The 71,787-nt window shown below is 41.4% G+C and overlaps 4 protein-coding genes across 4 annotated transcripts; all 4 read left to right on the top strand.

Moving 5' to 3' along the window:
- The first annotated feature begins 2,085 nt into the window (after positions 1-2,085).
- Positions 2,086-5,359, top strand: il22 (interleukin 22). The gene is made up of 6 exons (XM_078242480.1): positions 2,086-2,139; positions 2,268-2,492; positions 2,732-2,797; positions 2,885-3,034; positions 4,021-4,080; positions 4,878-5,359. The coding sequence occupies exons 2-6, from the start codon at positions 2,316-2,318 to the stop codon at positions 4,995-4,997; spliced, it is 573 nt and encodes a 190-aa protein (XP_078098606.1). The 5' UTR covers positions 2,086-2,139; positions 2,268-2,315; the 3' UTR covers positions 4,998-5,359.
- Positions 5,360-21,390: 16,031 nt separating this feature from the next.
- On the top strand, positions 21,391-30,390 carry LOC144512341 (uncharacterized). Its single transcript, XM_078243029.1, has 5 exons — positions 21,391-21,636; positions 23,698-23,760; positions 27,463-27,603; positions 27,732-27,797; positions 29,490-30,390. Exons 1-5 carry the CDS (start codon positions 21,406-21,408, stop codon positions 29,580-29,582), a joined length of 594 nt encoding a protein of 197 aa, XP_078099155.1. The 5' UTR covers positions 21,391-21,405; the 3' UTR covers positions 29,583-30,390.
- Positions 30,391-39,348: 8,958 nt separating this feature from the next.
- Positions 39,349-46,485, top strand: LOC144512342 (uncharacterized). Its single transcript, XM_078243031.1, has 4 exons — positions 39,349-39,576; positions 41,411-41,485; positions 43,119-43,367; positions 46,233-46,485. The coding sequence occupies exons 1-4, from the start codon at positions 39,451-39,453 to the stop codon at positions 46,344-46,346; spliced, it is 564 nt and encodes a 187-aa protein (XP_078099157.1). The 5' UTR covers positions 39,349-39,450; the 3' UTR covers positions 46,347-46,485.
- A 13,675-nt stretch (positions 46,486-60,160) lies between these two features.
- On the top strand, positions 60,161-67,451 carry LOC144512335 (interferon gamma-like). Its single transcript, XM_078243018.1, has 4 exons — positions 60,161-60,498; positions 61,397-61,468; positions 64,671-64,931; positions 66,585-67,451. Exons 1-4 carry the CDS (start codon positions 60,379-60,381, stop codon positions 66,735-66,737), a joined length of 606 nt encoding a protein of 201 aa, XP_078099144.1. The 5' UTR covers positions 60,161-60,378; the 3' UTR covers positions 66,738-67,451.
- The last annotated feature ends 4,336 nt before the right edge of the window (positions 67,452-71,787 follow it).

Here is a 71,787-nt window from a genome sequence, read left to right as displayed (position 1 = left end):
GCTGTAAATCCAGAGATAGCCTGCTGTTACATAACATCATGTATATCCTTGTTACCTTGGACAAAAGGGTCATGTGTTTCAGCCCGTCAATAGGATTACGAAAATTTTCATGCAACTTCTAGGAAGGGTGTAGCATGGGCCAAAGAAGAACCCATTATTCACTTATTACTTAATTTTGCATGTATCAAGGAAATGGTGTTGCTTGGCTGTGTTTTGTTGCTTGCTTGGTTGAATGTACTGATTGTGGATACTCTTGATGTATTACTGTACCAATGGCTTGCTGCTTCCTGCATGGCTTCTTGAGAATGCTTATTTTGTTGCTGTTGTTGTCTTTATAGTACCTTTGTGTCTTCTGTCTGTAAAGTTTAAAATATCTTGCTGTTGCTCTGGTCTCGAAACATCTCGGCAAAAGTCTACAGTTAAACATTTGCCGGCTGGCTAACACTGGCACATTTACAGAAATGTTGATTAATGTACGTTGTTGAAATAAATGAAACGTTGGAGCGGTAGTTTAGGTTTGAAATTAACATTACACTTGCTAACCATCAAATATTACTGAGAACTGAAGAAGTTGTGATTAGCTTTGGATTTCTGGAGAGATGTTAGGGACAGTCAGAGACATTATTGGTATAGAAAAGCTAATCTTGCATCATTAAAACATACAGTATTAGGACTGGGTATCCCCAATGATTTCCTGAATCGATTCCAATTCAAAAGGTCCCGAGTAGATTACATTTCCGATTCTATATCAATTAGTTTAGGAAAATGTAAGTTACAATGCGCCAATTTATCATGGATATAAAAGAGATTCTCAGAGAACTTCTGCTGTAAATTGTACAAACAAGAAACAACTCTCATATTTTTACGCACCAAGTTACAGTAACGTTTACATCAAGAACTGACCCCCAAAAACACTGATTCAAAGGACTTTTTACTTATACGTCCATGGTGAAAATGCATATATTAAAAGATCGCTTTCAGGATTTTATGAATCAATATCAGATCACTTAAAGGTCCAATGCGTGGGAATATCTCCCATCTAACGTTGAGATCATATATATCAATCAACTCTCTCGCACCACGCAGTTCAAAGTACGTATCACAGCTACGGTAGCCTTCACGCCTCAAAAAGCCGGTCTCTTGCTCTTTTCAATATCCTTTTTATTTTTCTGGGCAAAGAAGACAAGTGAAGCCTGGTTTTTGAATACGTGTGGTCCTCCGTGTTTCCTTCTTCAAACTTGCCGGGGGCCGGGAAGCTACGATACCTGTTAGCAGCATTAGCAGCGCCTTTGAGTTTATCATGTGACAAAGAAAACGCGAAATGCGGAGCAGTATGTCCTGTATGTCCCTTACACACACACACACAGGTGGAGCAGTATGTCCTGTATGTCCCTTACACACACACACACAGGTGGAGCAGTATGTCCTGTATGTCCCTTACACACACACACACAGGTGGAGCAGTATGTCCTGTATGTCCCTTACCGGCTAACGTATCTCGAGATGGAGCATGAATATGGAGCAAATGCAAATGTAACATTTTGAGCCAAAAGGAATCCTTTAATTGATGGTGGAGGTAAATATTCATGAAAAAGGACAAGTTTGTGAACGGACAACACAGACTTTGATAATGAACAACTAAACACTCTGGACCTTTAAGTAAAGATTGATTTTAATTAGAGAATTGATTGTTTTAACCCAGCCCTATACAGTATTGCTTCGTCTTTACTACAAAACTCCACCCAGTACAGGGTGAACACAACTTACAGGGGGAAGTTTATTAACCTCCAGCTTCTAAATCACCAGGGAGTACACACACACACACACACTGAAAAAAGAGGATATTATGTCACTGGAGAAGTAGGTAAGAAGTCATTAGAACAAACGACAAACAATATCAGAGTTTGTCGTCACACTTTGATTTTGACAGTTAATTTCCTCTTTGTGGAAGTGATCGTAAACACAGATTGTACCAGCTCAGCACTGACTCGTGTGTGTGTGTGTGTGTGTGTGTGTGTGTGTGTTTTGGGGTTTTTTGGATGGTTACCTGTCCTATATTTCTTCATGGGTGGGCGGAGGATTGGTCTGTATAAAGAGAAGTTGGGCACAGAGAGACTTCACAACAGCATCCTCTGACAGGTGAGGACACATACAGATGCAGCAGATTCATTACATAGTTTTTTGCTTTATTAAAGAATAATAATAATAATAATTATTATTATTATAAACAACTTTGCAATAATGTATAATCTGTTTCTGTCTTGCAGTTGAAAACACTCTCCTGAAAGGATTAAGATAATTTATCCAGCCGAAATATGAAGCTCACCACAGTCAGCTCCGTCCTCCGTCCAGCTGCCGCCGTGCTCTTCCTGCTGCCGCTGCTTCTGATTGGCTGGGCCGAGCAGGCAGCAGCGCTTCCTGTCGACCGGCCGCTCAGCCAACCGCTACAAAACCAGGAGACGTACCAGGCTGTCCGCGACATATCACAACACGTGAGTGGTCAATTAAAAAAAATATATGTTTATTCTTACTAGAAATTATTTATTAAGTCTGGGTATTTAATTAGTAATGTAACAGGTTTATTTTTAGCATCTTTAATCAGTGATTGAAGAAGTATTTGTTGAGTAAAAGTAGCAAAATACTTTAAAAGCTATTCTTATGTTAAAGTACAAAAAAATATAAAAAATAATAATGATGCCTCTGATGCTAACCTGGTTTCCTGCCTCTCTAGGCTCAGGCTGTGCAGACGGAGGACGACTCCAGGACCAGACTGATGCCCCGAGTCAACACCGACCAGGTGAGAACCATTTCAATGAACGCCGCCGTAATTGTTGCACAACATTCAACTGACGTTCCACCCTCTGACCTCTCGATCTTCCTCCAGGACCACCTGAAGATCTGCTGCCTCCACGCCAACATCCTCAACTACTACCTGAACAACGTCCTGCCTCACCGTGACAACGCACATCCCAGCATGCACCGGCTGAAGACCGACCTCACCCGCGTCAGCGAGGACCTGCAGACTCAAGGCTGTGTGAGTATCTGGTGATATTCCATGTGTTTTTGCTGTACGAGAGCGGGGTTTGTGTCCCCGGGGTACACGCAAGATTTTCACCTCAGGAAACGTGTGTTCGTGTCCCGGGAGAGGGTTTAATCAGAACCCACTCTTTCTTTCTAACCTAACTAGTCGTTTTGGTGCCTAAACTTAGGCTATGTTCACACTTGGCGTCTCTTTTCGAAGCTGCCAGCGTCTGTTTTACATTATAGTCCTGTGGAGTAAACCGTGTTCTCAAAAAACGCCCTACGTCTAACACTTTTTTGACAGCCGACCAATGACAAGTGGAGTAGCCAGACCTGTCGTTTCCATAACGTTAGCAGCGCTCGGTCTCTCTCTCTCTCTCTCTCTGGTCTTTCTCTAGCTCGCTCCATCACTTTCGTTATCTAACGTTAGAACCTCTCTCTCTCTCTCTCTCTCTCTCTCTCTCTCTCTCTCTCTCTCTCTCTCTGTTCTTTCTCTAGCTCAGTTCTAGCATACAGTCTATAAATCAACCCTTGGTGTGAAGCTGGAAGCTTAGCTTAGCATAAAGACTGGAAACAAATAGCATGGTTCTGCCCAAAGTTAAAAAATATGTTTCTTTGCTTTCTTGCTGAGAGTTAGATGAATAGACTGATAACGCGTCAGTGTCTATCTTCTCATCTGACTCGGCAAGAAAGCAAAGTGGCGTATTTTTTAACTTTGAAGAGTCAAACCATTCCTTTAAGATTCAGTAAGTTAGAAAATGAACTCGGTGAGCAAAGCAAAAGTCACAGAGTAACGTTTTTTACAGATAAAAACCGACATAATCAGATGATTTTTACAGTGTGGGCGTGTGTGGTGGCAGTGTGGTTGATCTTAAATCTTGATCGACTTTCTGTGGTTTTCAGAGAAAGGGAACACACACACACACACACACACACACACACACAGGGAACAGATTGAAGTGATAACAGCTTCTAACCTGTCTCTCTCTCTCTCTCCAGAATGTGACTCACTATCACGACCATCACCACGCTGTGGAGTTTCGCAAGAAGCTCACCAAGGTGAGATTTTAAACCCGAGTGACACCTGATTTGAAAACACTTTGACTTTTGACAGGAAGCTGCACCGTTGTCTTTACTGCGTATTGTTCTGAAGTCAACAGAAATGTCATTGTTTTGAGTGGAGTTTGGTGCAGCAGCACAGAGCCGCTGTGGTTGCTCGTCATTGTTTTTAGTTCTTTAAGGCTCACTATGTAAATAATTAATGATAAAGTACAGAAGCTTGTTATCCCTAATGACACATTTTGTTGGGGACTGTTTTCAGCGGCGGTTAAATCCTCATTTGTTGCTCTGGTTTAGTTTAGTGTATTAGTTTAAACATATACAAATACTACAGATTAACATACACATAATCAATAAAAGATGTGATGGAGAGAATATGGGCATACTCCAGTTAAAATAGAAATGCATAGTTGTGGGGCCAAAATGCTGGACCCCACAAGGTTAAAGGTCTGTTTGAGGGTTAAGACTTGGTTTTAGGATTAGGGTTAGAATGAGGTTCTGGTTAGGGTAAGGGTAAGGGTTAAGGTTAGGCATTTAGTGGTGATGGTTAAGGTTAGGGTAAGGGGCTAGGGAATGCATTATGTCAATGACAGGTCCCCACAAAGATAGTGCCAGAAACCTGTGTGTGTGTGTGTGTGTGTGTGTGTGTGTGTGTGTGTGTGTGTGTGTGTGTGTGTGTGTGTGTGTGTGCTTGAGTCAAGATAAACTACAAAGGAAAATGTAAATCCGGCTTTTCACATCCTCTGAATGGTACTGGTGTGTTTCTGTTGTTTCTAATGTGAGTCTGTTTGTTCCAGATGGGGGGCGAGCGAGGGATAAACAAAGCGTTGGGAGAGATTGACATCCTGTTCACGTACCTGCAGGACTTCTGCATCCAGCCAAGAAACGCCACCGCCACCGCGGCCGGCGCTAACTGACACCTCGACTGTTTCAAATGTTTCCACTGAACGCTCAGCAAACAGTTGATCATATTTATCACCTTTTATACCAGCAACTTTTCCATTTTATACTTCTATTTATTATGAATCTATTTAATTTGAGGACCTATTTAACATTTGTTTTTATAGGATATTTATATTGACTTGAGTACGATTAGTTATTGATCTATTTGTTGATCAGAAAGTTTAAAATGCCGGAGCTGAGAGGCGTCTGGTGTTGCTCGTGTTGCCATGTTATGGCTGATTGTTATGAAGTCACCGTTACAGTATTTCATGTTTCACTCTGTGCTGAAGGAACTGTGTGTTACATGAAAGAAATAAAGTTTGATTTTGAATATGAACGTCAGCTCGTCTCTGTGCTGCTAGTTAAAAGAACAGTTGGCTGTTTTTCAATGCACTTATTTTAATATTTCCCCCATAAATTAATAATAAAAAACTAATAATATCAATACAATAACAAAAATAGATAAATAATAGTAATATTATATAATATAATATAATAGGGATATTCTGGTATTAATCAGGTTTTAGAGCCATTCTTTGGACATGTTTACAGCGCATTCAGAATCTGCGTCTCAATCGGGGTTTTTACTGCAGTTTGTGACAGTTTACGACCTCTTGCCTGTTTACGGCTTACGGTCAGCTCTATGCGTTGCTATGGTTGCTGTACACAAACCAACCAGCCAACAGTTTGCAAGGCTGCAGACCCGATAAGAAGGAGAAACACAGCTACTTTTAAACATGATCAAAGACTTGGATATCAACAGGGTTTTTGGATATGAGCACACATCGCTACGGTGACCTTTTCAAGAAGCTGGTTGAAGGAATGAAAGAGGGACGCTGTGTTCGCACGGTGCAACAAGTCCGCCACCGCTGGGAAACTTTGAATAAATCACATTTTGCCCAGCTACATGTAAACGGGAATATTAGTGGAATATTCACTTTCATTAGCCGTGTAAACAACTTAGTCAGAATATTGTTTTTTTTCCGGAATAAGGGCAAAAACCAGACTATTATATGCATGTAAACATAGTCAGTGTTGTGCCTGTTCAAAGTCACTTACAGGCAGGGTTGGTAACTATTTCCAAAATATACTTTTTATATATATATTGTTTGAAATGGTCTTTACACCCCGACAGCAATAAATAACTTCTGGGCTCTTAAAAAAAAAAGGAGTGAAAAAGACCCGTCATCTGAGGCTGCTGTAATCCTGTAAAAACGCCCACCAATCACTGCCTCGCGGTCCGCTTGGAAAGAGCCAATGAAATGCCTCCTTGCCCTGCAGCAAGTACTCTTCCCCCTCCCGTGCACGCGCCTGAGGTCAAAGCGTTGAAAAAACTCTAATGTGGCAATGGCGTTGGCTCACTGAACATCTGACGTGGTGTGCACGTTTAAACACAGGATGCAGTGATTCCGTTCCAACATTTTACTGCTGCAATAGGGACAGAGCGCATTTAAGTCCCACCCCCACTGCTGTGTGGTGATAGTCACTGCCAACAATGTAAAAAACCCATGACTTTTTATAAGCTGCCGACCCCAAAAACTGAGCTTTTATGAAGAGAGACGTGAACATAGATGCGAGGAATCAGCAGGAAGAATGGGGAGACTGTGGGATCCTACACTATGCAATCTGGCTTCCGTGCTGGTCACAGCCAGCCTCAAGGTCATAAACAACATCACGGTCGCCATTGACCAAAAGCATTACTGTGCAGCCGTTTACATTGATCTGTCCAAGGCATTTGACTCTGTTAACCATCATATTGTCATTGACAGACTCAACAATCTTGGGTTTTCCCATGACTGCCTCGCATGGTTCAGTAACTACTTTTCTGATAGGGTCCAGTGCGTTAAATCTGAGGGCCTGTTGTCTGGACCTAAGGCTGTCTCCATGGGGGTGCCACAAGGTTCGATTCTCGGGCCGATGCTTTTCTCCCTTTACATCAATGACGTAGCTCTTGCTGCCTGGCCCTCACAAATCCACCTCTATGCAGACGACACTATCCTGTACACATCCGGCCCCTCATTAGATAATGTGTTATCAAACCTTCAGGAGAGCTTCTACGCTATTCAGCACTCCTTCCAAAACCTCCAATTACTTCTAAACTCCGGCAAAACCAAGTTCATGCTTTTCTATCGATCACTGCCTACCCCGGCCCATCCAATCAGCATCACCACGCTCGATGGACTGTAATTAGAAAACGTGAGTGCAATGAGTACAAATACCTAGGTGTCTGGTTAGACAGCGCCCTCTCCTTCCAGCAACACATAAAACAACTTCAATCTAAAGTTAAGTCCAGGATCGGTTTTCACTCACGCTGCCAAACTCACTTTGGTGAAAATGACAATCTTACCAATTCTCGATTTCAGTGATGTTATTTACAGAACTGCCTCAAACTCTCTCCTGAAAACACTGGATGTTCTCTATCACAGTGCCATACGTTTTGTGACCAGAGCCCCTTATAACACCCACCACTGCAAACTCTATGCTTTAATTGGCTGGCCCTCGTTACACACTTGACGCCTAACCCACTGATACCAACTCATTTACAAGTCCATGCTAGGTAAAGCCCCGCTGTACCTGAGCTCACTAGTCACTATAGCTTTACCCATCCGCAACCTCTGCTCAAGCAGTTACATCTCCTTGGTCACCCCAAAAGCGCACACCTGCTTTGGCCACCACTCCTTCCAGTTCTCAGCTGTAAATAACTGGAATGAACTACAAAAACCCCTAAAACTCAAAACCCTTATCCCACTAACTACCTTTAAAGAACTTCTGTCCGTGCTCCTGTCCGATCACTGTACGTGCTAACTGCTCCCCGTCTCTCACCCACTGTTTTTGCACACTCTTGCTCCATTATCTCTGTCGTGCCCCATTGCATAGTTGCATATCATATTTGTTTATGCTAATTTGCACTATTCACCTGCCCTAGTATGCTCAACCGTTATTTCTTGCCACCTTTGTTGCCACACAATTTTTGCACATCTACTGATCTACTTCGCTATCTAGTCCACAATCTGCGCTGATTGTATGTTGACTCTTTACTACATTTCAGCATTTATATGGTCTGTCTATGTTTGTATACTGTGTTATTACTGATCTTCATAACTACTTGGACCACACTTTGCACTAACTGTACTCTGACTCTTTACTACATCTCAGCATTTACAGACTGTCTATTCTTGCATATTGTATTATCACTGATCTACATCATTTAATAGACTGCAACTTGCACTAACTGTAGATTGACTCTTCACTACACTTCAGCATTTATCTAGACTGTCTATTCATATACATTGTGTTATAACTGATCTACTTCACTAACTAGACCACTAGACTAACTGTTTATTGACTCATTAAACCATCGACTCCTTACACCATCTCAGCAGTGATATAGACTCTCTGTTCATGTATATTGCACATCCATCGACTTACTTACACCTCACTACGTGCTGGCATTTGTAATGCCCACTTGTTCTGCACTTTATGTAGCATATTGTATTCTGTATTCTTGTACTGTATTGAATGTGAAACTATTTGTTGTCTTGCACGCCTACGCTTTTCTTCGCCAGGTCGCCGTTGCAAGTGAGAACCTGTTCTCAACGTCCTACCTGGTTAAATAAAGGTTAAATACAAAAAATAAAAAACGATATGTCTATAGCTTAACTTACAGACCTAGGCCAAAACTAGTGCAAGCATTTTGTTAGCTGCAGACCTAAAAAAACTGAGCTTTTATGAAGACAGACGTGAATATAGATGCGAGGAATCAGCAGGAAGAATGCGGAGACTGTGGTTATCACTGAAGCTCCACAGCAAGTTTAAATCTCTAAGTGTTTGTGGGTTACATCCTCTCAAACGCTGCAAAGGAACCACACATTGGACAACTAGCGCATAGCGTTGGCGAGGATATAGGACAGCGGTGAATCAAGATCCTGCCAGTGTGCAGCCGAACAAACAAACAAGACGTGTGGGTGTTTTTAAAGTGAGTCATATGTCGCCAGTGTGTAGCTGTGTGTGCTGCCCTTTAAGATCACTGATGGTTTCTCAACAGGAGTGTGTGAAAGAAGTACTGATGATCTTTTACTGAAGGAAAAGTCAGAGTTCAACGTTAGTGAAAGAAAAATCGACTTGCCCAAAATCAATTTTTACTGGCCCCTATACATATGTAGTTATCAAATAACCTGCAAAGACTCAAGTAAGTTGTTCTATTTGATCTTTATTTACAATGTATAAATACATCATGGACAGTCTACGTGACACACAGGTATACCCACTAAGAAAGCTCCAGGATTTCCATATATCCACTTAAAAATACTCAATGACACATGTGGTATAATAAGTTGCAGCACTGCGTTGCCGATGAGTGGAGAAGGAACTTCGTTGACACTGTCCTTGATTATAAAAAGGTTTATTACATCAAAGATTTCAGCATCAATTTACAGACTCCATGGACATCTGGAGAGACGACTGACCCAATCTTGAAATTTGTCGCTCTGAGGTTATTCTGGTCAATCCTGAATACATAAACGCTGAGCTATGTGTGATGATGGGGGTAGATGAATCCGGGTCCTGGGGGCAATCAATCAGTAACCCCATTTGCCCCCCAAGAGCCATTTCCTCTGGAATGTGCCCTCTAACCATATACCTCAGCCAAATGGAACCATGTTTATTATACCACAGACTTTAAGTCAATCAGATACTACACACACAAAAACATACTTTCTATTATATTTTTGATATATTTTGAATTGTCATCTGTGGGTATTTTTTTCCGCATAGGCTAAATAAAGGGATTTCCACTGTAAATTGGTGCATTACAGCGTATCCAAATGCAACAAAAATGAAGTTGCTGTCAAATCTTCCCTGAGGGGAGGACACCTAGAACCCCCTTCCCCAAAGGCAGATTCTGGCCCATATATATAGGACAATATATATATATATATATATATATATATATATATATACAGTACAGTATACCCACTACAATACAGTAGACTACACCACTGATGGACAGTGTCGGAGATGAGTTTAAGGTAATTCTGAAAGTGGAGGCTAATATTTAACAAAGGCTATCAAATATAATCACAATAATGAACTTACCAGAGTTTCTATCTGCAATGTGTTTGACCACATACATTTTTAGGTACCCTCATTCATGTGTCATAGAGTTTGAGTTTGTATTTTTCAGTTTCTAAACCTACAATATGTGCAAATGAGACATGTTTTATGAAAACACTATCTGCCTTGGACTCAAACTTGCAAAACGTTGTAGTTGTTTCATCGACATCCTCTACTGCCGCCCAAGAAAAGCTCCTTCTTCTTCCAGGACGCTTGAAACTCTCTTTAGCTTTAGCTCGTACGCAGCCACCGTACTGAAGCTAGAATTGAAGCTGTTCCTTGAATTGACTTTTGAATGCACACAATTACATTACATTACATTACATTACATGGAGCACAGCATAAATTCCTTCAGGAAGACTTCTAAACTTAAACACTTTTCTCTCTCTTCTAAACCGAACAGCTGTTAGAGGCACTTTTATTTTAACCAATCAGAAGCAGCCATGAATTTCACAAGCCAATCACAGCATGACATCCCTGTTTTAAACCTGTCTCTCTCTGCTGCTCAGTTGTCATTTCAGGCTAAGAGCACAACCCTCCTCCTCCCCTTGCACCTCCGGTCTTCATCACCCACGGTTCCTGGGTCCTCCTCCGGCAGGCCGCTACCTTCGGCTCCTTGGTTTGGTCTTCAGGCTCCTCACACCACTGTCAGTGTCTAGACTCCATCGGGGGATTATCTTTCGGTTTTCTACCCCTTTATAAAATATCATTTCATAATGATGGAGTCTAATCTCCAAAGACTGTACATTTCATATTATATATAAGTACAATACATCTTTGCATATCTGCAACGAAGTCTCTCCTGATTGAAATTACATTACAAGACTTTACATCACATGTCAGTTAGCTGACGCTTTTATCCAAAGCGACTTCCAATTAAGTGCTTTCAACCTTGAAGGTACAAACTCCAGACAACAAGTAGTAAGTGCATGTACATTAGCTTCAAATAAGCAAAACTACAAAGAGCCAATGAAAGTGCAGCTGTAAAAATATATATACAGACATTTCTTTTTTTTATTATTATTATCCGAGATGCAGCTGGAAGAGATGTGTTTTTAGCCTGCGGCGGAAGATGCGTAGGCTTTCGGCCGTCCTGATGTCAACGGGGAGCTCATTCCACCATTTAGAAGCCAGGACCGCAAACAGTCGGGACTTCATTGAGTGACTAGTTGTCCCTCGCTGTGAGGGGGCAGCAAGCAGGTTGGCTGATGCAGAGCGGAGTGGGCGGGCTGGGGTGTAGGGTTTGACCATGTCCTGGATGTAAGCTGGGGCTGATCCGTTCGGGGCCCGGTATGCAAGTACTAGTGCGGGCAGCAACTGGTAACCAGTGAAGGAAGGAAGGAAGGAAGGAAGGAAGGAAGGAAGGAAGGAAGGAAGGTAGGAAGGAAGGAAGGAAGGAAGGAAGGAAGGAAGGAAGGAAGGAAGGAAGGAAGGAAGGAAGGAAGGAAGGAAGGAAGGAAGGAAGGAAGGAAGGAAGGTAGGAAGGTAGGTAGGTAGGTAGGTAGGTAGGTAGGTAGATAGATAGGTAGGTAGATAGATAGATAGATAGATAGATAGACAGAAAGATAGATAGATAGATAGATAGATAGATAGATAGATAGATAGATAGATAGATAGATAGATAGATAGATAGATAGATAGATAGATAGATAGATAGATAGATAGATAGATAGATAGATAGATAGATAGATAGATAGATAGATAGATAGATAGATAGATAGATAGATAGATAGGTAGATAGATACTTTATTGATCCCCAAGGGTAAATTAAAGGTCCCAGTAGCTTAAAGACATCACACACAACATACACATACATCATAAACAGGATGATAAAGTAACAAATCCACATGAATAATATGGACAATAAAAGAAAAGAAACTAAATAATAAATCCACATGAATGTACTATAAGGGATGTGTAAGCATGAGAGGCTTGCAGTGACAGGGCAGGGACTGACCCTGGGATTCAGTCTGCATGGTGAGGTGCTCTATGAGAGGGTGTGTGTCATGGTGGTAGTGAAAATAGGTCCAGTAGTGCAAGGATAAAGTCTAGAGACCAGCATTAAATATGGACAATATAAGAGAACAATGTAGACATATTAATATAAAAACTATAGCAGTGCAAGGATAAATATGGGCATTATAAGGGAATAAAGTAGACAGTAGGATAGACACAAATCAAAGGTCAATATTAGAGGTTTGAAGTAATAGTGTTACAGCCATTGTTCAAGTATTAAGTTAGACCTCAGTCCAGGCCGGGGGAAGGAGGGAGGGGTTGTGCATATGGGCCCTCCCTCCCTCCTCCCTCCCTCCTCCCCCCAGCCTGGACTGAGCCGTGTAGTGTGAGAGAACCTGGGGAGGTTGAAGACCAGTGGAGCTGCTGCGTTTCTGAATGAGCTGCAGGGGTCGGATGGCACATGAGGGCAGGCCAATCAGGAGGGAGTTGCAGTAGTCTAGATGTGAGATAATAATTATAGCAGAGTTCCTGTTTAAGACTAAAATTAAAATGCGAGCCCACACTGAATCCCTCAATAGGCCATTTATTGATGAGAAAACCATAAACAAGGAGTCTGTCTGTGGAAATACTTTAAGCCTAGATTGCAGCAGCGAGCACTTTGAGTGACTCGTGGACGGGGAAAATAACACACAACATAGGGAGTAATTCACAATAGAAAGAGGAGAAGACAAAAGAGAAATAGTTTTTTTTCTTCTAACTAGACGCCAGTCACGTGTCACTAGAACCAAGTCAATTCTTGATTGGCCAACGTCACATTCAAATCCAATCATTCAACAACAACCCTTATTGTTGAACCCTGAAAATTACCAAAGTATTAGCTTCAAAATAAACTTAAAGTACCAAAAGTTAAAGTACTCATTCTGCAGAGTAACATATATATTATATAGTTATTGATGCAATACTGTGTTCATCACTATAAATAGAATAAAATACCCAATCAAATAAAAACAATATCAGTAATATCTCTTGAAATCGGATGTCTATCTTTACGATCAATTTTATCAGATTACATTAAATCTTATCTGATGACACACACACACACACACACACACACACACACACACACACACACACACACACACACAATGACCTATATATTTAACTGGTGCAGAAATCAGTAGATTTAGTAGATGAGACCTACTTACCTACTTTCAATGGTGTAGGTTTGGTTTCAGTTCACTGTGTGTGTGTGTGTGTGTGTGTGTGTGTGTGTGTGTGTGTGTGTGTGTTTACAAACTGCATGAAAATGCCCTGATTCACTGTTTGCAGTCCGGGCACCTGAACTCAACACACCTCCTCCGACTGCACCTTGGCTAAAAAGATGATGGTTGTTAATAAAACAATGAAAAATAAAAAGAAATGCACTTACATGTGGCACTATGTAGTTTGGCTTATGTGAAGCTAATGTGCTTCTATGTGATACTTGCTATTCTGAGTTAGTACCCTAATGGTTAAATGCACTTATTGGAAGTCGCTTTGGATTGAAATGCTGATTGGCAATGCCAGTTTATAACACATTCGATGTTTTAGATTAGATTCATGTACAAGTACAAAGACAACGAAATGCAGTTTGCGTACAACCAGAAGTGCAAAAAGAGCAGAAAAGTGTAATATGAACAATGTATGAACAACATGTACAGATATGTAGATAGATGTACATTATGCTGTCTTTTGTAGTAGACACAAACCGTAAACTGTCACAAACTGCAGTAAAAACCCCGATTGAGATGCATATTCTGAATGTGCTGTATAAATGTCCAAAGAATGCTTCTAAAACCTGAATAATACCGGAATATCTCACGTCTTAATCGGAAAATGCTATATTCGGAAAAAGGCCTTATTCGGAATATCCAACCAGAATATGCCGTTTACATGACCTGTATCAAATTGGGAATTTTGTCATATTCGGAATAATAGTGGAATATTGGTGTGCATGTAAACGTACTCAATGACAGAGGGAGCACAATAAAAAGGCATATATGTCTGTAAACTCCATCCATCCATCTTCGTCCGCTTATCCGGGGTCGGGTCGCGGGGGCAGCAGCTCCAGCAGGGGACCCCAAACTTCCCTTTCCCGAACCACATTAACCAGCTCCGACTGGGGGATCCCGAGGCGTTCCCAGGCCAGGTTAGAGATATAATCCCTCCACCTAGTCCTGGGTCTTCCCCGAGGCCTCCTCCCAGCTGGACGTGCCTGGAACACCTCCCTAGGGAGGCGTCCAGGGGGCATCCTTACCAGATGCCCGAACCACCTCAACTGGCTCCTTTCGACGCGAAGGAGCAGCGGCTCTACTCCGAGCTCCTCACGGATAACTGAGCTTCTCACCCTATCTCTAAGGGAGACGCCAGCTACCCTCCTGAGGAAACCCATTTCGGCCGCTTGTACCCTGGATCTTGTTCTTTCGGTCATGACCCAGCCTTCATGACCATAGGTGAGGGTAGGAACAAAAACTGACCGGTAGATTGAGAGCTTTGCCTTCTGACTCAGCTCTCTTTTCGTCACAACGGTGCGATAAATTGAATGTAATACCGCACCTGCTGTGCCGATTCTCCAACCAATCTCCCGCTCCATTGTCCCCTCACTCGCGAACAAGACCCCAAGGTACTTGAACTCCTTCACTTGGGGTAAGGACTCAGTCCCTAAGTCTGTAAACTCGTGGTAATAAAAAGGCAGAGCACTCTCTCCTTGGGGTCGAAAATCAAGCTGTTCCACTCAGCGCTCCCCCTGGAGAACTTCCGTTGTGTAATCTGGATGCAGCATTTTTTTTTGTTGCATTTGTTTGATTGTTTGCTTTTCTTTTTGCATCGTTTCTGTATTTGCAGCCCATTTCTATATTTGGTTGTGTTGTGTGTATTTGCAGCGCGTTCGCTAAATGCTGCGCATGCGTTGTCAAATTAATGAAGCTGTTTTCTTAATTTGCTTGTCTTTTGTCTATTTGTTATTAAGTTGCAGTGCGTTTGCCCCTGTCGGCCACCGTAAGAAACCGAAACAAAGCGTTGCACACTGGTTTGAGATTGAACGTGCCCTCAGCTCTGCAGTTACCTGACCTCCCCCTCATCTCATTCCCTCGTCAGCCTCTCATCTCAAACACCGGCCCAGTTTCATTCATTTCCTGCCAGACCATCAAAGTTGCCAGCAGACTCGGACCCTGCCTGTCCCCCTGCTACATTATGCTGTCCTGTGGACTTAAAGGGATACTTCACCCAGAAACAGCACAAATCATATATAATAATCTCACTTCTGTAGACTCTCTATGGTCCCAAAATAAATTAATAAACGGAGCGCCCGTCACATCAGTGCAAACAGACTTCAACGGAGGCCGAAAGAAAGACAGCAAACAAGGTTATAAAACGTTCTCCAAGTTGTCTACATATTTATACACAGTTGATTTGGTCTTCTATGTATGTTGTTGTTTTTATTTGACATACCTACGTATCTCTCTTTATCTGTGCTTATTTCTGTCTTTGTGCTCTCATCTCTTATCTTTTGGTACCTTAATAAAAGTGTAGTAAATAACTAATGAAACTATGACATCCTAAAAACACAGGATCCTCGTTGACATAATGCAACGTGTTCCTGAGCTGCTAACCCTCAAACTAAATGTCTAACTTTAATCTAATCTGAAACCCAAAACTAACAGCAATCCTAAAACCAAATCTAAATCTAAAGCCTCAAACAGTCATTTGCCCGGAGTAAAGTACAGATGAGCAAAGATTCTACTTAAGTACAGTGAAGTATTTGTACTTTGTTACATTACAACACTGGTAAACACACACCTGGTCCTCACTAACTTTTGTGTTCCACCTGTCTACATTTTCTTTTGTTAAAGCTTTTAACTCTTGAGTGCACCATTAGTATTTGTGTCACTTAGACCTTCCTAAGGACCCTTCTACGCCTTGATTGTCAGACACTCGAGGATTTCAGTTTGACGTTCACTTTTAAGCGATAAATTGTTCCTAATATGTGACTTTGTGGGCTGCTACCATGTCTTATGCCTTTGTTTGTGTGTCTGAATGCTTTTTTTTTTTTTTGTAGATCAAGTTTCCCCCTTGAGGCAGAAGACAGCTCTATGAACTGAACCGAGTCATACCTGAGTGATGTCACCGCAGGGGATTTCCCACACAGGTGACACCAGGAAGTACAGTAACAGCAAACTTCCGTGTGTGTGTGTGTGTGTGTGTGTGTGTGTGTGTGTGTGGGGGATCTATATTTAGCCCAGCTCTTTGTGTCTGACGTGACGACATCACTCAGAGGGGGGTTCAAAGACCCTGAAATAAGGGGCAACCGCCTGTAGCGATGCATCGTTTTACCTTCACGTTTCCTGCTGCTGTGTAGACACATTAAAATAGTTTTGTTTTTGGGTACACACAAATTATATTGATGGAAAATACAAGTACTACATGTATATTAAAAAGTGTGTGTGTGTGTATATATATATATATATATATATATATATATAACACTTTTTTTTTAAGAAGGAAAAATAACAATAATAGAATATTTTGAAAAAAAGTCTAATAATATCTGTACATGAACCATGTTGATGGGACATTCGGAGCCCTAATGAAAAATATATTTAAATTTTTTTATTCAAGAACGAAAATAATAAAATAAATATAACTTTTAATGAATTAATTATAAATAATTATATCAATTATTATTTTCTAATTAACAAGAAAACCTTAAGAGAAAAAAAATTAACAAATTTAAATGAATTTTAAAAAATATTCCACCTTGTAACCCAAAAAATGTCAGTTAGCCAGACACCATTATTGCTTCATTCTGTTTAATTAATAAAAACATTTTTATGGTTAGCAACAAGTCTCGGACAAAATTGCTGATTGAAGCTTCAGATTGGAAATAAATACTGGAACCAGCGGTCTAAAACACAACACATCTTCTTTGTAGCGTACATGTTGTTTCCACATCACAACTGAAAGTCCTCCAAACCAAACAACAATAGCAGTTGTTCCTATCCTCTAATACGACCCACCGGAGCATTTCATAAATTAAAACTACGATCTCATTCGGTCGCAGTTTTGAACACGTCTGTAATGTTGTGAAACGGTCCCAGTTTGGTTATGTTTAGACCCAGAAACTACTTAGATAAGATAAGAAAAAGATGACGCTTTGGGTTCGATTCAGATGTTACGTCACTTCCCGAAAGTTACGCGCGTGACACAGAATATGACATTCGTAAAGTAAGAAAAAACAAACGGGACTGGAAGCCCGGTCTCTTAGGTTAACCTGCCGTCCTACGTGGAAACCAAGAGGTTATAATAATGACCTCTTTGGTGGAAATTTGGCGCTCTAACATTTCCTCACCTTACTTGCTGCTTTGCTCCAGTCATAACTACTACGGCCACTAGATGGCGCTGCCACTATAAACGTAAACGGTGCTTGAACAAATGATGTCTGGGAGCGTTTTTTGGGGGGAGGACAGTCTCCTTAAAGCTCAGGAACACTGAAGTCGGAAGAATGACTTCCCAATTTGGGAAATGGGACCATTGAGGAGCATGTGATTACACAAAAAAAAGAGGACAAAATCACCACTGCCTCAGTTCAAGATAAATAAAACTGAATATTCTAACTTATTAAAGTGACTGAGTGAAGTAAACAGTCGTAATTGGTGCAGGTTGTGTGTTTATGAAGCTAGCATATTATTCCAGTAGGGTATTTAATTTAAGAACAACATTTGAACTAAGAGATATCGCCATGAGACCTCCTCAGCTGCATTAACATTAAGACAATCATGTTTGTATTACAAGTTTTCTGAAATGTTATGTTTAGGCATTATCTAATGCTAACTTTTGGGAAAATTAGGAGAAATCTACAGACACAAATTGACTGATGTAAGAAAATAAACACCTTAATGTGTATATGGGTTGTTTTTTTCCTCCAAGACATGTTATGGAAGCAAAATAGGCCAAAAACTCCAACTAAAAAGATCTGATGCAGTGTTCTTCCCCTCTGCAGGTATGACAGGTCTACGTGACATCATACGAGGAAAACTGAGCCTTGGAAATTCTCCAACTTTCCCTTTTGGCGCCTGTTCAGTGGCATATTTGTGTGCAGCCATGCATCTCTTAGCTCCTGTACGTCACATTCATGTCTGGTGGCAGTCCAGAGTCACCTGCACGACTCTGGACTTTTGGAGGAAACTGGAGCAGCTGAAGAAAACTCCACGCTGTCGAGCCCACGGGTGTGTTGGGACAGTTTTGAAACTCATATCTGAGCCTAAAGTGCTTGATGTGTCACCTGTCGCCCCTAAGAAAGAAGCCGTCCTGTTATATGGGTCGAGCAGCAACCTCGTCTCTCTCTGATGTCTGCTGCGTCGGGGAAAAAAAAAACCAACCTGCACAGTCACCGTTTCCCGGCTACGCCGAGAAAGCCACAACCTACTTTAATCTGACCACACATCTAAAACCTGCTTACCAAAATCTTTCTATCAACACGCCAGCCATATCATCGCCGCAGAGACAATGAAATCTGATCAGACGTCAAAAATGTAAAAACAAATACACTGCATTTTAGATTTTATCAGGGCTGCAGCTAACGGTTACTTTCTATAATCGATTGATAGTTCAGTCAGAAAATATAAAAAAAAAAAAAACATTGCACATTGCAATTTCACATTAGCTTTTAAATGTCTTGCTTCGTCCGACCAGCGGTCCAAAACTCAAAGATCTTCTATTTAAGAAGATACAGTTAAGTTGGAGTTAGGCAACGCTTAGGGAAAGGTTGTGGTGGTCATGGTTTTGGAAAAGATGGAGGTCTTGGTTAAATATTGAAAAAGTCAACAGCAGCACGCCCCCTCAGGAACAAGACACCCAAACATTTAGCATCTTTTTGTGATTGTTTTACATCTATTTTGAAGTTGCTTTCACACCTGAGCAGTTTGGTCTGTTCTAGCCCAACATCAGGTAGTCCGGTTTGTTTGTAGTGGTGTGAAAGCTTATTTGAACTCTGCTGCGGACCAAACAACCAAACTCTGGTCTGCTTGAAAAACAGGGGGGGGGGTCTCGGTTCACCTCCAAGGGCTCTAGAGTTCGGTTCACTTCAGGTAAGAATGCAAACCAACCCATATACAGGAAGTGAAGCAAAAAACAGAGCACTTACTGGCCTGCAGTTTCAACCTTACACACAACTTATGGACTTGTATATGATTTAAAGCTTTAGTGCGTAACTTTTTGATATTAATGAGCGTCCGTTACATTCAAGCCGTTACCAAATGAGTTGCTACAAAGCTAATTAAGACTATCAGCTCCACACAACTCTCTCTGGATTTCTCAGTGTGACTACGTTCAGAAGATTGTGGCGTCCGGTGACTTTCCCGCGCAGAAATGCAAAGAGTGAAAATAGTTACCTCTTCTGAAGAGTCCATCATGTTTTTTATGTTTTTTTTTAATCCTCCGTGTCCTCCTTGGCTACTAGCAACTGTGTGGAGGAGGAGGGGTCGGCGGGGGTGTGTGTGTGTGTGTGTGTGTGTGTGTGTGTGCGGGGGTGTGTGTGTGTGTGTGTGTGTGTGTGTGTGCGGGGGTCTGTCAATCAACCACTGACCACTGGATGATTTGACAGAAATTGTTCTCGTCAAATGTGCTCTTTAAAGGAGCAGACACGAGTGTTGTCAGCGCGGCTGCTTGACCTGGTTACTGTTCTGACTTCCAGGAAGAGCTTCCAAAACACACACACACACACACACACACGCCGCTATGCTGACATATTCGTTGTTTTTTTTTTGTATCTGGGTTGGGCGACTCTGCGCTTTTTTGTTTTTAAACCTGCATAAATCTGTCGAGTCACCGTTTCCTCGACTGCGTCGAACCGAAGCCACAACCTAGTTTTATCTGACTGCACATCTAAACGACAAAATTGGGTTTCTATCCAAACCATCATCAACGCCGGGGAGAGGAGAAGGACAGAGGAGGTGAAGAGGAGAGGAAAGGAGGTTTTGAGAAATAAAAGGACGAAGAGGAAAGAAAGATGAAGTAGAAAAAGGAGAGAGAAAAGAGGAGGAAGGAGGCAAGGAAAGGGAGTAGGGAGATGAGAGGAAGGAGAAAAGATGAGAAAAAACAGGAAAAAAGACAGAGGAGAAAGGAAAAGGATCATTCCTTTCCTAGTTCCTAGTTAGAGGAGAGGAAGATAAAAAGGGGAAGGAAGGGAAGAAGAGAAGGAGAGGGATGAGAAGAAGAGGGAAAACTATTTAAAAAGAGGAAGAGTAGAAAGAGGAAAGAACAGAGTAAAAAGCCTACAGAAAAGATGAAAGGAAAGAAGGAAAGTAGAATAACGAAGGAAGAATAAGAAATGGATGAGAAAAGACAAAACGAAGGGACAAAGGAAATACATAATGGGAGACAATGGAGGGAGCAGAGGAAAGGATAATGAAGACGAAGAGAGAGAGAGAGAAATGGGACACAAGGTGGAGCGAAGGGACGAGGAAAAGAAAGAAGGGAGTGGGAGAGGAAGAAGAGAAAAGCTGACAGTAGGAGAAGACTGCAGAAAGGAGTAGAGGAAAAGGAGAAGAAAGAGGCGAAAGGGCAGAAGATCAAGGCCAAAGAAAGGAGAGAAGACATCGGAAGAAAGGAGGATGAATGAAAGAAAGAGATGGAAGAGAAAGAAGAGAGGGATGCATGAAAGAGGAGATACCGAAGAGGAGAAGAAAATAGGAAATGTAGAAAAGAAGGAATACAGATGAGGAGGACATTAAAGAAAGGAGAAGAGGAAAAAGAAAAGAAGAAAATAGAGAGAAAAAACTAAAAGACAGAGAAAAATGAGATGGCATGGGAATAAAGAAGAGAGCAGGGAAAAAAGAGGGAAGAGGAGGGGTGAAAATATAGAAAAAGAGAAAAGAAGGAATAGAGAGGAGGAAATTAAAGAAAAGAGAGATGAGAAGAGAGAGGAGGGATATATAGGAAAGAGGAATGAAAGAGGAAAGGAAGAAAAGAAGGAATGACGACGAGTAGAAAATTAAGGAAGAGGGGAAAGAGAGGGGGGGGGGGGAGAGAGAGAAGACCAAATTTAAAAGAGAAAAGATGAGCAGTAAGTAAAGAGAGAGAAAAGAGAGGAGTAGAGGAATCAGGAAGAAAGGAGAGAAAAAGAGGTGGGGAGATTACTTTGGAAGTTTGCAGTAGTGAGTCAGTTTAGGAAATTTCAAAAACGAGAGGAGGCAAAAGAAAAACATGACAAGAGGGGGAGGGAGGAGAGAGAGAGAGCGAGTGAGAGAGAGAGAGAGAGAGGAGGAAGAGGAGGTATAAATGCAGCAGAGGGGACAGAAGCTGCTGCAGTCAAAGATGTTTCTCCTCCTCCTCAGGACGTCTGCTCTTGCTCTGCTCCTCGGCCTCAGCACCGCTGGTGGGACGTCCCAGAGAGGACTCAACGCCGCTGACGGGACGTCCCAGAGAGGACTCAGCTGCCGGGAGGAGATCCCCTCCGAGCTGCTCCGGGACCTTTGGCGCCGAACCACACAGCTGATCAACAAGCTGCCGGTGAGATCAATAACTCTGATTAGCTGTTTGTTAGCGTCGACTAAATACACAAGATTTAATATTTCAGATTTATATTTGCCATTTGTGCACACACCAAAAAGTCCAGGCACACACAGGGGATTGACCTGCTGGCTCTTTGACTTTAAGTAGAAAGAGTTATAAGGGCAAAGAAAAGCACACCGACTAATATAGAAAAAGATTACACAAGGTAAATAAATTAAAATTAAAATAAGACAAAAAAAACTTAGATACTATACAGAAGAGTGCAAAAAATATCATAACTCATGAAAACTGTAACTGGAGGATACAACTACAACGGGTCAGATCAAAACTTAGTTACAAACACTCAATGGTGTTTTACGTTAGGCTTAAAACACCAAACACGTTACAAGCACAACACTTATTAAGGAGTCTGCTAATCAATGTCCGTTTACTCCCAATGAATGAATGAATGAATGAATGAATGAACGAATGAATGAACGAATGAATGAATGAATGAACGAATGAATGAATGAATGAATGAACGAATGAATGAATGAATGAATGAATGAATGAACGAATGAATGAATGAATGAATGAATGAATGAATGAATGAACGAATGAATGAATGAATGAATGAATGAACGAATGAATGGTTTATTTATCCTCGAGGGATCGTTGAAGGGTGACCCTCATTTGCAATCACATCGAGTCCGATTATAGAGACAAGAACAAAACAACACAGAAAACACAATCCTACGAAATATAGAAAGACGATACAACGCTCTGTATTAGAAAATGATTTGATAAATGAAAAACTATGTAACGCAATTACAGGTAGAAGTTTGAATGAATGAATGAATGAATGAATGACAAGTCTCAAACAACATACAAAAGGATAAACAAAGAACTTTAAACACAAAAGTAGTTCATTATGAAGAAAGAAAAAGCAGGAATGAGCAAAATAAATAAATACTCTCGTCCGAAAGAGATTTGGAAGGTTCTAGCCTTTTTGGAAATGTCCGTACCTTTTACATCTTTAATTACCAAAATAACCCTTTCAACGCGTTTTCAGTCTATCGTTTCTCAATAAACAACCATACAGCCCTATAACAGAAAACGTCAAAAAACAAGTACGTCAGGAAGAACTTCTGCTGCTTTTTAGGATTTAAACCAATTCTTGATTGTCTGCGAATCGTTGTCACTATACCTTGAATGAAGGATCAATAACTCTTATTGATTATCCTGCCAATCATTACAGCAGTTTAAAGGAACACGCCGACTTATTGGGACTTTGTCTTGTTCCCCGTCTCCCCCAGAGTTAGATAAGTCCATACATACCCTTCTCATCTCTGTGCGTGTCGTAACTCTGTCTGACACCCCCACCGCTAGCCTAGCTTAGCACAGATCCTGGAGGTAACCGGCTCCATCTAGCCTAGCTTAGCACAGATCATAGCGTGTACAAATAACAAGGTCACATGACACACAGCCATCTTCTTGTTATTTGTTCACGCTGTGACTGTACAAATCACAACATGTAAATAGGAACATGTTGGCGTTATTTGGTCACTTATTGGGAGCAGTAGGCTAGATGGAGCCGGTTACCTCCAGGATCTGTGCTAAGCTAGGCTAACGGTGGAGGCGTCAGACAGAGTTACGACGCACACGGAGATGAGAAGGGTATGTCTGGACTTATCTAACTCTGGGGGAGACGGGGAACAAGACAAAGTCCCAATAAGTCAATTTAATCTCGACAATAACACTTATTGCAGTGCTTACTGCAGTTTATGTGATTGTTACAGATTTTTAGATGAAACAGTTTCACATCCATATATAGTACTTTATATATTCTTACTGATGAGTCATACAGTGAATCAGCTCGTAATCAGTGTCAGACAGGAAGTGAAACGTGTGAAAAGCTGCAGTTTTTAGACCAGATCAAAGCTTCTCATCAGATCAAAGACAGCTTACTTCACAGTTGGAGGAAGTAGCCACTTTTTGATATAATGTTACAAATGAAAAATCGGAAATATAAGTCAGTCACTAATATGTGTCTAATGAGTTTGATATTTTTATCCACAGAAAGAAGAGAAATTCTTGAGGCGACAGAGACTTCTGCCCAAGTTCTGCACCAAATGTTCTGAGGTCAGTAAACCCGTCTGTCTGTCTGTCTGTCTGAAGTGTGGTTGAATGAGCTACTTCTCCAAAGTCTGTGTGTTAGCTGCTGTAGATAATAGGGATGCACCGAATCCAGATTTTTGGGGTTCAGCCGTCCATTAACACAGTAAACACATTAATGAAGTAAACAAATGGTTAACACAAGTTTTTAGCTGTGACTGTCCTTCCTTTGCCGTACCAGAAGTTGCTGCATTCTGGCTGCTGTCTGCAGATTCCTTCATGCTCAGCTCGTATTCTTCCAGATGTTTCATACCAGATGTTGTAACAGCGGTGATGTTGTGTATTGTTTAGGGTCCTCGCCACCACCAGACTAATCAGCATTGCAGATTGAACATGTAGCTGGACTTGAATGGCCTTCTTTTGACTGAAAGTACTGCCAAACAACACTTTTTCTGCTCACATCTTTGGTTCGGCAGAAACCCAACCCCGTCAAAAAGCCCAATATTTAGCCGAATCCGAAGCCGAATCCTGGATTTGGTGCATCCCTGGTAGAGAACACAAAAAACACAGCGCTTTCAAGCCAGGGAGCGGAGTTCACTTCCCGGGGAAAACAAAATACTTTCACCCAGGAAACGCGTGTTCATTTCTTGGAAGTATTTTAATCCAAACCTCGATCTTTTTCCTAAACTTAACTAGATGTTTTGGTGCCTAAACTTAACTGTTGTCGCCGCACAATGCTCACTTTTTGTCGGCTAAACTCACCAACTGCCGCTGATACGACGGATAGCTCACGGAGCTCTGCTGCCGTCGTCACGTGACCAGCCGGCGACCACCTAATTTTGTAGGATATCATACAAATTGGTGTGTGTTAAGATAATTATTTATCAAGGAATGGACAGAATCACTGAAATTGTCTCAATGTTCGTTTACTTGCAAGTAAAGTCAGTTTTACAGCACTCACAGCAAAGTACAGAAAATGACTAACCAAAGCCTCCAACAGTAGCTTTTTTTTTATGAGTAAAATACAGTCATAATACCCATCTCTGGTCAGGAAGGGCATCTCCTCCTCCTCAGGAGCACCCCGTGCCCCCCCCACAAGGTCAGGAAGTGGCTCCCATGATTTATCTTGTGAGAACGTCAGCAGTATTTTGGCTTTCTACCAGGCAGACAGTTTAATATTAACAGAAACAAGAAGAGTTGATTAGTTTTTCTAACAGTGTGCATACATTTTGGAACAATACGTGCGGATGCGTTGATTTTAGACACCTAAAAACATCTATATCAGTTTAAGCGTAAGCTATATTTAGAATATTTTCAGCCCTTAACAACAGGACAGTCATTTTACCTGGCAGAACACGGGAGTTGCTGCGCTACCATCTATCTGCCTCCATCATACGTTAGTTTGTGTCAGTGTGTGACTTTGGTGTTTTTAAAGGGTTAAGAACAAACACACAAAGGCAACATACAGCATACAACCCACTTAACAAATATCCAAACTATCCCGTTAATCTGTCTGTAAAATCTGCTTAAGTCAATGTCTTGCAGGATAAAAAAGGGCACATGCAGTATCATCTTGGTATTTCTGGTGGGAATCATTCTTTGAATGGAATCTGGTGCTGGAAAGAAAGTGTTAAAATGAATCTTACGCTGAGGTTTCTGCCTCCAGCCATGATGGTGTCCGCTCGGTTTACCTCAACCACAACCACACGTTTATCATCTCCCATCTAAATGCTGCAACTATGCAGAACCATATCTTATCGAAGAAACTGAAACGCAACACATCCTTCTCTGCACGCCACTGCTTTGGGAATTTCTTCCTACAAACATTAACATGTCCAACCAGTGGGTTAATGGTACGTTATAGCTGACATACCTGTCCTATCGAGCGTACAGTTTGGATTCCAAGAATCAGGAAGTATTTCAGTTTCCTTCAGTGATTTTGTTGTACCCCACAGGGTGTTTGATTTATGATTCATGCAGAGCACGTTTAATGTCTTTATCTGTTTGTAGAGGTAATATTAGTCATAGTGGAGCGTTAAGCTTCTGTAAGTCTACTGTTTTCTCATAGAGGCTCTATGTCCATATTAAAAGCTAAACGGGCAACCACTGTACTAGGAAGTTACATTTAAACACCTCGTTACTTTATGGAACGCTTTAAACACAGCTTCCAAATACAGACTGTCATTGGATACATTTTTGTTGAATGCTACCAAAATAATCATTGTTTATCTTCAATAGAATGACTCAGCGTTTATATTGTATTGCCCAGTACAGTAGTAGTTACCCATTAGGTTAAATTAAAGCCATAAGACTGAGGAAGTGTGTAACCGGCTAAAGATATAATATTTAAGTTTTCCGCATTAAAATGTCTAGAAAGGACTGTATGTTGTATGTATGTTCTTTATGTTGTTTAGTTGTGTGCTTACATTATCTCAAATGTTTCCAACAATGTTCAAACCCAGAGAAATATGTCATTTTATTCCCAGTAATGCTCTGTTACATTTGGTCGTCTGTTGGTGGCGTCATATCCCCTTTGTGCATGCGTCAACGTTGTGGTTATCTGCCAGAAGCTGACATAAACTGACTTTTTATCCAGTTTTAGGCCACTTTTTTTGTTTTATATTTGAACCGATTGATGGAGTTTAGTCATTGGACGTCTGGATCTTAAGTTATCAGAGAAACGAGCTGAGCAAACGTTAGCCGCAGCCACTGAAGGAATCCTAACCAGGAGAAACTGACGGCCCTTAACAGCAGAAAATGACTTATTATTATAAATGTCTCTGTAGCCTTAGTAAGCTTAGATTTATTTTTCATCAGGACATTGAAATGAGGTCCTGAAAAAACCTTATTTTCAGTTTGATGTTTCTCAGAAGCATACGGTGGCCATGAAGTGCAAAACATGACAGAAAATCGCACAACACAACAGCAAATCGCACAACACGACATCAAATCGCACAACACGACAGCAAATCCCACAACACGACAGCAAATCCCACAACACGACAGCAAATAACACAACACGACAGCAAATCCCACAACACGACAGCAAATCCCACAGCACGACAGCAAATCCCACAACACGACAGCAAATCCCACAACACGACAGCAAATCCCACAACATGACAGCAAATCCCACAACACCACAGCAAATCCCACAAGACAGCAAATCCCACAACACGACAGCAAATTGAACAACACAACAGCAAATCCCACAACACGACAGCAAGTCCCACAACACGACAGCAAATCGCACAACACGACAGCAAATCCCACAACACGACAGCAAATCCCACAACACGACAGCAAATCCCACAACACGACAGCAAATCCCACAACACGACAGCAAATCCCACAACACGACAGCAAATCCCACAACACGACAGCAAATTGAACAACACAACAGCAAATCCCACAACACGACAGCAAATCCCACAACACGACAGCAAATCGCACAACACGACAGCAAATCCCACAACACGACAGCAAATTGAACAACACAACAGCAAATCCCACAACACGACAGCAAGTCCCACAACACGACAGCAAATCGCACAACACGACATCGAGGGATTTGCTGTCGTGGTTTGCACTTCAGGGCCACTGTAGAAGCAGAATAAAAAAAAGTTTTCTATGCTTTGCTGAACAAAAAGTAACAAACTATTGAGCTAAAAACAAGCAGAATCCATGGTGCGGTGGGTGTGATGTAAACGTGCTCCCTCTCCTTCTCAGCGTGTGATTGGCTGGCTGGAGATACGGGAAGTGATGGACGTGTACCAGAGGAGTGTGTTCAGCAGAGAGGTGGTCCAGGAGCTCCTCCCCCTGCACTACAACGACCTACTGTACCGGCTCCAACACACACTGCAGCACTGTGTGAGTGCACACACACACACACACACACACACACACACACACACACACACACACACACACATGCTCAGAAATACACACAAATAACAAACACACACTCATTAATGTGTTTTTGTGTACTTTGTGTTCAGGTTTCGTCCTCTAAACCTTCAGAATGGTTCAAAACCATCAAGAACCTGGAAAGAAAAATTAAAAAGGTAAATGTATACATATTGTACTACTACTTCTGCTACTATACTGGCACTAATAATACAGGCTGTTCTCATGAACCGTTCGTACATAAAGCTACGAAAAGTAATGCACTGTAATTCGTATTTATTCCACGTATTTTTTGCTGAATGCACAGCATTCACTGCTGCTGTATAAGAGGCAGAATAGTGTAAAAAGTCAGGGTGGATCTTTTGGTCCTAAAACGCAGGGCTTTCGTGTCCCGGAAGAAGTTACAAGGAAACCGCAAGACTGACGTTAAAGCATATTGAACATTAATATGAAATAGACATACAGAAACAAATATATACAGAATAGTTGTTTAACATAAGAAAAAAAGAGGCCGAAAGGTTTGGTGCAGAATGTGCAAACATATATAGTCGTTAACTAGTTGTTTTGGTTTCTGAACTAAACTGCCTTCGCCGCAGGACAGTCATCTTTTGTTGGCTAAACTTAACTGTAACGACCGTCACCGTGCGGTGCTCTGCACCCGGCTCACAGTCACCTTTTCTCAGCTAAACTTCGTCACATGACTGGCCGGCGGTTGCCGTAATTTCCTAACCTAAGGCTTTAACTTCTGTGTGAGTAGCCTTGTAATACGCCTCGTGGTAAGCGGGATAATGTAGAGCGAGCCGGTCATTATTGCGAATTGAACCCGTTCTTTTGTGTTGTCTTCCTTTGGACCGTTCGCTCGTCGACGCTTTTGTTCCTTTTTTCAAGGCACTTTTTTCAATGTTTTTGGCGTTTTTTTTGGCATTTTACACTTCTTATAAACACCACTAACACCAACTCATTGCTAGTTTTACACTTTTTGGATTTCATGGTCAGTAAACCTCATTTATTAAGGAAATGATACCTAATCCTTGAGTTTAAAAAAGATGAAATTATGAATTATTTAGACTAATATTAAAGGAAGGACAATCACAGAAGGGTCATCGTTCAGTCAGGATACTGTTTCGAAACATTTCAGTTTCTTTTTCAAAGGCTAGAGATCCGATCTTCTGTTGTACTTGTGAAGCGCGTTGAGTGGAATCTTCTGATATAGACATTTAGAAAACGGGTCAAAGACAACACAAGGGTTAATTAATACATCTGTGAAGCCTTCAGGCTGGGTCCTTCATCAGTCTGTCGGGGGTTGGGTGTCTTTCAAAACGATTAGATACCGGTACCAATACCTTGACTGACACACCAAGTCCTGAATGACACCAATTTTGTTGAATCCATTTTATTTATTTATTTTAAAGATTGAGATTTTTGGCCTTTATTTGACAGGACAGCTTAGACTTGAAAGGGCAGAGAGGGGGGGAATGACATGCAGCAAAGGGCCGCAAGTCGGAGTCAAACCCGCAGCTGCTGCGTTGAGGAGTAAACCTCTATATATGCGCGCCCGCTCTGCCAGGTGAGCTACCCAGGTGCCCTGTTAAATCCATTTTAACAAAAAGAAATTCCATTACGGCACACATCTTTCAATCTATGTTTTTGCTCCTACTACGTGATTTCTAAGCGATGAGGCATTTAAGTACTTGATACTAAGGATACGCTCTACTTATATCCCTCTCATAATTCATCCATCAACAGTGTTATCCCGCTCCGGGTCAGCGGTTAGTAATATAATATACTTTATTTCATGTTTAATACCATGTTCTGTCCCATTATAAATATATTACTTCCTGTTCCTGCAGAGGAGGAGAGACCAGGGAGCGCTGAAGGCCATCGTAGAGTTCACCTACGTCCTCCGATGGCTCGATGAGCTGGCTCAGCACCACATCCTGTAGATCTTCATCATCTTCATCATCTTCCTCATCTTCATCGTCATTATCATCTTCTGTTTTTCCTTTAAAAATCTGTTTGATTTTGTTTTTCTAAATGAGTTAAAATTGGACTTTTGCAGCACAAACTTTTTATTTTTATTTATACTTTAATATACTTTAATTAATATTCCCATTGAGCGGGTTTGAGGAATGACGTACATCATCTGTCCATGTGACCGAAGGTTGCAGCTACCAATATTTTTAGGCCTCAGTAGAGAACATAAATAAGGATGCAGTTTGTGCAATACGGCGTTTTAAAGAAAACTATATACCAGGGGGAAATTATCAGCTGGACAGAATGTTTTTCTATATTTTTTCTCCTCACTTTTTTCATCTGGAAGCATCGACTAAGCTCTTCTTGTGTTGTATCGGGACACGTAACTTTCAGATATTTACGGACCCAAAAGCTTTACAGTCTGTTAAAACTGTTACTTTGAAAAACGTTGGTACTTTTTTTACATAGCAAAAAACAGGTCAATCTCACAACAATGAGACTGAATCATTATTTGCACCATTATCCTCCACAACTAGGCCTTGAATCTTAATTCTTTAAAGTATTGATTTGTGTTTTGAATGTTTTACATTTGTATTAACGTAGCTTTATTTACAAAATATTTATTACATTTGAGTATTCACTTAAAAAGTATTAAAATGACTTGAAACTTTAATATATGAAGGAAGATATTTTTTATATGACTTATTGTTGCAGCTGTATTTATGTGAATTTGTCAGATTTCAGATTCCTATTGAAATAAACTAGACTTTAAATGTACTGTTGGCTGGTGTTGGTTTCTAATCGGTACGTGTTGTCTCCCTCTGCTGGTCTGGATTCATTACAACACATCAACATTAACTTTACGTTCATTTAGCTGACGCTTAAAAGCTTCAGTGCATTCAAGCCGTTGCCAAATGAGTTGCTACAAAGCTACTTAAGACTATCATCTCTGTATTTCTGTGTATTTTCTCTATTTCTTTCTATGTTCAGGAGATTGTGGCGTCCGGTGACTATTTTGAAGTTGCTTTCACACCTGAGCAGTTTGGTCTGTTCTAGCCCAACCTCAGGTAGTCCGGTTTGTTTGTAGCGGTGTGAAAGCTTATTTGAACTCTGCTGCGGACCAAACAACCAAACTCTGGTCTGCTTGAAAAACGGGGGGGGGGTCTCGGTTCACCTCCAAGGGCTCTAGAGTTCGGTTCACTTCAGGTAAGAATGCAAACCAACCCATATACAGGAAGTGAAGCAAAAAACAGAGCACTTACTGGCCTGCAGTTTCAACCTTATACACAACTTATGGACTTGTATATGATTTAAAGCTTTACTGCGTAACTTTTTGATATTAATGAGCGTCCGTTACATTCACGCCGTTACCAAATGAGTTGCTACAAAGCTAATTAAGACTATCAGCTCCACACAACTCTCTCTGGATTTCTCAGTGTGACTACGTTTGTGGCGTCCGGTGACTTTTCCCGTGCAGAAACTCGAGTGAAGATAATGAGCTCTTCTGAAGAGTCCATCATGTTTGTTTAATCCTCCTCAATTCCTCATGGAAGGCTTGTACCATGTGGACGCGCAGACAGTTTTGTTGTCATTACTTAGAATTTGTCATGGGGGGCGACAGAAACGACGCACTATGCCTTTAAGAGCAGGGGTCTTCAATGTTTTTTAAGCCAAGGACCCCTTATCTGAGAGAGGGACGGCGCAGGGACCCCCCTACTACATGTTTTATCAAATTAAGTTGCATATTTAACTGGGCCTACAGTAAAAGCCTAAAGCCTTTAGACATAAATGTTTACTGCATAGAAAAGTAAGCTATGCAAATAATTGTTAGTATGATTTTATAAATCATGTTCTAATGTTAAACATACACGTGGCAGTGAATCCTCAGGATTATCTGATCTGTGGATCTTAGTGACAACCTCACTGATGTGGCCGGGTTGGCTCAGTGGGTAGAGCAGATGCACATGTATTTGGAGGTTTACGCCTCGACGCAGAGGTCCAGGGTTCAAATCCAACCTGTGATGATTCCCTGCATGTCTTTCCCCTCTCTCTCTCCCCTTTCTCACCTAGCTGTCCTATCAAATAACGGTGGAAAAGGCCAAAAATGTATCTTTTAAGACATTTTCATTTTTAAAAAAAACTTTCAAAAGTTGCAAAGGAACTCCCTTCATTCATTTTGCCAAAGTATTTTTCTGTACTGAAAAAACTTTGTAAATATTTTGGATGCCCCCCTGCAGTAACTCGGAGGACCCAATATGGGTCGCGGACCCCATGTTGAAGATCTCTGCTTTAAGGAAAGGAGGCATACAGAAAGGAGGAAAGAAGGACAGGAAAAAAAGGTAAGGAAAGGAAGGCAAGGTACAAAATGGAAAGAAAGAAAAGGAAGGGAAGGAAAGGGGGGGAAATTAAAGGAGAAGAAGATACAGGACAGAAACAAAGAAGAGAAGACGAGAAAAGAAAGGAGAGGACGATGAGTGGAAACAGGAAGACGGGAGAGAAAGAAAGGAAAGATTTTGTCTCCTAAATCTGAAACGGATTCTGCAGTTTGAGGTTTCAGGTCAGAATTGATTTAGAGTTCGTGGAAGAATTAAGAATTAAAGGAACAATTCGCCCAAAAAACCAAAACTGAGTCACAATCCGCTCCTTTACCTGACAGTGGAAACTCGTCGTCAGGGCAACCGTTGAAACCCACAGATCTCCGCCCCCACGTGATGACACAACACTGAACTGAACGCATCATCATCGGCATCATACTGCTGAGTCTGCTCCAACTGCAGCTGAGTCATATTATTCCTGTTCAATATTTTTTTTTACAGTACAGTTGCTTTCACACGTGCCTCGTTCAGTCCGTTTAAAACGAGTCCGAACCGAGCCGGGCCATTGATCAAGCATTTGTGTTTTTTTAATCATTACTTCATTAGCCTTATTCAGTGGGGAGAAAGCTCTGGCTCTCCAGCTCCTCCCGTAGCTCTGGGTGGAGGTCCTGCACTGACTTGAGTGTGAGGTAAACTGGGCTACACCGTGTCCCCCCCCCTCTGCAGCACTGTTGTCGGCCAGTGCGTCAGCATGCAGACCGTGGTGAAGGACAGTATTAATCAGGTGATGGAGACCAGAAAGTCTCCTATATGGTTCCAGGGCTTTGATTCTGTTGCTGCCTTGATCTGTTCCCCTCACTATTCAGCTGAGGGAGATATGGGTCGAGGTTTTTTTTACGTTTCTTCATTCGGATCCATTTGCGATCCGTTCTGAATAAACTAACAGCAGTTTACGTGCTTCGTCCTTGTTGCATTATTCATTAAGATCAGTCTAAACTGATTTCTGTAGTTCAAACAACTCTGAGTTGTAGTTGAGAACGTCAGTTATAACGGCCCACGTATTAAAACATTATTGGGTTTAAATCAGGCTCATAATTCCAGTTAATGTGTCGGGCCGGGCTCGGACGCAACGTGCACGGGCTCGGGTAGGGTCGGGCTTGATTTTTTGGGCCAGATCTAAGCTCTAATGTGAAGGCTCATCCCAACTCTGGTGCAGATCAAACAAACAAACTCTGGTCCGCTTGAAAACGGGGGTCACGGTCTCCAAGTGAACTAGATTTTGGTTCATTTTAGGTGAGAAAGCGATCCGACCCAAATACACCAAAGAAACAGAGCTACTTACTAGCCCGCAGTTTCAACCTTGCACACAATTTACGGACTTATATATGATGTATGATTTAACCCTTGTGTTGTCCTCGGGTCAAATTTGAGCCGTTTTCAAAATGACTATATCAGAAATATGGGTTTCTCTTTAACTGCCTAATTTTACCCCAAAATAACACGGATGATTCCATATAATACTTCGCAAGTACAACAAAAGATCGGATCTCCACTTTCATTGAATTGTGGGTGTTTTATTCAGTGTTTCGAAACAGTATCCTCATTTAACGTTGCCATATACAAGTCTGTGATTATTCTTCCTTTTTATATTATAATATTAGTCTAAATGATTCATAATTTCTGCTTTTATAAAATCAAGAATTAGGTAATTTCCTGTAAATGAGGTTTATTGACCATGAATTCCAAAAAATAAGTGTAAAACTAGTGGAAATAAGTGTGTTAGTGGTGTTTATACATGGTAGTGAAAAGAAGCGTTAAACGTCAAAAAAAGCGGCAAAACATTGGAAAAAATAACGCCAAAAGTGTTGAAAAAAAGAGACGAAAAAGGTGATTTTCAAGGGTTAAGGGATGACAACTTTAAGATCTATAAGCTGTTCTGAGCACACACCGCTCGTCTGTGTGACATCATCATCCCCCTCTCTCTCGGTCTCTCGGTCTCACGCCAGTTGGTAAATAGTCACGTTATTTTGATTTATTAATTCGTGTACAGGTCACGATTTTCTTGTTTATTTCGTGTCCAGGTCACGATTTTCTCGTTTATTTCGTGTCCAGGTCACGATTTTCTCGTTTATTTCGTGTCCAGGTCACGATTTTCTCGTTTATTTCGTGTCCAGGTCACGATTTTCGACCGTGACCATTTCACGAACTGCCATGACACTGGGCTGCTCTGGGGGACGCAACAACGGGGAAATGAAACGCCACACGCCGGCCACAACAACAGGACGGTTGAGGTTAGGAAAAGAAGATACTGGGAAAGGAACCATCACACGCAGGACACGCCAACAACAGCGGGACGGTTGTGGTTAGGAAGAGAATAACGCTGAAAGGAACTGCAACACGCCGGGCGCGATCCCCGGTCTCCGGGGTGAAAGTCCTGTGATGTTGTTGCAGTTGTCACGAACTGCCATGAGACTGGGCTGGTCCTTCAGTCGCTGTCTGTCAGCTGCTCATTGTTCATCTTCTTCTAAAACATTAGAAACACTGAAGCAGAACCAGAAAAGACGTGTCGCTCCATTATTTCCCTCGGATATTCTGTCCAATAAACAAGCGAGCGTCAATAATTTTGCAACTTCATCAATCGCACCGTGTCCACCGAACTATAGGTGTGAAAGCGCCCTAAATGAGCTCCTTTTTAGCCTCGATAGCTCCTAGATTTTTGTTTTTTTGTGGCTCCTTTCCCATCTGGTTCAGCCGTTTTCATCAATAAACTCTGATATTTAAATCGGAAAAACTCTTCATTTACTTTTATTTTCAAACGGGACTAAAACCCCCCCTATCCTGGGTCACAGTCCTGTGTTTGTTTGACCCACCTGACACCTATATGTCCAAAGAAAAGGAAAGGAAAGGAAAGTACAGAAAGGAAAGGAAAGTAGAAAGCAAAGGAAGGAAAGTGCAGAAAGTGCAGAAAGAAAGGTACAGGAAGGTACAGAAAGAAAAGAAAGAAAGGAAAGGAAATATAAGAAAAGGTACGGTTAGGAAAGGAAGAAAGGAAAGTTGAGTGGAGTATTTTTTGTAAGTACTTTTACTGCAGTAAAGGATCTGAATACTTGTTCCACCTCTACCACCCAGCAGCTGTTGGTGAACAATTAGCTCAGACGCTAACTGCTGCGGTATCTCCGTTTGGCTCTTCCAACCATTCTTTTCTTTTCATATACACATTTTATTTTTCAAAATATGTATATAGCTGTCCGGAGTACAACATCTGAACACATGTATTGTTTTTACACATTTACACATTTATTCAACCCTGCACCACACAGAGGAGGATGTGGTGTGTGTGTGTGTGTGTGTGTGTGTGTGTGTGTGTGTGTGTGTGTGCGTGTGCATGTGTGTGCGTGTGTGTGCGTGTGTGTGTGTGTGTGCGCGCGCTTTGACAGTTGGCCCACAGGGCTTAAGACTTCTAGGAAAGAAACACACAGTGGTGATAGTTTTAAATGTAGGAAACGACCACTTAATTCTAGTTAATACAACTGTGTGTGTGTGTGTGTGTGTGTGTGTGTGTGTGTGTGTGTGTGTGTGTGTGTGTGTGTGTGTGTGTGTGTGTCAGGCTGGCATAAATGATTCCTCTGGTGTATCAAAGGTAAAAAAACTTAAAATGCTACTTGAGCATTTCAGATTTTACTCATGAAATCATTTGCTACATCTTCGTCACAGGATGTTCAGTTCATGCAAGAAATAAGCTGTTTGGTTATGTTTAAATAAAACAACAGTGATTTGAATTCGTAGCTGCACAATGTTAACTTTCTATTCATATTAATTGTTTTTGTTCTGTAAGTAAATGGCATGTTTTTGTAATGTGAACAGAAGTCACTGTGGAGAATACAAGTTACAACTAAAGCATACAAGTCCTCCAAACCATACAACGATAGAGGTTGTTTATTCCTACCCTCTAAAGACGACCCACAGGAGCGTTTTCCGTCCTCGTATCTAATCCAGAGAAGGTAATGGTTGCAGTTTTTTGGGCTTTTATTGCCTTTATTTATAGGACAGATTAAGTGGGAGAGAGAGGGGGGATGACATGCAGGAAAGGACCGCAGGACTGAACTGAACCCGCTGCCGCTGCGACAAGGACTGAACCTCTGTACATGGGGCGCGCGCTCAACCAGGGGAGCTGCCCAGGTGCCCCATGGTTGCATTTTTAAACACGTTTGTTAACGAAACGGTCGCAGTTTGGTTAGGTTTACAAAAGCTACTTAAGTTTAGAAAAAGATTGGGGGTTTAAGTATTCATATCTGGTATGAATTGAAGACCAAAGCTAATTTATCGGGGAATCCCTAGAAATGATCTTTCTGCTTATAGCAATGGTATTTCTGCCCGCAGGGATGATTCAGGTTTCGTTGTGTGCCTTGTGGTGGTGTTTCCACCAGCAGTGATGATGCAGGTATGCTTCTTTATGCTGCAATGACATTTCATGAGTAACACTTTTACCTCATGCAATCATTGCATTTGCATAGAGCCCACAATGGTGAACACATTTCCTTCAGATGCAGTGATGATTCTACCAGCCTTGTTTCTACGCTAGATTGCTAAAAGCATGTGGACAAACGAACAGTAAACCAACATGTTATGGGTGAACATAATCATTGTGCCCACTTGCCCAAATATAATTTTCCACATAGACTTACATGGCACAAGAGACGTCTGTTAATGTGGCACAACCCCTGCAAAATGACCCGTTCATTTTAGCAGAGCGCTAGTCTCACATTGCCAGAAGGTCTGGCTAGTCCACACAGCATTCTGGGACGGGAGAAAACCATGCTCTGGTTTACTGGCATTTCTTTAAACCAATCACAATTGTCTTGGGCGACTCTAAGCGCTGGACGGAGCCACGGTGCCTCTGCAAAATAGTCTCGGGAAGGAACTTGTTTGAACATTTGTACGTTCAAAAGTAGTTTTAGTCGTGCAACAGAAAACTCAGATTGGACAGATAGTCTAGCTAGCTGTCTGGATTTACCCTGCAGAGATCTGAGGAGCAGTTAACCATAGTCCTCAGAAATCCACCGGAGGTTAGAACGCCAACACAGAGACAGAGGAAGGGGACATCCGGCAGAACCTTCGGCGGCAACGGAGCAATCCCGGAAATGAACTGGTCGATATAGACCAGGACTAGCCGACCCGGCCTGGGGAGGTCTGTAGTGCGCCTTATCCATGGGCCGCACAGTGAGGAATGTTTAACAATAAATATTGAGTTTAGTGAACATGAACTACTGAGTTTTTACACTTAAAATTATTCAGTTATGTTAATTTAATATTTTCGAGTTGCATTTACTGAATATTTGAGTTGGCTTAGTTTGTACTTTAATTTTACGTTATTTAAAAAATACAAGTACACGTTACTCAAAATATTAAAAGCTCTAATAACCTCAGACTATTGAGTTTATAAACTCAGTTTGTTTTTAACTTATTTTTAATATTATAATATATAATTGTACTGCTTCGGGTTTACAGTGAACAAAACCAGTGTTCAAAACAATAAACAGTAAAAACTGTTAAAAAGATATTTAAAAGACCCATTCAAGCAAAACATAAAACATGGAATTGTCATCAATCAGTTTCTTGTTTCTTCTGTGTGCATCCATTACAAAGAGTCCAGGATTAGGCACATGCAAACGCATACTGATAGGTTAGCAAACTTGGATTCTAGCTCAAGAGACTTGTTAGCATCTCTGGTTTAGCATTGCTTAGCACAAACTTAGTAGAAACAGGGGGAAACTAAAACCAGCCACTGTTAATGTCTGATTTCCTCTGTGTATGTCGTTTATTATACATCATCAACAGAAGATGAAACAGCATAATGAGGGCAGGTTTTCTCCAGACTCTACTACACTAACACTACATGCAAAGATCACAGCTTTTGGTGGTCCACACACATTCAGAGTCAAAGTTAACTGCAGCCTCTGTGATCTCTTTACAACATTAACAGGGTGGGCTGCATCTTTCCCCCCTCACTGCATTAAACCACTCACACATGATCAGAGGTAAGACCGTGAGATAGGACACAGAGCCGCGAGGTAGGGTGCAGAGCATATTGCAGGCACAGATGCAAAGCGCAGTGCAGGTATACATCATCTTTGCTTTGCTTGAAAGATCAGCGGCAATGAGGTCAAAGCTGAAATAATTTGAACTTTTGAGCGCAGGGCTCAGCGGTCATTTTGTCATGGTCATGTCTTGGTCATACAGCGCTTCCTCTGAGTTGTCTCCGCCGCTCTCATCATAGGAAAACGTCGGCACAGCCAGCGCAGAGCGGTTTTACGGTGGATCATGTGTAGGCAGCATAATATATAATAATAGTTATATAATATAATAGTAATAATATAATAATACAGGAGCCATTCTGGTTCATAGCGAGTTCTTTTACTTTGCTACTTGGAACGATAAAAGCAACAAATCCTCACCATTCTTTGCTTAAATGTCCAATATGTAATATATTTACTGATAATAAAACCAAAAATGACCCCAATGCGTCATCAGATATTAAGGAAACGTGCTAAGTTGAAACATTATCTTTTCTGACAACACTAGCTGTCAGTATTACATATTGCACCTTTAAAAATAACGAGACGCAAAAGCTTTGTTATTTAAATGCACTGGTACATTTTGAGATTTTGGGCTAATTCACTTTCACAACATGTCTTCTTTTCAGACTAGTAGTAAGAAAATGTCCATCATACACATTTAGCTGTTTATTTTACTACACTTTGTCTATTTGCCTACCGTTGTGCGGAAGTATTGCATATTATATCTTTAAGTCACTAATCATTTGAGCTATGAAAGTGTAGAATGAAATTAAGTTGAAATGAGGGGGTTATAAATGTATAATGTACGATGATTGAATGCTTTTTTTTTAGGCCTGTTACATTCTTTAAACCGATGAAGTACCTGCAGTACTGCAAACATTTACATGCACAAAAGCATGCATACAAAACATAAAGCTCACATGAGGTTTCATGCACTCATGGAACCACATACACACACACACACACACACACACACACACACACACACACACACACACACACACACCAGTGATTGTTACTGACACAACTGGTTAACCTGGTGTGCACTGCTACACACACACACACACACACACACACACAGATTTCTAAGTAAATTCTGTTAGAAACTGGTCTGCCTGACCAGGAAGTCTCCTCGCTCTGTGCGTGTGTAGGTGTAACGTGGATGGAAGTGAATGCAAACCTGACCAGGGAGTCTCCTGTGTGTGTGAGTTTAGAAGCAGCAGAGTAAGTTTTAGAGGAAAACTCTTGATGCTGCTGTCGATTCTGCTGAAAGCCCACAGACCACAACCGCATAGACACACAGACACATGAGCAGGATTCAGACAGCTGTGTATATATAAACCCACAGGTCAACAGAGAGCATCACTGTCAAACCTTTTCTCAGAGGACTTGTCTCGTTTTGCAATACAATCTCCTGTAATTTGATTTTACATTCAAAAGCCAATATGTTTTCGTGCTGTGGTTCACTGTGTCTACTGGTCGTACTGGGCGTTGCGTTGGCATCTGGGAGTCCTGTGCACTTCGTCGACGGGAACCTGAAACAAACCCACGAGTCCATCGCAGATGTGCTGGTGAGTTTACCTGTGGTGACCCACAGGGCGCAATTTTAGATCCTATAAAGTTTTTCGAAGCAGTTCAGCCTCTGATTGTGATTAAAGGGTTTAAATGCTAAATTTAGATGTCGATTTATTTAAGAAACCTGTCTTTTAAAATTACACAGAAGTTGACATTTGAGTTTAAATCAATTAGTTGTCAACTATTAAATCAATCGGCAAAAACGTTCCCAGCTTGTTAAATGTGAATACGTTCTAGTTTCTTCTCTCCTCTGTGACAGTAAACTGAATATCTTTGAGTTGAGGACAAAACAAGACATTTTAGTACGTCACCTTGGGCTTTTTGGGAAAAAATTATCAACATTTTTCAAAACGTTTTATAGACCAAACGATCGATTAATTGAGAAAATAATCATTAGATTAATTGACAATGAAAATAATGGTTAGTTGCCCTAGATCCGCTATAGTTTTCAATGCAGCTTATCCTCTGCTTTTGATTAAATGGTTCAAATGCTAAATGTATTTCTTATTTAAGAAATATGTCCTTTAAGATTACATAGAAGTTGAAATTTGAGTTTATATTTAGGGATGTGTGCACAAATTACGAGGTGAATACAGCATTTTTAAGGTGATATTTACACTCTACTGCAAGGCCTCTATGGCCTCCTACAAATGTCATGTTACAAAAATCACAGACATCTTCTACAGTGACATGCTTCCAGTTTCATAATATTCACGCAAAAATGATAACGTTTTATCACACACAAATCTAGCTGACTAAATATTGACGGTGAGGAATTAGCTATCTGACTCATGTTTTCAAATCTCAAAAAGGTTGAACTGAAACCAATCAGTCTGCCTGTGGTTTGGGCCTGATGCTCAAAACTAGATGAGTTTGGATTGCTGTGATATTATCTTTTACTAGAAGACGTGACACAATCTCTCAGTCACTGACAGGAACTAACAGCATTAGTTAATTAGTTTGCATTAGTCTCTGTAATATTCACATAGAGGCTGATGGTGTATTTGTGGTTTTCGACAGCTCAGAGAAACCAAATTAAAGTCTACATAAGGTGCTGTAACATTTCTACAAGGATTGATAGTTATGTATACCCACTGATTATATTTGATCAACAAATCACAACTTCATAATGTTTATCTAATGATTACAAGAAGACTATGTCGTGTTTTTTTGCATCCAACCTTATTTATATTAGTGAATCTGACTTGTTTTATTACAATGATTCTTTGTTTTTTTCTGTTTTCTGCTTACATTCGTTAAACTAGAGAAACTCCTAAAAGTTAGAATGATCTCATCCTATTGGCGTAAAAAAAAAAACTTTAAAGAAAACAAAAACTCCAGCACTTACAGATATATAATCATATTTTAACGTGGGCAAAATACAAATGTGTTTCAGTTAAAAGCCGTCAATTTGTAATTTTTTTAATCTGTAAGTGCCGTAGTTTTTGTTTTCGTTGATCCTTGTCACTGCTGTGCACCTGATGCACTGTCCAAGATTTGGAGCAGTGCAGGCTACTTTCTATTATTATCTCTTACTTCAACTATACTTCATGACAATGCACAAAATCTGAGTGAAACACATTTTTATTTTATCGTAATGGCACTACACCTAACGCAGAGGAGGGGGATAATACGTTAAACCACATAAGGTGTCCTCAAAATAATGCAGCAGGGCAAATCTTTGGAGAATTTTGGATACTTGGTATACATTACAATACATTGTTTGGAATAGTGATACAAACAAGATTGTTGTTTTGTTATACCTAAGCGTTTTTGTTGTATTAACTCTTGAGAAACAGAAGTATTCAAATGTGTTTTTGTGTGTTTTAGAAATTGAAGGAGCATGATGTCGGCCGTAATCCTCTCTTCAGTTCTGTCATCAACAGCATGAACACCTCCTGCCAGGTACACAAACTCTGTCTCTACTATCTCTACTGCACCTCTATTAACATTAATATCTTCTCTCAAAATACATCAGAAAACTATGGGTCGCCAAATTTGGTGGATGCTAATTAATGCGTCTGTGTGTGCAAAGCATGTGCAATGGGGCATTGTGCAATCTATACCAGCATGTTATAAATTTACGCAATAGGGCGATGTGCAATAACACACACTCTTGATACCTTAGCACTTAAGCACTTTAGCACTTAACACCAAGTTCCTTTTGGCCCCCCTAACCCTGGTTTGTCGTGAGCAACATTTATTGTTTGTTTGTTTGTTGTACTCTTTTACTATACTATCTCTTATTGATTTATTGTCATAATCAACCTGCCAAAAGGACTAAAGCTGTAAGTTAGCCACCGGCTACAATCTTGTATATTTACATAAATGTTCATTAATTTGCAATGTCCCTATATTAAATAAATTGCACAATTCATTATTTCAATAATTAATAACAATTCAGTACATTTCAATCTATGTATATGTTACATTTTGTTTTAAAAAGTCAGGACAAGCAACGTTTAAATCAAGCCTGATGTTAAAAGAATGAAAGCAGTCACTTTCACACAGTGAGGCGTACAGCTCATTAATTAAACACTGTTATCGCATCGCTGCTCGCTATCGGCCGATACCCAAAGCCCAAGTATCGGTATTGGAACTGAAAAAGTCGGATCGATGCATCCTCAACCAGAAAATTACCAAATGGGTCAATTGTGCAAGCAGCTCATAATGACCGAAAATGACGTGTCTCGTTAAGCAGCCAACTCTCGTTGCTGTTAAACGTCGGACTTTGATGTCCGTGATGTCCTCATTTTAGTAGTTTTCAACCAGTTTTTTTCTAACCTTCATTTTAAACCAATCCCTGATGTTTCACTAACCTTAACAAAGTACTTGTGTTGCCTAAACTTAACTTTTTCTATTTGTTGTTTTATTTATTATTATGCAGCTGTTATGTTAAATGGAACGGACATATGATCGTATGTGTGTCATTCTGGGAGTACCTTTAATTTCATTTAGGTAGGAGGATGTGTTGATTTCTAATATATTGGCCTATACATGACAACATGTCTGACAGTTGAGAAATCCAAAGAGTCTTGCAGTATTGAATCATCATATTGGACAATATTTGTCCAAGAATCCAGGCTAAAGCCCGGCGATGTCTGAACATTTGATGCTAGAAAAATGCCTCACAAACAAATATTTGATTCATTCTTTTAACCATTATTATAGCAAAACGTCAGGATCATTTCAGTCCCTTAATTCTAGTAGCTCAGTCAGTAGGGAGTTGGTGGTGGACTGGTAGCTGGAGAGGTGCCAGTTCACCTCCTGGGCACTGCCAAGGTGTTCTTGAGCAAAGCACCGCACCCACAACTGCTCGGGGTGCCTTTCCATGGGCAGCCCCCCCTCACTCTGACATCTCTCCATTAGTGCATGTATAGGTACTGAGCATGTGTGTGTAATTCAGGCCTGTGTGTAATGAGTATAATAACAACAACAGAGTGAAAACATTGTAATTTCCCTTGCGCGATTAATAAAGTATACACTATTATTATTATTCTTACTGACTTACTGAAGCTTTCCCTCCTTTCCTCCACAGACTAAAGTACATCTGATGAACGTCACGCTGAACATCTACACTCAGATCTTCTCCAGCATCCTGCAGCCGGGCAAGCACCACGGCTTGACCCAGACCTCTGGTCTGCTGACCCAGCTGTCCGTCGGTGAAAGGTCTAATGTGGAGTCGAGGCTGACGGAGCTCCAGCAGAAAATGGAGAAGCTGAAGGGACACCTGAACGAAGTGTACCACGACAGAGAGTCTGTGCTCGCCAAGCTGAACAGTATAGAGGTGAGTGTGTGTTTAACAGCATGCGGGCTCGGGCAGCTGTACATTTACAGTTTACAGCAGGGAAATTTGTCTTGGGCACCTAACCCATGCTGCAGCCATAAAGAAAACGCAGACAACATGTACAACATGATACAATACCATACAACCAGCGGTGGAATGTAACGAAGTACATTTACTCCAGTACTGTACTGTACACATGTTGAGCTACTTGTACTTTCCTTGAGTCTTTTCTTTTCGAGCCACTTTCTACTTCTACTCCGCTACATTTCAGATACTACATTACTAGTTACTTTACACGTTAAGATTCCTGCACACAGAACACATGTAGTTCATAAAATCTGTGTTATTATAAATGAAACTAGCCAACAATATAACGGCCTACAAGTCCAGCTGAGATGATCAGACCATTAAACACACAACTGTCTGGATCCTTTACACTTTCTACAATGGGAGGATTTTTCTGCATCGAGTACTTTTACTTTTAAGTAGTACATAAGTAGTACACTTACTTTAAGTAAATTTTCCTGATGATACTTGATGAGACTTTAACTTAAGTAACATTTTCAATGCAGGACTTTTACTTGTAACGGAGTATTTTTACAGTGTGGTATTAGTACTTTTACTGAAGTTTCAAAACTCATCAGTATTTACCGTCAGGAATTTGGTGGATCCCTCTCTATCAACAGCTTGACTGTTTATTTTCATACAGACATTCGTTAACATTATCATTCTATTGAAGCGAAAGACTACGAAGTTGGTCTTGCTTATATTTAACCCTTGTGTTGTCTTACATTCAACCATGCATCGTCCTCCCGGGTCAAATCTGAAAATCAACATCTGACCACGGGAGATTTTAGACCCTTTATATCATCTCAGCCCCCCTAAAAATTATAATAATAAAAACCTTTTTCTATCTTTTAGTGACAGAGGACAAACAATTACCATTAACAGAAACGTAGTGTTGACCAATCAGAGGAGGTTGTGCCAGACTCCCTCCTTTGGCTGAGTCTCTATCTGATCTGTCGGAGGGAGAGCAGGAGACGGTTGTGTAGTTTAACGTTGGTAGCCCCCAGAGAAGACGTTGGTCATTTCATGGCGAAGATTAGAACCCAAATTAAAACGTAAGAAACTAAAATTGGTGAATGTTAGAACATTGTGTCAAATTGGTCGTTATCACTCAGACTCAATCAGAGTGTTAATAAGTCAAAAAACGTTAGCTGACGTTGTTGTTCAGTAGCTAGCTCAGAGACTATCAGATAATGAAATTACTGATTTAGCAGGGGGGGGGGGTTAACACTAACAATTAGGGGCTGAGCCCCCGTAAAGGTCTGATCCTAGAATCGCCCCTGTCTCTGACGTTTTTGTCTCCTTTTTCGACACTTTTGGCTCTTTTTTTCTGTTTTTGGAGCTTTCTTTCTTTTCTTTTCACTACCATGTATACACACTAAAACCTACTGATTACAAGTTTTACAATTCATGGTCAATAAAGCTCATTTATAGCAAAATATACCAAATTCTAGAGTTTAAAAAGCAGAAATTATGAATTATTTTGACTTATATTAAAGGAAGGATAATCACAGACTGGTATATGTCGGGATACTGTTTCAAAACATTCTCATTCTTTCTTCAAATGCTAAATAAATTGAATGAAACACATGTAGAGATCTGATATTTTGTTGTACTTGCGAAGCGCGTTGTATGGAATCATCAAAATTAGGTATAGTTAAAAAGAAACCCATATTCCTGTTATAGAAATTTAGGCCACATTTAACCCGAAAACAAGACAAGGGTTAAGGATAATTAATCATGACAGAACTTTTTCTTAAAACCCCAGATTAATTCAAATCAAATAGTGTCATAGTGTAATTGCTTCTGCAACAACAATCTAAAGATGGAAGTCAGACGAGGGCTGGTGACTGTTGGTGACAGATGTTGAGCTGCAGGCTCCACTTTCTCTCTGTTACAATGTCTGTGAACTTTTGACTGATGAGAGCAAACAAGTTTGGTTTCTGAAGAAATGGAAGCACAGAGTGAGTGGGTGTTAACGTCTGAGTTGTGATTCTCATACCGTCTCTGTTTATCAAGCAACATTTTCAGATTCGACAGCCAATAATGTCACGTAACGCTCAGTCAATTCAGACATGCTAAGTCCGCACACTACAGGCGAAAACATTGTTTTTTTTTATCCACATTTGGTGCTCAGAGCTATAGAGTATTTGTGGCTTCTCCTGGCATAGTGGGGAAGGCTTTGAACCATCGTATAAACCTTCATAGTTGGAGATAAAATGTACAGAAAGTATACTTTAACTGAACAAATGAAATCCAAAACATAACAACACTCATTTGGAGACCTTCCTTTTGCTTGTATGAAGGAGCCCTGGCTCCTACCTGTTTTCTATTTTCTGCCATTTTGACAGAAAATGTATTCGCTGCCGGTGTGAATAGTTGTAAGGCGATTATTCCACATTTTTGCGTCGCTTATTCGTCACACCCCCAGTGTGTAATGGCCTTGAGCAACACAAGACGAGGCTATTTTGTAGCGGCATTGTGGCTCTGCTTGTGTGTGTGTGTGTGTGTGTGTGTGTGTGTGTGTGTGTGTGTGTGTGTGTGTGTGTGTGTGTGTCTTAGAGCTGCCCAAAACGATTGTGATTGGTTTAAAGAAATGCCAGTAAACCAGAGCACGTTTTTCTCCCATCCAGAAATGCTGTGTGGAGTAGTCAGACCTTCCTCCACAGCACTGCGGAGGAGGGTCTAGCAATGCGAGACTAATCAGGCTATATGACGGCTGTGAACCAATCAGATTTCTTGATTTGAGCTACCCGTTTCATAAATTAGCATTAATGAACTCTCTTTCTCTCTTTGCAGGTGAGTGACACCTTGGTTCAGAAAAAGGCTCTGGCTCAGTACAGGGAGGTCTACCAGGCGGCCTCTGTGATTGGCTCCCGGTGTGGACCCATCCACTCGTCCTCTGCTGAATGATGCTGACGACATCATCATTATCAATAGCTCGGACTAGCTGGGAATGGAATTCCTCGCTCATTAGCATATTCTCATGTTTTTAGGTGTGTGTCCTCATTTCGAAAATGTAGCTTTTTTTTTTTTATAACAGAATTTTCGCTCAACATCTTACATTCATCACAGTCACATATTTATTTTATTTAAAGGGGCTACTTCAAGTCATTTCTCAATCCAGTCACTGAACTAATATTTGTGGTAATTTAATGTATTTTTTTATTCATGATTAATTTAACTTAATTTATGTTTCTCATTGTCGTTTGTTCATTTGAATAAAAACTGTTATCAGCACTAAAAAGCTTCGCTTTGCATGTTTTTACACTTTAAGGTTCTTTTTTCTTTTACGTGCTTCAAACTTTTTTACACACTTCGTTCCATTCACGGAACAGAGGACGAGTTTTAAGGTGAATAGGATTTTCAAAAAGCTGCTTAGTGCACAGTTTCTTCTCTCATTTCACACCAAATGATCCGCAGGTTTCACACAGGCTGATGTTTCCTGGTTTGTATTGTTAACTGGTGACAGTGATGAAGATGGTGTTGTATATAATAGTAATGAAACACACTTTATTTTTATTGCAGAGAGTGTAGCTCAAAGTGCTGAAACCACAAAACAAACACGCAAATCGAAACAATTGCAGAAACTTGGGCGATAAAACCAAGTCATCAAATGTGTATGTACAAAAATGTAAAAACGAATATCAAAAACATGGAGGCCAAGCACAAACAGAATGTGAAAGGTACAAATACGACAAAGTAAAACATGTTAACAATAAAACAGGAGTGACAGTAAGTTGAAAGCTGTGACGAATAAACTATTAAATTACATACTTCTCTGTTTCACGGCTTTATTCACTCTCTGAATGAATTAAGGCAACTCCATGCATTTCCCAGAAGCCCCAATATGAAAACGAAAAAATGAGCTATTTGCGTGATCACTGATAACAGAGCCAGGGCAGGAATGGTTTCTATCTTGGAAATTCAAACAGCATTTCACATTAAAGAAAGAACAGGGAGAAGGAAATATAACTGTGCACTGCAGTGCAACCTCTGCTCGCCAGCAACCAACTTCCTTTCAGCGTCCAAATGACTCCACCTCCAACCTGAAGAAGCATCTTAAAGTACGTTATTTTTAGCCAAGGGTAGTCGTCTGTTGTAGTTTTACTGGTCACCTTGCTATTTTATAGTTGACGTGCGACTTTACATTAAAATTAGCTCGTAGTAGCTTAGACTGCGGTTAGATTTTTGTAGTTTGCAGTTCAGGACTACAAATACAACAATCTATCTGCTTGTTCAGGTCCACATTCAGCCAGTTGGAACAGAAGAACACACCAGAATAGGCCTGTTTAGTAAGCTGGATGTGATGGCCGCATTCCTACACTTATAAAATGCAATTCAATGTGGAAGTAATCCAAGTATTCAGGATACGTTACTCAGATTGAGTAACGTAACGGAATACGTTACAAATTATATTTTTGGGCATGTATTCTGTATTTTGTAACAGAATACATTTTGAAAGTATCCTTCCCAACACTGAATGTCAAACACTTAATTTCCTGTACTCGTGAAAGAATAAGAAATAAACCCGTAAAATAACAGAAAAAGTTCTGGCAGCTTGCAACCCGGACTTTGTCCCGTAATTAAAAAACGTAAATGATGTGTGTAGCTACAGTTAAAATACAAAACACTTTCTGTTAGGCCTATTATATAAAATTCTCTCATACAAAGCTGCTCAGTTGGTAAAGTTATCCTTAGTTGGGAAAATCTAAGAAAATACAACGACACGTGCCTAATGTTCAAGATCCTGAATGGCAAAGCTCCTCCACCACTCAATACTTTTATAAAGCCAAATAATTCTAACAATAGAACCACTCGGTCTGTTCTGAGAGGGGACTGTGTAACCCCTTACAGGTCCAGCTCTTCTAGTCAATCATGCTTTTCTGTTAGAGCCTGTAATGGTGGAACACTCTACCAAAAGAAACAAGAAACTGCACCACCTACCATAACTTCACACACAGGGCCCTATTTCAACGATCTACGCGCACAATGTGAAGCGCCTGGCCCAGGTGCGTTTAGGGCGTGTCCAAATCCACTTTTGCTAGTTTGATGGCGAAAAAAAAGGGTCCGTGCGTGGGGCGCATGGTTCAAAAGGGTTGTACTTAGTGTCTTCATTAATCAGAGGTGTGTTTTGGGCGTAACATGCAATAAACCAATCAGAGATCATCTCCCATTCCCTTTAAAAGCCAGGCACGTTTGGACCTTGGAGCATTGCTGTTATGATGGAGGATTTGTTGCTTAATATTTTTATTTGTAATCTTCTGCATGTGTCTGTGCTGCTGTGTGTCCCTGTGTGTATAACAAGCATAGTGTGCGCGCGCTGTGCACGAGCATTTTACTAATGCTCTGTTAAAATAACAATGAAATTCTGCGTTATTGACTTTAGACCAGGTTTTTGTTGGTCAGTGGAGCAATCACTTCCCACTGCCTCAAGATAGCAATACAGCCAGAATGCACCTGAACACACCTCCCTGTAAGACCAGCACGCCCAGAATGCACCTGAACACACCTCCCTGTAAGACCAGCACGCCCAGAATGCACCTGAACACACCTCCCTGTAAGACCAGCACGCCCAGAATGTACCTGAACACACCTCCCTGTAAGACCAGCACGCCCAGAATGCACCTGAACACACCTCCCTGTAAGACCAGCACGCCCAGAATGCACCTGAACACACCTCCCTGTAAGACCAGCACGCCCAGAATTTACCTGAACACACCTCCCTGTAAGACCAGCACGCCCATGGGCGCACAGATGGGCGCAGGTGCATTTGCTATTTAAACCACGTGGGCGCTGGACGGGAAACTGCGTCGGTCTTAAACTAGCAAAGACACTTGGGTCAGACTTTGCGCTGTGCCGGGTGCAGGATAGGGCCGTAAGTCTCAAGGCCTGGCTCTTGCAAAGTCAGACTTGTGAACATTTTGAATGTCCTGGTGATTTTATATTATTGTTGATATCACTGCTGACCTGCCGCTAACATGTTTGCTATCTTGCACAGTATCAAATTTAGCTCGCCCTGCATTTCTTGGGTATGTATGAAAAATGTATTTGTATTTTAACGATTTCATCTTATTAACGCCTCTCTCATGAGTGATGTAGCCTATTTCATCTTTTTATTACTGCTTGTTAGAGCTTTGCATGGTTGAACGGTGTGAGAAGATGGCCCCGGTCTGTGTTGCTTGGCTGTGTTGTGATGCTTGCATGGCTTCTTATACTAAATGTGGATACTGTTGATGTGGAACTGTGCTAATGTCTTGCTGCTTCCTGTAGCTCTGCATGGCTTATACTGAGGAAGCGTATTTGTTGCTCTAGCTGTCTGTCTGGTGTCTTGTTGACTTCTGTCTGTATAGTTTAACCGGTACTAATGTCTTGCTGTTTCCTGTTGCTCTGGTCTAAAATCATCTGGCCAAAGGACTACAGTTGATTAGCCGGCTGGCTAACACTGGCACATTTACATAAATGTTGATTAATATTTGTTGTCATTTATAAAATAAAGAATAAGAATAGAAAGAAGAATTGAATAAAGAAACTTCAAAAATGTTGAAAAAAGCGACAAAAATTACATAGAAAATGTAAAAAAGGGACAAAGGATTAAAAAACTAAATTTTTTTTTATTTTTAAAGGGGAGAAATCTATATATTCTAAACATTGGGGGGGATATACCCTGCTTTCCCCCCTGAAATCTACGCCTATGGACAACTAGCTCATGCTTTTGAAGAGATAGAGAGAAAGTGTGCGGAATTACTGTCCTGTCATTCCTGTGACATCACTCTGACATCACCGTGTTCCCCAGCTCCTGCAGCCAATTGTACGGAGGGACTTCCCCTTTCCCTTGTGATGTAATAAAACACTGACAAGATGGATCCGTGGTTACCACTCTGGTTCAGAACCCCCCCAGTCTTCTTATTTCGTGAGAAATTGTCACATTTTAGTTTCTTTACCTGAACTGGATGGATCTGTGTTTTTAAACCACAGTGTTTTTTGAGTCAGGTGTGACGTGCGGAGGGGGTTCCCCTCAAACCAAATCCAGAGGACTGGGCTTCCCCCCCCCCAGCAGCTGAAGGACATAGCTCCATGTTGCTCCAAAAGTTTAGAAAAACTGAATCATCAGTGTGAAAGATGAACGTATTCGTCCTTTTGAGTCAAGTTAAAAAAAAAAGTAACCTCATGTTTAGTCCATTATGTGGACATACCAACTCAAATTGCTGTGGCTTTTGTTTGTCTAAGACACTTTATCTTCAGGAGATATCTGAGCATTTTCCATAAAGTGACCTGCGTTCATGTGTGTATCATTATATATACATATATACATTTATAATATATACACTACCGGTCAAAAGTTGAGTCGGGTATGGCTGCAAGGCATAAATATATAAAAGCAGATAAAATAGGAATTTCTCTTTATATGCTTATATAGATTGTTATACAGTTTCAACAATGCAGCTTCAGTATAAGAAATGAACAGTTATTTAAAGAAAAGCAACATCAAAAAGAAAGGTCTTCAGCCTTGATTTAAAAGAACTGAGAGTTGCGGCAGACCTGCAGGTTTCTGGGAGTTTGTTCCAGATATACGGAGCGTAAAAACTAAACGCTGCTTCCCCCTGTTTAGTTCTGACTCTGAGGACAGAGAGCAGACCTGTCCCAGACGACCTGAGAGGTCTGGGTGGGTCATAGTGTAGCAGCAGATCAGAAATGTATTTTGAAATCAGTTCTTTGAGGCACAGGAAGCCAGTGTAAAGCCTTCAGTACTGGAGTGATGTGATCCACTCTCTTGGTGTTAGTGAGGACTCGAGCAGCAGCGTTCTGAATCAGCTGCAGCTGTCTGATTGATTTTTTTAGGGAGACCTGTAAAGGCACCATTACAGTAGTCAAGTCTACTGAAGATAAAAGCATGGACAAGTTTTTCCAAATCCTGCTGAGACATAAGTCCTTTAACCCTTGATATATTTTTAAGGTGGTAATAGGCTGACTTTGTAATTGTCTTAATGTGGCTGTTAACATTCAGGTCTGAGTCCATGACCACACCAAGAGTCTGCAGCACCTGCAGCCTGGAGACCTCCCGTCTCAAGCAGACTTTCGACTGTTTTTGAACTAAACAGTACAGCAATCATGCTAATGAATACAATTATTTTTTCAGCAGATGTCTTAGTTACCACACGATGGAGCTAGCAAAGCAGTTTTGTGTTTATGTGCGAGTGGGATTTTTTCCGTTTGGGAAATCTCTAGCTCAAATTGGCTGGCTGACTAAACAGGGAGGGACTAGAAACTGTTTTTTTTTTGTTTTTTTTGTATTTCAAGAGCAAATTGCTCCACAATATGAATACAGATTGATTATCACTTATTTTGTTGGTAACCGTTGTTGTATAATTACACCGTTGGACACGCCCAGGCATGAGACGGGAGGCATGAGACGGGAGGTCTCCAGGCTGCAGCCATACACTCTTGCAAAAGTTTGGGGTCACTTAGAAATGTCCATTCCACTCCCTTACAGACAGAATACCAGCTGAGATCAGTTGCATTGTTTTTTTTAATCAGGGCAGCAGTTTTCAGATGACATTATGTGTTTACATTATTGCAAAAGGGTTCTCCAATGTTTTCTCAGTTAGCTTTTTAAAATGATATCAGATAACCGGTAGCGCTCCACCTCCCGCACAAGTTCCGGCTCCTTCCCCCACAGAGAGGTGACATTCCACGTCCCCAGAGCCAGCCTCTGCTGCCCGGGTCTGGTCCGTCGAGGCCCCTGACCTTCACTGCCCATGTGGCAGCGCACCCGACCCCAGCGGTTCCTCCCACAGGTGGTGGGCCCATGGGATGGAGGGATGTCCGCCACGTAGCTTTTTCGGGCTGTGCAAACCCGGCCACCAGACGCTCGCTGACAAGCCCTCCATCTGGGCCTGGCTCCAGACGGGGGCCCCGGGCTTCCTCCGGGCAGGGTCACTTCATCCCTTCCTCGATTTCATAGGATTTTTGAACCATTCTTTGTCTGGCCCCTCACCTGAGACCACTTTGCCTTGGGAGACCCTACCAGGAGCACAAAGCTCCAGACAACACAGCCCTCAGGTTCATAGGGACACACAAACCTCTCCACCACGATAAGGTGATGGTTCCCGGAGAAGTAAGCACATAATGTAATCTGAAAACTGCTGCCCTGATTAAAAAAACAATGTAACTGATCTCAGCTGGTATTCTGTCTGTAATGGAGTAGAATGGACATTTCTAAGTGACCCCAAACTTTTGACTGGTAGTGTGTGTAGTTTCACTTAAATAAAGACTCAGTGATTTTTCTAAAACAACAGGTCACTGTAGTTTTTATAAACAGAAACACATTTAATTAAATTTAAAATAACTTGACTTATCCCCTGGGGTGCAATTTAAAAGCATGAGGAGGAGTTCTGACATATAACCATAACACATAATGATAAAAGTGAAATAAGAGAAGAGCAGCTACAACATATGTTCATTTTTGTAATAAAAAATGATTGTCTGACAAACAACAGAAAGAAAGAAAGAGAGAGTAAGGGCGGAAGGAGGGCAATAGTGTATTTGTTAGGGACTATTAGCGGCGGATTCATCCATCTGGTACTCTACTGAGTATTTGTGGCAGTATTTAATCTGTCCTCTATATGTGCACCTTAAAAAACCCACCAAAAATCAGACGAAATAAAATGACAAAACAGAAAACACTATATATTGTGTTTTGTGCCTCCGTTACAGAGCAACACAAAAAGGTTTCCTCTACCTTCATTAGTTAATCACTGATTGGAAGCTCCACCCAGGCCAGCACACTAAGTGACACCAATCAAACACACCTACGGCGATGCAGCACCAACAGGTGCGTTGCATGCTGCTGATTGTCTCGTGGTGGAGCTTCTCCCTTCAGAGAGGTGTGTTTCTGCTGTCTGCAGCAAGAATCCTGGTTATACTGGGACGAGTGTACTGGTTTTACTGGGAACAGAGAGGCTGAGAGGACTGGTTTTACTGGGACCAGAGAGGCTGAGAGGACTGGTTTTAAAAAGGAAAACCCTAGAAGTCCAACAAAGCAGAAGTTAAACTCGAGTTACTTCGGCCCTGAGACTAAATCCAGTGGTCGCAGATTTACCACAACGTTTTGCCATTTAAAATGCAGGTGTGACCAGCCACCACCAACCCTCAACCATACGATGATGCCATGTGCTAATATTGTTGGAATAATCTGGTAGAGATATGTAAAAATGCCAAAAAAAAAGTCCACCCCAAAGGGACTTACCATCTCCAACAGAAAACACTGTTCACAAACTGCTCCAAACAGCTCTATTGTAGTCCAGCCTTTACTTCAGAGACAAACGTGGTCACTTTGGAACACACGTTATAATGCTCGCCTAGCTGCTAGCATGGCACGCCCTCATACTCTGCTTCTGACTGGCTAGTAGTCCTTACCTAGGTACTGTCAGGGCACGCCCTCATACTCTGCTTCTGACTGGCTATTAGTCCTTACCTAGGTACTGAGCATGTGCGACTCCCAACAAAGATGGAACAGAAGTGTGATGCCTCACTCTGTAGCTAAAACAGAGAGCTCAACACACAGGGTGAAAAGAGGAGCTGCAGCAATGTGCAGTACAACAAAAAGATGTTTTGTTTTTTTTTTAAATGAAACCATGTAAACCTATTCTGATATAACCTCTAAATACAATTATGAACCTGAAAATGAGCATAATATGAGCACTTTAACATTTATGATAACGCAACAAGGAATATTTGCAACTATCATGAAATTATCAAAAAGGTAATATTTTGATGAAAATAGTAATTCCGGGAAGTCCCACAGAATTAAGCAGAACTTCAGTGAAAGATCATTAAGGTTCAGGCTGAAGTTTGAAATGAAAGTGCTGTGAATTCCTCAAAACGGCGTTAAACCTGTGACACCTCTTCCTGTTTGTGTGTGAGTACAGGGGATACCCATGAACTGTACATGTGTATCACACCTGAGCGCCACCAAAATCTACCAGCCTGCTTCTCGTTTCCTGTCTACCTCTGTCTACTTCCTGCTGAGCTCGACACTTTTTCTTTTTACTTATGTAAAGTTTACAAGTTAATTCATATATTTGAGTTAATGTTTTTATCTCTAAACTAAAAATGGGGACACTGCCCCAGGGGCGTCACTAGACCTAGAGCTGCACTGGGGCACAAGCCCCCCCTATGAGGGTCCATGGACATGCTCCCCTGTAAGAAAATGTCTATTTTGAAGTGCCCATATTATGAAAGAATCACTTTTTCTGGTTATTTTGTCTCTCTGGTGCTTCCACATGCATACAAACTTGGAAAAAAAACAAAACATCCATGCTATTTTGAGTGAGATACAGTTTCTGAATGTGTCCTGCCTTCAGTCTCTGGGTGAGCTGGTCAAAATCTGCACGGCTTTCTACGTCACTAGCCGACACGAGAGGGCTAACCGCTCGTTGCCTCGTTCTAAGTGGCAAAACACTGCTACAACACACACATGTTCACCCTAATCTACAAAAGAACTACGTCCATGTCCCTGTTCTGCAGGTATTCCACGCAAAGTTGGAAGTGTGCCCTCGTTTAGAAGAAGTCTCCCAGCTAATCCTGTCTTGTACTGACTGAAGTTAGAGAAACGGCTAGCTAGCTGATGTTATCCTTACCGAGCTACTGCGCATTTGCAAATCCCGACAAAGATGGTACAGAAGTGAGATGAGAAAAGTCTGGCATGTGAGACTGCTGGGATTGGCTTTGGGATTGGATTTGCGGAAAAGTTCCGGTGATTGGTCAAAATTGCGAGTCGCACCAAAATTCCCGGTGATTGGTTGAATTCGCGTGAATTGTTGGGATCGCGACATCGCGAAATCCTGGAGGGACTGGACTATACGTTTGGTCAATGTTTTCTTTCTTTCATTCATATTTTGGGTCTGTCAGTCACAGTGAAAACCGGGGACATTTCCGGGGACAGCTCCAGCCGGGGACAGGTCACCGAAACCGGGGACTGTCTCCGGAAACCGGGGTCACCCTAATATACAGTTATGTTAATCTCCAGAATATCTGCCTCTGTGTTCTCCTCACAGTTACCTCAGTCTAAGTTCTGCTAGCGTCTGATTAGTTAGTTCAGCTACATGTGACTTAGACACCGGCAAGTGTTGTTGTGGAGCTGACGAAGGTTACGTCTCTCAGGTTGTTAAATGCATCCAGCGCTGCATCTCATGTCGCTTAAATTGCCTCCTCGACGACTCCATTTGCCTCCCTTCCTCTTTGGAGGAGAGAGACAACGAGCAAATGTGTTTTCAGAGGGATGAGACGTCCTTTCCTCTGAAGCGTCGCATGAATTAGTCAGCTGTTTGGGCGGAGTTAGCAACTCCTTCAGCTGCACGGCTTCCACAAAGGCTGCTCTCGTTTATCCTCGGTTATAGCTACCTCGATGATTCCTCCTCGATGCTCGCTCCTCAGGGCAGAAATAATTAGCTTTGAGACGGCCTTCACCGAGGAGGGACAGAACAACTTTTGGTTCAGCTGGAGACGGAGGAGTCAAGGAGCTATCAAATAAGGGGGATGAGATTCAGCCTAGGTTTCCTTCACTTGCTTCCCTTCCTCCCGTCTTCTTCTCAACATTGCTCCTTGAACTTTGACCCTCTTGCTCGTATATGCTGCGCAAAGGATTGTGGGTCAGAATAGCCAGAAAAGCGTGCTGTCTTGCATAAGGAAAAATCCGATGCTGTTAGAAATACTGGTAATTTTGCACACAGCATTTAACATACTTTTTTTTTTAACAAACTGGTCAGATAGTTGGGGCTCGTCCCATTTACAATAAAACTCTTTCCCTGAAGCACAGACCCGCCGCTGGTTACACTGTGTGTGTGTGTGTGTGTGTGTGTGTGTGTGTGTGTGTGTGTGTGTGTGTGTGTGTGTGTGTGTGTGTGTGTGTGTGTGTGTGTGTGTGTGTGTGTGTGTGTGTGTCCTTCGATTCATTCTGCAAGTTGTTTCACACCTTTGTGTGTGTGAGACAATATGTGTGTCTAGCTGACAAGAAAAGCTTCATATTTAGTGCGTTTCCTAAAAGAGGGACTTCTGTGCATTAGTCAGTAGAAACACCTCACACCCAGCCGGGGTGCATTACTTCATGTCATTATTTCCTGTCCTCATTTGACTTTTCGGTCTCTGCTTTTATTCATTACATCATTTATTAAGGCTGCTCGATTATGGAAAAAAATTATCATGATTATTTATTGAACTTAAAAGCAGTGAAACAGTTAAACAAATCAACAGTGAAAACACCTTGAACTGTGGATTTTCCCTTTTTATACTTCTACCGTTTTTAATTCAGAACACAAGACAATAAGAGTTTTTGTTAGGAGCCGAAATTGTGATTAATTGCAAAGCCCTAACGTATAATACGATGTTACCTAAAGTACTACAGTCTACTAGGTTTAAAGGGGTGATAGAATGATTATATAGGGTATTTCACACTGTTAAGGTCTCCTAATAGGATCTGTAACATTGGTTGGGCTGAAAATTGCCCGAATGCTATTTTATGGGCCCTTAACTACCCTGTGAATATGGCCCTATTTGTAACAAGAGCTTTTCTTCCAAATATGGTATGCTCATGAATATTTAGATGAGCTGCGCGCTGATTGGTTTGAGCGAACCACATACACATCCATTGGAGACAAGACAGCAGGTCTCATATTTCAGACACTGCAAAGTTATACATTGTCTATTTCGTTATTAAATTCACTTCTGAGACTTTTCTAAGCGAGAAATCAACTATATAAAGCTCAAATATGGGCCGTTTTACGAAAATTTATGGCTAATTGCAAATTTGGTAAGACGTGTCGGACTTTAGGAGCTCCACACAGTCTGATGAGAAAGCGACAACCTCCATACCCGGTGAAAGGCTTTCAGCTCCACGGCTTCCAGGAAGACTGCTCTCTGTATCCTTGTTTATAGCTCCTCAGAGATCCATCCTCCATCCTCGCTCCTCGGCGCAGGAATAAGAGCTTCGAGATGGCCTACATGAATGAGGGCCAGAACGACTTCCGGTTCCGAGATATCAAATTAGAGACTTGGGATTTGGGATCCACCCATAATCTCCTCCCAGCTGGACGTGCCTGGAACACCTCCCTAGGGAGGTGCCCAGGAGGCATCCTTATCAGATGCCCAAACCACCTCAACTGGCTCCTTTTCAATGCAAATGTGCAGCGGCTCTACTCTGAGTTCCTCACAGATGACTCTCACCCAGGGGCGTAGCACAAAATTCTGGGCCCTGTGGAAAGGCATTTTCTATGAGCTCCTCCCCGCATCCACAGCTATTCATTCTAGCATCTTTTTGGGCCCTCCTCACAAGAGGGCCGTGGGTACTCGGTCCCCTTTTTCCCCCAGTCCGACGCCCCTGCACACACCTTTTCTTTAAGGGAAATGCCAGCCAACCTTTTTCGGCCTCATGTTCAGAATCTAGTTCTTTCGGTCATGGCACAGCCTTCTCGCCCATAGGTGAGAATATAGGAACAAAAATTGACCGGTAAATCGAAGCGCTTTGCCTCCCGGCTCAGCTTGACTGGAATCTGTATATTAATGCTATTTAATTATCAGCAGAAAGCTTTGCACATGTACTGTATTTCATGAGACGGGTGCAAAGGAATGAATTGTCATTTTTTTCTGTCCTTTTTAAAGCTACCTCATATACTTATACTTCACTCTATGGTAATATAATAATATATAATAGTTAACTTCATTTAATATTGTATGTGGCGTTTTCTTTTGCGGGTGCATAGGTTCCACAAAAACAATTTCCTTCCTGAGACTATTTAGCAGAGCCACCGTCGCTGCGTCCGGAGCTTAGCCCCGCCAAGGACGGTTGTGATTGGTTTAAAGAAATGCAAACAACTCAGAGCGTTTTTTTTTTTTTCTTCCTATCCCAGAATGCATCTGTGGTGTAGCCAGACCTTACTCCACAGCACTGGGGAGAAAGTTCTGGCAATGTGAGACTACTAAGAGTGTGACAATGCTGAAAAATGACGGGTGTTAATGTGTAGGATGTATCTGAACTCATAACCGTTTGCAGTGTATTTTTGTCTGTGCTTTAGCAGCTAAATGCTCCACTTTCCTCACCAGCTCCTGTCTAACTGTATCTGTGTGAAGTGGGTTTTTCAAAGCTTGTTTGGTGCTGCATGAAACACTGAGACTGAACCGAGACAGTGTAAGGTGTAAAATCTAAACTAGGAGCTTAACAAAAACCCGTTTTAAAGCTCCGTAGAGTCTTAATGGTTAATTCAGATTTTTTTGCTCAGATCAGATTTTTTTGTTTGGCTGTTCACATTACCTTTTAAAATGTGGCCTATATCAGATTCCGGTGTGAACTGTTTGCGGTTTCAAACTGACCCGCATGTGCAAAAGAACAATAACGATGACATCAGATGCAGCACGCTGTTGCACTAACGTTAGGGAGGTTATGGAGGAAGTCAGCATTTTGGCTTTTATTTCAAAATGTTTGTGTAATGGCAGCATTAATGAGCAGGTGCTGAGGAGGAGAAGAATGAACAGAAAGAGAGACAAATTGGCTGTTTTGGTCTTTTGCGGTGTTATGGCTGCAAATTCCCTCTCCCTCCATTGACCTGCTCCATCACTGTTCTCCATGTCGTAGGCCTAGTCAAGTTGTTAATGTTACTGTCTGTGTCTAGGGCTGACTCCCACCGGTGCATAATTGTGACAAATGTCGATGTAGATTGACGTAAAAGTCGCATCAAATCCTCCTTGGTTGTTCACACTGCGGCCGCATTGAAAACAATCAGACCTGGGTCTGATTCAGGACCACATATGGAAGTGGTCTAAATCTGATTTAAACAAATTGTGGGTTAATCTGCTGCTGAAAAGTCTCCAACAAAGTCACTTTTCTGCCTGTTTGTGTTTATAAAAACTACAGTGACCAGCTGTCTAATGGAGTTACAGATGAAACTAGGGATGTCCCGATCAGTTTTTTTTAAATATTGAATATCTGCCGATACGGAGTCCCAATCTCATACTTGTAGGTAGGTAGATGGATGGATGGATGGATGGATGGATGGATGGATAGCTAGATAACAGAATAAGTTATAAGATGTAGATGTTAATGCCTATATAATAGAGCTGCACACAAGTAAACAGTAACTAAAGGATGTCTTCAGCACTTTTGCAAATCAACTTCTACTTAGACTGGTTTAGAGTTTACTGACTTAAATGATCTGAGGACGGTTATCTGAGATCAGTTCAGTCCACATTGGATCCGATACTTAGGTTCGAGATCGGGACATCCCTAGATGAAACTTTATATTTGTTTAAAAGATTTACATCTTCAGTATGAACCAATGGGCTGGAGGTGCAATGAATTGCTCAGGCTTCATAATGGTTTCCATTGTGTTTTTATACTGGATCGAATGATTTCTGACGCATGCTTCCGCATCACAGCGCGCGCTTTCCAGTCGCTTCTAATGTGAAAACTCAAACTCCATTTTGTTGCATGAAAATACAGGCCTCTACCAGAACCCGTTAGTTCCCTGTATGCAGTGAAAGCATTAACTGCATAAAAACCATCAAGGGGGATGTGAATTTCAAGCAATGGGCGGATGATTTGTATCTGACATGCATGTGAGGGAGTTGGAAACCCCTCACCCACTTCTATGAAGTTTGGTGATTTAAAGGAAACTGCACAACCACAGTTTTCACACCTAGATCATCTCTCTGTCTCTCTCGCTCGCTCCCTCGAGTTATAAATAAAAGCTTTCATGACAAGTCAAACAGTTTGAGAGAACTTCAGGGCAAGACACACGACCATCAGGCAGTCAGATAGGTCTTTATCCGGCCTGTATCCGTCCTCGGCATCACTCCATCAGGGATTGAAACCGCCAATCTCTCACACACACACACACACAGGGCCTCGACAGACTTGGGATTCGAACCAGCGGCTATAGCAAGCGGGGCTACAATGGTTGCCACAGCGAGGGCAGTGGTCTGCCTGTCTCTCTGGTTGTCTGTGTGTCAGATCCAGTGCTCCTACATCCCTCCGAGGATGAACAAAACCATCCAGGACCTCCTGCAGCACTATGTGAGTATAAAGTACCTTTCACTTATGACTGTTGTCACCTGTACTTATGACTGACAACTGACATAGTATCTGCTGCTTTCACACCCACCACACACACGTACACAAGCACACTTTTTTTCCATTCACGTTATGCATGTTTTTCCATTCACTTTATGCATGTTTAAAGTACTATTTTGTTTTTTTATGTTTTAGTCCATTTGCTGCAAACATTGTTTATCACAATCATTCATGTTATTATTATTATTATTATTATTATTAGACAACTTTTTCTAAGTTAGCAATTTATGAATGATATCACAGTCATGTGTAGGCGACTGCAGGGCTATACTATTCCTTGATGGTGCATTCAAGGACACTCCCATCTTCTAAGTTTTAAGAAACGGAAAGAGACCGAGTTAAAAGCACTCTCTCTTTTTTTGACAACAGAGCATTTCAATGAAATGCTTTGCAGCAGTTGAGAAAAAAAGCTTAGATGTCGGAGTGTCCTTGAACGCACCATTGAGACAGTTTTTTGTGACAGTATAAATGCAATTTAAGAAATTAACTAAATTCACATAATTTTATTCACAACTTGTGTGATTATCTGATATTAGAGCTTGTCAACGGCACGTCTCTGAAATCTCAGCTGTCAGATTGTCCTTGAATGCACCAATAAACAGTTTTCAAGAGTCGCTAAAAGTAGAAATGCGATTAATGACCAAATTCCTATTGTCTTTTTCACAATGTGTTTGATTAATACAAGTCTTTTGTTTGATTATTTATATATATTATATTTAATATTTATTTATTTATTTATTTATATTTTTATTTATTAATAATACGTGAAAAACACTGACATGGTGCCTTTTGATTTGATTCGTATCAAGCATGACCTGAAGTTTGTTTGTCTTTTTTGCAGAGTATCCCAGCTAGAGAGAGATATAACGGGAAGCCGGTCTTCTCTAAAGAACCGCTGACTGGAAAAATGGAGGTAAATAAGTCAACTTGCTCATTGGAACAATTTAGCTTCTATACATCTACAAATGGAAACCTAAAGTTGGGGTTTTATATATGGCCACTGCCTTTAATCTCAGTCTCCTCTCTTTAAACATCTGAAGAAATGTCTTGTCTCAGGCACAAATGCAAACACTGTCTCAACCATAACATTAATGGAACCTTTCTGTCTTTCGGAGAGAGAGATCTGAAGATTAATACCACTCTCTTGTGTGCTTCTAAAGTACAAGCTGGGGGTTGGTTAGCCTAGCTTAGCATAAAGACTTGATGGAGGTGGAAACAGCTAGCCTGGCTCAGTCCAAAGTGGAAAAAATGCACGCACAGCTGACTAATTAACACACATTTGTGCACAAACGGAAATGCAGACATCCAGCTGTTTCCCCTTGCTTCCAGTCTTTATGCTCAGGGACATAGTACAAAATGCTGGATCCTGTAGAAACGCATTCTCTATGGGTCCCTCCCCACATCCACAGCTATTCATTCTAGCATCTTTTTGGGCCCTCCTCACATGAGGGCTCTAGGTACTGAGTCCCCTTTCCACCCCCAGTCCGACACCCTTGTTTGTGCTAAGCTAGGCTAATTGCCTCTTGAGTCCAGCTTCGTACTTCATGCACAGACACGAGATTGTTATTAATCTTATCTAAATCTAAAAAAGAAAGCAAATAAGCTTACTTCCCAACATCATTCATTTAGGATTAGGTGGCACACAGCCTGGCACATTAAACAGAGAGCAGTGAGCATCACAGTTGGGGAGTGTTAGCGTACTTCTAAGGGAGTGTTAGCATACTTCTAAGTGCACTACAAAGTATCTAAGCTGCTTTCCATGTTCTGTTGAGCTCCACCATCTCTATCTACCTTTTCCTCACTGAGTCAGCAGCTGGCTGGTGTTTTCCTCGGGTCACAGTCTGACACTGTGAACAGAGTTTGCATTGCGGTTCCTGTGGTTTTTATTTTCCTGCTGGCTTTGCAATGTGCAACCTTGTTAGTGCAACTATTCTCAGGCTCCGAATTAAACTTTCACTCTTCACCAACATGAACAAGATAGTTCACGGTTTAGTTTCGAGTACCGAGCGAGTTGAACCACTAAACACCAGCCCTGGAGTCTTTACATTACAGTCTGCAGAGCTTCAGGGGGTTGTTTGCAGCTTGATATGAGGTCTTGTGGGGTTAACAAGATAATATCTGGATAAGGTTGAGGCACTGCAGACTAGCTTTAAAGCTGTGGTAGTGCTTCATGCTGTATACTTTACACAAAAGGAAGAAATAAGATAGAAATCAGGTTTAGATCTGAAGGTTTTAAAGTGGACCTGAACCCTTTCCTCCTTAGCCAAACAAATTATCAGGTAACAATTTAAAAATAATCAATTGACTCAGTGTGTGGATTTTTTGCGCGGAAAATAAACCTTTTTATAGTAATAGTTTGCGATTATATTGTCATTCATAATCAAAGATTCTCTTTAAGCTCTTAAAAAGTGTCCGCTGTCCCGTTGAGCTGTTGTGGCGGTGAGAGTCTCGGCACTGTCGGATGTGTTCTGCCGTCAGAGAACCGAACGTGAGCCGGCTCTGGTCCGACAACATTTGGACATAATTGTTTAGCAGCACTCAGCTTTCGGCCCCATTGTTGGATCCTGTATGAACAACATGACGTTATCTTGGCCCAACTGGTTGTTGGAAGAGACGATGAATGGCGCATATTCTTTGTTTCTTTGTTTCAGTATCGTTAGGAAACAATCTGATCATTATTTTTTTGTGGTTCGTATCCTATCATCTACTGGCTCGACCCTCTGTGAGTTGATTCTGAAAGCAGTTAGGTTTGAGACACACGAATACTGTGTGTACATTCTTGCTAGCCTAGAAATCTAGACCACTCTAGCGGCAGCAAGGGTGGTCTAGCAACTATCCGTTGGCTTGCGAGCTGGAAAAACCAAACTCTGGTCAGGCCAATCACATTGTGTGTAGAGTCGGTGGGCGGGTTTAACATAATGATGGCAGAGTTGCGATAGTTCTGTGTGAATTTCCTGCTACTTGAAAACAAAGAAGATGGCTGCTGCTGCTGGTGGTGAACAGCGGTCTCTGGAAGACTTGGAGTTCAGCTTTTCTTTGAGAAAAGAACAAAGAACGGCTCTGAAGTCATTCTTAAAAAAGGAAGATGTGTTCAGAGTTTTGCCGACCGGATACTGCAAAAGTGTAATCTATCAACTAGCGTTGCTCTGATTGGCTATGAGTGCAGAGAAAGACAGCCGTTTATCCCGCCCCTCAGATTGAGCCCAGCCAATGGTGAGTTCCCAGACCCAACATCTGGATGTGGGTCTGGCTTGTCAGGCTACATTCTTGCTCCATTCACTTAAATTATGTGAGAGTAGAAAGATAAGAGAGGCACCTGAGGAAAGGATTGGTTCAAGGTTGGTTCACACAGATAAATCTTCAGGGAGGAAAACGGTGACATTTATGGTACAAATTTATGACACTAATTAAAACAAAATGGGAGGCTTAGGTCAGTATTTTTTTTATTCATTTTTTTTACACAGAAGGAATGTAAGATATTCACAAGTATTGAGGAACATTTTGAAATTAGGTTGTCAAGAAATGTCAAAGTCTGAAATATGTTAATGTCAGGATGATTTAAAAAAAAAAAAAAATCATTCAGGTATTGATGGTGGCACACAGAGATCTGGTGGTATTTAGAAGCCACCCACCCCACACGCCCCTTTGGGTTTTCCCATTTAGTTTCTCCCTCACCACATTAACATAGGTGTTACATTTCATCCTCTGAATTTGTTCCAGCGACTCATGAGTTTCAAACCTGTTGGTGATGTTGGAGTATGACATTCATGTTTCACAGTCAATGAGTGGCATTTCCCTTCAAGGCCTACTCTGTGCTTAATATAACTCCTGTGTGCGAAACCACAGTTTTTTTTTTTGTTTTTTTTTCCATTGTGTAAAACCGTTTTCAGCACCCTGAGTGGTACAAGATTTTTTTTTTTTTTTTTTTTGAAAGGACTAGACCACTGATATTATATGGTTTAGGAAAATAACAAAACATTTTTACACCATCAGTTTTGAGTTCCTACTTTCTGCATTTTCAAGATGCCTAAATCATCGGTATTCTTTAATTGAAAGCAGCTGAAATTTAAATATCAACCACCAGAAACTAAATATCATATTTGTTTCTCTCTCAGGGAAAGCGGGTGTTCATGGGAGGCGTTCTGGAGACGTACGAGAAGCTGATTGGCCAAATGTTGAAGCAGCAGCCCACCCCGACTCCCCAGACAGCCGGGAGCAACGGGCGTCTCGCCTCTGCCGCCGCCGGCACTGGCAGTGATGACAGCGTCAGAACAGGGCTGAACTACATCCTGAAGATGGTCCAGGATCTGAAGAAACACCATTACCATGAGCAAGAGAAGCTTCTGCAGGAGCTGAACGCTCTCGAACACATCAAGGTAGAGAGACGTACACTCACACTGAGAGTAGGGCTTATAAAGGGTTTGCAGAGGCCTTGAGTAGGGGCTACCGTTGAGGCTTATGTAAAGGTTGTGAAGGGCTTGTTGCTTCCTGATTCATACCGGAAACCTGATTTGTTTTATGCATGTGCGAAGATGGTTGAGTTTAGGCATTGACCTCGACTGGTTAGGGTCAGGATAGCCCATTGGTCAGGGGATAGGACCTGAACAAATGGGGTTTCCTGTACAGATTGGGTAGTGACGGGTTAGGTTTACGGTTAAAACGCAGCGCCCGGGATAGGGGCCACGGGCACAAGGGGACCACTGATGTGGGAACAGACTTTAAAAACTCCCTAAACACCAGGTTCAGATATCTAAAAAGCCATATAAAGAGACATGGATATTAAAAGGGTTAGGGGTAGGGGTAGGCTTACAGATGTGTGGGCTTTAAAGCATTGTTTAGGGGAGGTCTTAGGCTTTTGGATGGTTATGGAGGGCTTTTGGGGGCCTATGTAGGGCTTATACCAAGACATATCAAATGGCTTATTGGGCCTATAGGCAGCATATGTAGGGGCTTAAAATAAGGCTCAAGAAAGGATTGTTTTGGACATGAAGTAAAGGTTCTGGGAGGTTTATTTAGAGGTCTATGAAGGGCTTAAAGTAAGACTTAAAGGGCTCATATTATGCTTTTTGTTTTTTCCTGAAGATTAATACCACTCTCTTGTCTGTTTCTAAAGTACAAACTGGGGGTTGGTTAGCCTAGCTTAGCATAAAGACTGGATGGAGGTGGAAACAGCTAGCCTGGCTCAGTCCAAAGTGGAAAAAATGCACCTACAGCTGACTAATTAACACACATTTGTGCACAAACGGAAATGCAGACATCCAGCTGTTTCCCCTTGCTTCCAGTCTTTATGCTCAGGGGCGTAGCACAAAATTCTGGACCCTGTAGAAACGCATTCTCTATGGGTCCCTCCCCACATCCACAGCTATTCATTCTAACATCTTCTTGGGCCCTCCTCACATTAACATTAACTTTGTAACACACGTTATAATGCTCGCCTAGCTGCTAAAGTGGCACGCCCTCATACTCTGCTTCTGACTGGCTAGTAGTCCTTACCTAGGTACTGTCAGGGCACACCCTCATACTCTGCTTCTGACTGGCTAGTAGTCCTTACCTAGGTACTGTCAGGGCACACCCTCATACTCTGCTTCTGACTGGCTAGTAGTCCTTACCTAGGTACTGTCAGGGCACGCCCTCATACTCTGCTTCTGACTGGCTAGTAGTCCTTACCTAGGTACTGCACATGTGCGACTCCCAACAAAGATGGAACAGAAGTGAGATGTCTCACTCTGTAGCTAAAACGAGAGCTCAACACACAGGGTGAAAAGAGGAGCTGCAGCAATGTGCAGTACAACAAAAATATGGTGTTTTTTAAAAATGAAACCATGTAAACGTATTCTGACATTACCTCTAAATACAATTATGAACCTGAAAATGAGCATAATATGAGCACTTTAATGGAAAGTTTATTTAGGTTTACAGAGGGCTTATGTAGGGTTTGACATTGATTACTGATGTAGGGCTATTCCACCACAATACTGTGGTCTTAGGATTTTTTGTAAAATGTGTCTTCCTGTCTCTCTCCGTCCTAGCTGGATAACCGTGTGGTCCAGAGCAAAGCTTTGTGGGAGCTGCTGTGGCTGTACGAGGAGGCGAGCTCATTGAATGACGCCAACAAGCTGAGGAGGAGGAGGCGCCGCCGCCGCCGCCAAGCCCGGAGGGTCAAGACTCGTCCGAGGGCCTGAAACACCAACAATATGTCAACCATGACAGCAACAAGGATGATTAGCAACAGAAATTTAACATGAATTTCATAATACCAAAGAATATCAAGATTGAAACCAGCGTGCCAACTTTTTATTTTATTTTCTAAGACGTTATTGAAGAGGTTATTTATAAATAAATGTATATTTATTAAACCAGCAGCCTAAGCCTAGAAGATAACGTATATTTTTAAAATTCATATATCTTTTAAAGGATGTGCGGAGCTCGATACTTGAAAGAAGTGGGGCGGTTTGATCCCGTGAAATGTTTAGAACTAAAAGTCAATCAACTCACTTTATCAATCACAATATCGATCAATTTCCACCTGGAAATACTTGATTTTTACTTATTTAAAAATGCTTATTTAATGCTCAGAAAATCAGCCAGATAGAATTATAATATATTTAACTGTCAGCGGCTCAGGTTTTAAACATTACTCATATAGTACAAAGTACACAGAAGTTGAATACTGACATAAACTTAAATGCACTCTGAACATTTGGGTCCAGCACTGAAGTAGACGTACTTACGTACGTCTTTAGGGATTTTTGTATTTTGCTGACATGCAATATTCTATTTATGTTTGTATTTAAAGTGTATTTAATAATCGTAATTCTGTGACTGATGCTAATTTATTGTATTTATTGATTGGTACATGCAGAGAAATGCAACTGAATAAAGCACAATGAACTTCATTTTCTAATTGTCATGTTTTTTTTGCAGATAAGCTGCACTTATTGATTTGACGTCGCCGTTAAAGTGCTCGGAGTCTGAGTTTTTGGTTTTCTGAGACGGAGAATGGAGATTAGTTGACTCTTTAGCCATGTTTCTTGCAACCAAGACAAGTTTTCAGTTTTGTTTGTGTTTAACTGAAGAAGATTCAGGCGCAGAATCCTAGAGTACGTTTACATGCACACCAATATTCCACTATTATTCGTTTACATGACCTGAATTTGATACAGGTCATGTAAACGGCATATTCCGGTTGGATATTCCAAATAAGGCCTTTTTCCGAATATGGCATTTTCCAATTAAGACGTGAGATATTCCGGTATTATTCTGGTTTTAGAAGCATTTTTTTGGACATGTATACAGCGACATATATACAGTGCATTCAGAATATGGGTCTCGATCGGGGGTTTTACAGCGGTTTATGTATCTATCCATCTATCTACATCTATACATACAACGGAGACTCTTGTAGGTCCTTGAATTTGTCCGATTATTCCAGCATTGGTCCTTCCTGACAGAAGTTCCTGAAGCTCATTGTCTCTCGAGTTATTATCCGGACAATGAGTTTCTCTATTCACACACTTAGACGTTGCATAGACTTTGCACTCGGGAGCTGGCAGGGTAAAGTCTGTTCGATGTCTAATCCAAATGATTCGGACATCTGCGTTCTCCCATTCACCTCCTCTGGGTAATGCCTATTAGTTCACGTTTGCAGTTCATGTGTGAAAGAGGCCATGGACATCTGAAATGTGACGAGGCCCAAAATAGGTCCAAACCAAAAAGATTGTAAACCCAAGGTTTATTTTGCAACGTGTTGTAATTTACAATCTTGTCTTTAATGTAAAATGATCTGCTGCATAACTAATGTAGTAACTAAAGCTGTCAGATAAATGTAGTGCAATATATAGCAGAAGTAAACATGCTGGGTTACTTTCCAGCTGTTAAAGGGTCAGAGATAATCATATCCCACACAGAAAACAAACTGTTGTGTTGAAGCTCAGAGACCCCCCACCCTCCCACGCACAGCTGTGATGTCACTTCCTGTGACATCACTTCTGGTAAACAGCAGGTAGTCTTCTACTTTACTGTAACTGTGGAGCCCTTTACCCTTAATGCACCCTGGTCGCCCTGTGTGTTTGTGAGGTTGTGACTTCTAAGAACTGGAGCTGTGCTTCCCCCGCAGGCAGCAACTGAGCACAGCTTTGTCTTTGTGTGTGGTCAATAAACTTCACAACTGTTAGACGCATTGCAGAAAAAACAAAGAAACTTAAAGATATATTATTTTCTATCAGTTTCCTCTTGTTACTTTATTTTCTGTCGGGTGGTGACGAGACTTCCTCAACGTTGAGACCTTGTTCTCTTGTCTATTTTAATGTCCACAGTGTTGTGGACATTTGTGGACATTTTGTTGTGTGCATGGTTAGCATTGCTAAGCCTCTGCCCTGATTGACAGGTCCTAAAGCATCCCCGGCTTTGTCTATTTTAAAATAAACCTGACCATCATTTACCAAATGAACATCATGCTGTGTTGAAGAAGACTTGAAACTAGCGATTGAGACCATAAACTTGTTAGGGAAATGTTTAGTGACTTGATAAATCAAGAGAGAAGTAGGCTCATTTTCTCAGACTTGTATGGGAACAGACTTCTTTTTGGAGCCGGTGGAGTCGCCCCCTGCTGGAAATTAGGGATAATGCAGCTTAAAGGAGCTTCAGCATTGGCTTCACTTTTCTGACCCGGAAGTTGCCGCTTGGTTCTGACCATGCTAACAGCGACTGTTACCATGTGACTAGATGATAACGGCCTTCTGAACCTACTAGTAGGTGTAGCAGGCACCTTCTAACTCGTATATATGAGACTGATAACTTCCATATAATGGAGTGATAACATTTGAAAAGGGTGGCATTTGTTGGGGACTATTTTCGGCGGCCGATTAATCCACATTTGGTGCTCCAGTGAGTGTTTGTGTCAGCAGGACGGTGTGTGTGTGTGTGTGTGTGTGTGTGTGTGTGTGTGTGTGTGTGTGTGTGTGTGTGTGTGTGTGTGTCTGCGTGCGTGCGTGCGTACGTTGTTATGTTGTGTTATGAAGGACGTTGGCATGAGACGGTCTGGAGGAGCTAGATGAAAAGAGAAGTGAGATGAAAGGGATAAAGGAGATAAAGGAGCCGTGTTTCTGCTGTAGCCGGGGGTGGAGGGGTACCGAGGAGGCGGATTGCTGCGGTGGTAAAGGGCACTTCAGCAGGACAGCGACGGAAACCATGAAAACACTGGGAGTCACCCTAGCCACCACAAGGGTGTGTGTGTGTGTGTGTGTGTGTGTGTGTGTGTGTGTGTGTGTGCGTGTGGGTAAGTTTCAAGGTGAGTCAGCATGTTGCAGATTCTGTTGCAGGTTTTTGCATGACTATAAATGAACTTGAACTCTTGAAAATGAACTGTGCACTGCTGCAAACCTGCTGCAGAGAGGCTCGATGGAGCGACTTCACCGTTCAAAAGTTATAAATCAGCTGTTATATCGATGTTTTTCTTCTTTCCAGAGATTTAAACAGAGATAAAAAAAAAAAAAGAATAATTCAGACACCAAATATGGTATTTACATTTCAAAAGGAGAATGAAATGATTTAAATCCAGTGGGTGTTCCCACAGTGTTGTATAATGGGAGAATCCTGTTGGAACTTGGATGTTGAATTCAAGGTAAGCCAGCCTCCGCAAAGCGTAGCTCCTATGGCGCCATTTTGATGCTAATAAGCCATCACCCCCCGTTAGCATCCCATTAACTCCCATTCATTTTGACGTCACTTTGACAGCGAATAACTTCACATCTGAAGCGTTTAAAGACTCTATTTGTCCGTTGTTTATTTCTAAAGAAACATGACAATGTATAAAAGGCTCCATTACCTTGTACCTCACGTTATGGCTCCGTAGCAGACGTTTTTATAAAAATAGGCTAACGATTGTGTCATAACCACGAGACTTACCGTCACACAGTAGAGGAGTTACCGTATAGTACAGGAGAAGCTCTCAGGCAGTTTGGACTTCCATTAGCTGTTTAAGTGTAATGACTAATGTTAACTATCATTTTAGTGATCAATAATGAGCCTGTGTCTATGTTATCTCCTTACATATACCTACGCTCTCCGTCTCTGCTAGATTGGGAATGATTGAGATTTCTCTTGGCACAGCTACCAGAAGACTTCCAACTTTCAGACAGGTTGCTCACGTCACATCTACGTCTTCAAGCTCAGTTTGAGGCGTGATAGCTCACGTAACTATAGCGTTACGGAGCTTAGCGCCGCCCAAGACGATTGGGATTGGTTCAAAGAAATGCAAACAACCCAGAGCAGGGTTTTTTTTCTCCTATCCCATGCATCTGTGGTGTTGCCAGACCTTACACCACAGTGATGTGGAGATAGATCTAGCAATGCTTCTGTTTTTATTGTGAAGTTTGAAAGAGAGTTTTGCTAAATGTTGATTCCAGCTTGTTATAGGCCGCTTTATTGTGACAGTGAAAGAGGAACCTGTTCTTATGCTTACATTTTAATGAAAGCTAGTGCTTCTGAATCTAACTGGTATCTAACCACAAGAAGATAAAATGATAAGTTTAGTTATAAGCAGGAAGTGTGTGTGTGTGTGATCGCAATCTAACCACTGAAACAAGATATTAGATAGAAAGTGAAGAGGAGGAGATAAGTACTTGAGAGACTACACTGAAGTTGCACCGAATGAACAGTAGTTAACTAAATGTTTCTGTGGGCCGTCTGGGACTTTTGACGTCTTCAGAGCGAGCTGATTGTAATTATAAATACAAAACTAAAGTGGAAAGGGTGTAAAATAAGACACATTAAAGGCCTGGTTTTCCTCCCCTTCCTGTCCAGTGAAAATCATGTATCTCCAGATGTGTTGATGTTGAATGTTTGCGCTAAACAGATAAAGTGTTCTCAAATTCTCATGCTTCTTACGCTAAATAAAGTCTTTAAAAAGCATCTCGGATCAGCTGGAAAATGCATCGTCACAAAGCTGAAAACGGCTGTTTTTCTGACACCATGAATAGTTTTATCTTTTTAGAGATACGTGGTTCTCACAGGACAGCGACACAAATATATGATGATCTTATAGAATATGATGCATTGCTGTAGATTAGACTACCCAACTATGTAAAGGTGTTAAAATGAGCACAACCTGAAACATCTACAGCAGTTAATGCAACATACACATGAATGCAGCAGGAATATTCATCCAGAAACATCAGACAGAAGAGGAAAACACTGACAGGGAACACTTTACTGCAACATACAGACATTAAG

This window comes from Sander vitreus, chromosome 23, assembly GCF_031162955.1.
Source record: "Sander vitreus isolate 19-12246 chromosome 23, sanVit1, whole genome shotgun sequence".
NCBI classification, from domain to species: Eukaryota; Metazoa; Chordata; class Actinopteri; order Perciformes; family Percidae; genus Sander; species Sander vitreus.
The sequence above is the reverse complement of the archived record's forward strand: the minus strand, read 5'-3'. Positions and strand labels throughout refer to the sequence as shown.

Coding starts and splice junctions, on each gene's coding strand:
- il22 (XM_078242480.1), top strand. CDS start 2,316: ATGAAGCTCACCACAGTCAGCTCCGTCCTCCGTCCAGCTGCCGCCGTG. Junction 2,493..2,731: donor TCCGCGACATATCACAACAC/GTGAGTGGTCAA, acceptor CTGCCTCTCTAG/GCTCAGGCTGTGCAGACGGA. Junction 4,081..4,877: donor TTCGCAAGAAGCTCACCAAG/GTGAGATTTTAA, acceptor TGTTTGTTCCAG/ATGGGGGGCGAGCGAGGGAT.
- LOC144512341 (XM_078243029.1), top strand. CDS start 21,406: ATGCAGCAGAGGGGACAGAAGCTGCTGCAGTCAAAGATGTTTCTCCTC. Junction 23,761..27,462: donor TCTGCACCAAATGTTCTGAG/GTCAGTAAACCC, acceptor TCTCCTTCTCAG/CGTGTGATTGGCTGGCTGGA. Junction 27,798..29,489: donor TGGAAAGAAAAATTAAAAAG/GTAAATGTATAC, acceptor CTGTTCCTGCAG/AGGAGGAGAGACCAGGGAGC.
- LOC144512342 (XM_078243031.1), top strand. CDS start 39,451: ATGTTTTCGTGCTGTGGTTCACTGTGTCTACTGGTCGTACTGGGCGTT. Junction 39,577..41,410: donor AGTCCATCGCAGATGTGCTG/GTGAGTTTACCT, acceptor TGTGTGTTTTAG/AAATTGAAGGAGCATGATGT. Junction 43,368..46,232: donor CCAAGCTGAACAGTATAGAG/GTGAGTGTGTGT, acceptor CTCTCTTTGCAG/GTGAGTGACACCTTGGTTCA.
- LOC144512335 (XM_078243018.1), top strand. CDS start 60,379: ATGGTTGCCACAGCGAGGGCAGTGGTCTGCCTGTCTCTCTGGTTGTCT. Junction 60,499..61,396: donor AGGACCTCCTGCAGCACTAT/GTGAGTATAAAG, acceptor TCTTTTTTGCAG/AGTATCCCAGCTAGAGAGAG. Junction 64,932..66,584: donor ACGCTCTCGAACACATCAAG/GTAGAGAGACGT, acceptor TCTCCGTCCTAG/CTGGATAACCGTGTGGTCCA.